Source organism: Cucurbita pepo, chromosome 6, assembly GCF_057944985.1.
Source record: "Cucurbita pepo subsp. pepo isolate OVF chromosome 6, ASM5794498v1, whole genome shotgun sequence".
NCBI lineage: Eukaryota > Viridiplantae > Streptophyta > Magnoliopsida > Cucurbitales > Cucurbitaceae > Cucurbita > Cucurbita pepo.
The window spans coordinates 13,518,771-13,590,859 of NC_141803.1; the positions used below are offsets into that span (position 1 = coordinate 13,518,771).

At 37.6% G+C, this 72,089-nt stretch overlaps 1 protein-coding gene and 2 non-coding genes across 3 annotated transcripts; 2 read left to right on the forward strand and 1 right to left on the reverse strand.

Moving 5' to 3' along the window:
* Positions 1–5,134: 5,134 nt before the first annotated feature.
* On the forward strand, positions 5,135–5,215 carry TRNAL-CAG (transfer RNA leucine (anticodon CAG)). The gene has a single exon. It is a non-coding gene; the product is annotated as a tRNA-Leu (tRNA).
* A 25,543-nt stretch (positions 5,216–30,758) lies between these two features.
* LOC147792346 (uncharacterized) lies at positions 30,759–31,429 on the reverse strand. Its single transcript, XM_087124455.1, has 2 exons — positions 31,078–31,429; positions 30,759–31,012 (listed from the first exon to the last, which is right to left on the reverse strand). The coding sequence occupies exons 1-2, from the start codon at positions 31,427–31,429 to the stop codon at positions 30,759–30,761; spliced, it is 606 nt and encodes a 201-aa protein (XP_086980581.1).
* An 18,429-nt stretch (positions 31,430–49,858) lies between these two features.
* Positions 49,859–49,939, forward strand: TRNAL-UAG (transfer RNA leucine (anticodon UAG)). Its single transcript has one exon. It is a non-coding gene; the product is annotated as a tRNA-Leu (tRNA).
* The last annotated feature ends 22,150 nt before the right edge of the window (positions 49,940–72,089 follow it).

Sequence of the window (72,089 nt, forward strand, 5' to 3'; positions counted from 1 at the left end):
AGAATGCCTCGACGTAGTGGGAGGGTTATAACTCAACTCGATCGTTACTTGGGTTTGATAGAAACTCAAGTCATCATACCTGATGATGGCGTTGAGGATCCATTGTCCTATAAACAGGCAATGAATGATGTAGATAGAGATCAGTGGATTAAAGCCATGAATCTTGAAATGGAGTCAATGTACTTCAATTCAGTCTGGGAACTTGTAGATCAACCAGATGGGGTAAAACCTATTGGTTGCAAATGGATCTATAAGAGGAAACGAGACCAAACCGGTAAGGTACAGACCTTTAAAGCACGACTAGTAGCAAAGGGTTATACCCAAAGAGAGGGGGTGGACTATGAAGAAACCTTCTCACCTGTTGCTATGCTTAAATCAATTAGAATACTCTTGTCTATTGCCACATTTTATGATTATGAAATTTGGCAAATGGATGTTAAGACAGCTTTTCTAAACGGCGATCTTGAAGAGAGTATCTATATGGCTCAACCAGAGGGGTTCATTGAACATGATCACGAGCAAAGGGTTTGCAAGCTTAAAAGATCCATTTATGGGTTGAAACAAGCATCTCGATCCTGGAACATAAAGTTTGATACTGCGATCAAATCTTATGGCTTTAAACAGAATGTTGACGAACCTTGTGTTTATAAAAGGATAGTCAACTCTACAGTAGCTTTCCTGGTGTTGTACGTTGACGATATCCTACTCATTGGAAATGATGTGGGAATTCTGACTGACATTAAACATTGGCTGGCGACACAATTCCAAATGAAAGATTTGGGAGAGGCTCAGTTTGTTCTTGGAATCCAAATTGTTCGGAATCGCAAGAACAAAACACTAGCATTGTCTCAAGCATCGTACATCGACAAAATGTTGATTCGATATAAGATGCAGGACTCCAACAAAGGATTATTACCTTTCAGGCATGGAGTTCATTTGTCGAAGGAACAAAGTCCTAAGACACCTCAAGAAGTTGAGGATATGAAACACATTCCCTATGCATCAGCGGTCGGTAGTCTGATGTATGCCATGCTATGTACCTGACCCGACATATGCTATGCTGTGGGAATTGTCAACAGATATCAGTCCAATCCGGGACGTGCTCATTGGACTGCCGTTAAGAATATCCTCAAGTATCTTAGGAGAACGAGGGACTATATGCTAATGTACGGTGCTAAGGATCTGATCCTTACAGGGTACATTGACTCAGATTTTCAGACCGATGTAGATTCGAGGAAATCGACATTCGGATCTGTCTTCACTCTGAACGGAGGAGCAATAATATGGAGAAGCATAAAGCAAGGTTGCATTGCTGATTCCACCATGGAGGCTGAGTATGTTGCTGCTTGTGAAGCAGCGAAAGAATCTATATGGCTTAGGAAGTTCTTAACTGATTTCGAAGTCGTTCCAAATATGCATCTTCCCGTCACTCTTTATTGTGATAACAGTGGAGCAGTTGCAAATTCAAAAGAACCAAGAAGCCATAAGCGAGGAAAACATATTGAGCGCAAATATCATCTCATAAGGGAGATTGTGCAACGAGGAGATGTGATCGTCACACAGATAGCTTCAGAACACAACATTGCTGATCCATTTACAAAGCCCCTCACGGCTAAAGTGTTTGAAGGGCACCTAGTGAGTCTAGGACTACGAGTTATGTAATCTAGGGCAAGTGGGAGAAAAGGCATGAGTATGTGATGCCCAAGTTTATTGTATTTCTCTCTACTCAACGTTATAGAACCCCACTAGAGTTTTAGTCCAAGTGGGAGTTTGTTGAGTTTTATGTCCTAAAACTCATAGTTTGTAAACAAAGATATATTCTATTTTCAATAAAGTTATTATTGATGTTTATTCAGTAAAAAAAATTGTTATTGAATAAAGTGAACTTTACGATCATTAATCTAAATCCAATAAACTAAGAACACTCTGGCTATAGTATATGTACTTGAACTATATGTAGAGACATAAGAATGGATCAAGTTCAAGTATATAGTCAAAATGATCTATAGTATAAGGATAAGGCTGAGTACCTTATTCTGGGGACACTATGGATGCGGCCCACTTTTGTATATGATATAAACAATGTGATCACTAAATTGTACATGTGGAGACATGTGAGTGGGGGCGTCCTATGCAATGAGTATTGCATAAGATCGGACCATGAAGAAAACCACTCTCACTTTATAAAGTCGTTTACTATTGAGACTGATTTTCTTTTCATTCGATAACCTAGGTAACTCGGTTTTAATCCTGAGCTAACCATGAACTCCTGTTTATTCGGAATTATCCTTAGATTTGCATGGGTGAGAGTGGCTCTAGTTCGCCGACTCAACAGGCCTACCATTTCAGGGGTAAGACTGGGTGAATGGCTGGGGACGTGGGGTGCAAGACGGAATTCACTCCTACCCACTTTTAGGGATAGAAGAAAGGTAGTTCCCTTAAGCACTGACTCCAGGTCTTGAACAAGGGGCCCCACCCTCTCATTGGCCTGAGAGGGATTCGGTTTACTGGTTGGACCACAAACCAATTGTTCATTAGAGGATCAGTGAGACATAAGGAACAAGAAGTAACTTCAGGGGTAAAACGGTAAATTGACCCAGCTCTAGTTACGAACAACCTGTGGAATGATCGACTTACTAATCATGGTTATATCAGATGGACAGAAATATATCTATAGTGAGGGGAGTGCGACTACTAGGCTATAGTGGAGTGTCCTAGTAGTTAACGAATGTTGGTTAACCAGGTTAATGAGTTTAATCGGTTAATCTTGGATCGTTGGAGCCCATGATCTATAGGTCCATTAGGTCCCTCTGCTAGCTCATATCGGACTAAACCATAGAACAGTGTGACGAGTGAGTTCGAAGTGTTCGAATTCAAGTTAGGGAATATGCGTTACATATATACGATATATTTAACCGCAATTTTGTTTTATTTACGAATTAAACGAAAAGAGAGAATCTGAGATATTTAAATAAGATTTAAATATCTTAATCAATTATGTGTCGGAATTGATTGGGATTGGCATTTGAATTAATATTAAATATTAATTAAATAGTTTAATTAATCATTTAATGTTACCTTACTTTGAAATTCATTATTCAAATTAATTGTTGAATTAAAATGAAGAAAGTCAAAATGTTGACTTTCATCTAATGGAAAAATCCATGTTAGTGGAATTTTGAGGTGTCAAAATTTGGTTTAACCAAACTTGCATGTTTGCCAAATAAACCCCACAAGTTTGAGTGGAATTTTGAGTCTCAAAATTTGGTTAACTCAAACATGCATGCTTGCCACATAATCCCAAACATTTGAGTGGAATTTTAAGTGTCAAAATTTGGTGATCTCAAGTTTGCATGAACATGCAAACTTGACTCTTTAAATAGAGTGATCATGATACTTGGAAGGGATTCTTCATCTTGATGAAAAAAAAAAAAAACCCTTGAGAAAAACCTCTCACAAACACTCTCTTTCACATATACAAAATCCCTCCCAAGTTTAGTCACTCACCGGATTCCACAATCCCGTTCTAAGGCCGGAGGATAGTGGAGAAGACACTAGTGGTGGTTCGAAACCGGTTCGTGAGGCAAAAGGAGTTTGAACTACAAAAGGTTAGTATTTAAACTCATTAAGTTTTAATACTTATGAACATGCTAGTTATTTACAATAATTGATGTTCTAAAAGTGCCTAAGATCCAAATTGCTTCCGCATGTGTTATATTAACACCAACAATAGCTTCTTTCAGTGTACTCAATTCCCATCGCAAGTCCACAACAACATTTTCCACTTCCATTTTTGTGTCCTCCATTTTTGCTTTATCACGAGTGATTATCTCAATCGTGTGTTGCAAATTCACATCCTCCTGTTGGACCCGATTCAGATTCACGTCGAGTGACTCTCTCTGTTGAGTTAGCATCTCTATATCTTTCTCATCCCTCACTAGCTCTTCCAATAGACCATCAATCTCCACTAATAAGTCATTCTTTTCTTTTTCAATCTCTACTTTCTCCTTCGAAAGGCTCTCATTCAGCGATTTCAATGTCTGCAATTAGGTCTTCTCCACAGATTTATGAACGGCAGTTTTGGGTTGTTGTTCTAAATCTCTGTTCTCCTCCTCATGACCCGACAATTTCTTCGTTCGCTGATCGTGTGGGCTTCTTCTTTGCCATTGTTTTGGGATTTTAAAGGGATTATGGCTTGCATTTGCATCATCTAATCTAGCAGTAATTTTTCAACTATTATAAAAAAATAATAGTCAAAATGGTCGAGTTGGTTCCAGGCGCCAGGTTTAGGTAATGATCCAAAATGGCATGGGTTCAAATCCCATTCTTGACTTGATTTTTTCATAGTGAGATTAGACAACGATTAGGGAGGTTTAATTTTCAACATTTTAAAATTGAGGCTACCATATGTAATAAGAAATGTAGCGGTGGGAAGCGATCTATAAAACTTAGGACTCACGAATTAAGAAGCTCATATCAAGGACTCACGAATTAAGAAGCTCATATCAATTATTCTTTTTAGTTTACTTAAAAGGATATTTTTGCATATTCGATTGGTTTGTGTTGCCTATTAGAGCCAAGTTTCGATCCTGGGACCATTGGGTTACAGGCCCACCACGATTCCGCTGCGCCACTCTAATTTGTTAAAAAAGAGGATTAGCTATTGTGATCTGTGCTCCAGGGTGATTTATGGATGTTATCTTCCCGTTGAGCTTGTTTGCTTGTATTGTGCATGGTTTAGTATGTGTCGGCTCCAAGTGTTCGACAGTGAGTTCAACATGTCTATCATTTTTATCTACATGGAGCTAGGGTGTAAGTGTTAGGTTTGTTATACGATGACTTAGGTCAAGATGCCTCCACAAGACTAAGCACCTTAGTTTCATGGTGACGATAAGGCGGTTTGTACCCTATTACTCCAAGACTAAAGAAAGAGTCGAGGAGTCAGGATAGAGTAACCTGGAGCCAAAAGCTGGTGTTAAGCAACCTAACTAGCCATGGAATCCAATAAACCTCTTCAACTTCTAGACATGACCAAGACGCATTTTAAAACTATGAGACTGACGACGATGCATAACGATCCAAAGTGGATAATATATGCTAGCAGTGATTTTTAAGCTGTTACAAAGAAATAATAGTCAAGATGGCCGAGTTGGTTTAAGGCGCCAATTTCAGGTACTGGTCCGAAAGGGCATGGGTTCGAATCCCATTCTTGACATGTTTTTCTTGTTGTGAGATTAAGCAATGATTGGGGAGGTTTAATTGTCAACGTTTTAAATGGGAGGCTACATATGTAACAAGAAATGTAGCGGTGTGCAGCGATCTATAAAACTTAGGACTCATAGATTAAGAAGCTCATATCAATTATTCTTTTTATTATTCTTTTTAGTTTATTTACCGAATCTTTTGCATATTCAATTGGTGTGTTGTCTATTAAAGCCAGGTTTCAATCTTGGGACCTGTGGGTTATGGGCCCACCACGCTTCCGCTGCGCCACTCTGATTTGTTAAAAAAGAGGATTAGATATTGTGATCTATGCTCCAGGGTGATTTATGGATGTTATCTTCCCGTTGAGCTTGTTTGCTTGTATTGTGCATGGTTTAGTATGTGTCGGCTCCAAGGGTTCGACTGTGTGTTCAACATGTCTAGCGTTTTTTATTACATAGAGCTAGGGTGTAAGTGTTAGGTTGGTTATACGATGACTTAGGTCAAGATGCCTCCACTAGACTAAGCACCTTAGTTTCATGGCGACTATAAGAGGGTATATACCCTATTACTCCAAGACTAAAGAAAGAGTCGAGGAGTCAGGATACTAACCTGGAGCCAAAAGCTGGTGTTAAGCAACCTAGCTAGCCTTGGAATCCAATAAACCTCTTCAACTTCTAGACATGACCAAGACGCATTTTAAAACCATGAGACTGACGACGATGCATAACGATCCAAAGCGGATAATATATGCTAGCAGTGATTTTTCAGCTGTTACAAGAAAATCATAGTCAAGATGGCCGAGCTGGTCTAAGGCGCCAGTTTTAGGTATTGGTTCGAAAGGGCATGGGTTCGAGAATCCCATTCTAGACATGTTTTTTTGTTGTGAGATTCCCAACGGGGATGTTTAATTGTCAACATTTTAAAATTGAGCTACCATATGTAACGAGAAATGTAGTGGTGCGCAGCGATCTGTAAAACATAGGACTCACGGATTAAGAAGCTCATATCAATTATTCTTTTTAGTTTATTTACCGGATTTTTTGCATATACGATTGGTTTGTTGCCTATCAGAGCAAGGTTTCAATCCTGGGACCTGTGGGTTACGGGCCCACCACGCTTCCGCTGCGCCACTCTGATTTAATAAAAAAAGAGGATTAGCTATTGTGATTTGTGCTCTATGGTGATTTATGGATGTAATCTTCCCGTTGAGCTTGTTTGCTTGTATTGTGCATGGTTTAGTATGTGTCGACTCTACGTGTTCGACTGTGTGTTCAACATGTCTAGCGTTTTTTATTACATAAAGCTAGGGCGTAAGTGTTAGATTGGTTATACGATGACTTAGGTCAAGATGCCTCCACTAGACTAAGCACCTTAGTTTCATGGCAACGATAAGAGGGTTTGTACCCTATTACTCCAAGACTAAAGAAAGAGTCGAGGACTCAGAATAGAGTAACCTGGAGCCAAAAGCTTGAGCTAACCAACCTAGCTAGCCGAGGAATCAAATAAAGCTCTTCAACTCCTAGACATTACCAAGACGCATTTTAGAATCGTGAAGCTGACGTCGATACATAACGAGCCAAAGCGAATAATATATGCTAGCAGTGATTACCCTATTACCGCAAGACTAAAGAAAGAGTCGAGGACTCAGAATAGAGTAACTTGGAGCCAAAAGCTCGTGTTAAGCAACCTAGCAAGTCGAGGAATCCAATAAACCTCTTCAACTCCTAGACATGACCAAGACGCATTTTAGAATCGTGAAGCTGACGACGATGCATAACGAGCCAAAGCGGATAATATATGCTAGCAGTGATTTTTAAAATGTTACAAAAAAATAATAGTCAAGATGGCCGAGTTTGTCTGAAGCGTACCTTTTAGGTACTGGTCCAAAAGGGCATGGGTTTGAAGCCCATTCTTGACATGTTTTTTTTGTTGTGAGATTCCGCAACGATAGGCAGCGATCTGTAAAACATAGGACTCACAAATTAAGAAGTTCATATCAATTATTATTTTTTAGTTTATTTACTAGATCTTTTTGCATATTCGATTAGTTTGTTGTCTATTAGAGCCAGGTTTCGATCCTAGGGCCTGTGGGTTATGATCCCACCACGCTTCCGCTGCACCACTCTGATTTGTTGAAAAAAAAGGATTAGCTATTGTGATCTGTGCTCCAAGGTGAGTTATGGATGTTATCTTCCCGTTGAGCTTGTTTGCTTGTATTGTGCATGATTTAGTATGTGTCGGCTCCAAATGTTCAACTGTGTGTTCAACATGTCTAGCGTTTTTATCTACATAGAGCTAGGGCGTAAGTGTTTGGTTGGTTATACGATGACTTAGGTCAAGATGCCTCCACTAGACTTAGCACCTTAGTTTCATGGGGACAATAAGGTGGTCTATATCCTATGAGGCTGACGACAATGCATAACGTGCCAAAGCGGATAATATATGCTAGCAATGATTTTTCGGCTGTTGCAAAAAAATAATAGTCAAGATGGCTGAGTTGGTCTAAGGCGCCAGTTTCAGGTACTTGATATGAATTTTTTATTGTGAGATTCGGCAACGATTGCAGAGATTTAATTGTCAATTATAAGGCTACCATATGTAGCAGTGGTAAACTTTCTGTATAACTTTGGAGTCATGGACTAAGAAACTCATATTAATTAATTTTGTATGCTTATTTACCGAATCTTTCCATATCCAATTGGTTGGTTGTCTATTAGAGCTAGGTTTCGATTCAGGGACCCGTAGGTTATGGGACCACCACACTTTTGCTGCACCACTCTGATTTGTTGGAAAAGATGATGAGCTATTGTAATCTCTGGTCTAGGGTGATTTATGGATGGTATCTTCCCATTGATCTCTACGTGTTTGACATTGTGTTCTTCCTGTCTAGCGTGTTTATCTACACGGAGCTAGGGTCTTAGAGTTAGGCTGGTATCTTCCCATGATTAGTAAGTCGATCCTTCACAGATTGTTCGTAACTAGAGCGGGGTCAATTTACCGTTTTACGCCTAAAGTTACTTCTTGTTCCTTGAGTCCCACTGATCCTCTAATGAACAATTGGTTTGTGGTCCAACCACAAAACCGAATCCCTATCGGGCCAATGAGAGGGTGGGGCCCCTCGTTCAAGACTTGGAGTCGGAACTTAAGGGAACAACCTCTTTACTATCCTTAAAAGTGGGTAGGAGTGAATTCCATCTTACACCCTATGTCCCCAGCTATTCACCCAGTCTTACCCCTGAAATGGGAGGCTTATTGAGTCGGTAAACTCGAGTCACTCTCACCCATGAAAATCTAAGGATAATTCTGAATAAACAGGAGTTCATAGTTTGCTTAGGATTAAGATCAAATTACTTAGGTCATCGAATGAAAAAATCAGTCTCAATAGTAAACAACATTATAAAGTGAGAGTGGTTTTCTTCATGGTCCGATCTTATGCAATACTCATTGCATAGAATGCCCCCACTCACATGTCTCCACATGTACAATTTAGTGATCACATTGTTTATATCATATACAAAAATGGGCCGCATCCATAGTGTCCCAAAATAAGGTACTCAACCTTATCCCTATACTATAGATCATTTTGACTATATACTTGAACTTGATCCAGTCTAATGTCTCTACAGATAGTTAAAGTAATTATACTATAACAAGAGTGTTCTTAGTTTATTGGATTTAGATTAATGATCGTAACATTCACTTTATTCAATAAAAATCTTTACTGAATAAACATCAATAATAACTTTATTAAAAACAAAATATGTTTTTGTTTACAAACTATGAGTTTTAGGACATAAAACCCAACACGTAAAAGATGAAAGGGTATTCCTTCATGTATGAACACACAATTGTACATGTGATCCCAACATTTTTCCTTTCATTATATTGTATAACAATGCCTCTAGCATTTTAATTTATATTATATCATTCTATTGTAACTTTTCATGTGTAAATGGGGTTGTGCATTATGCAAATTCAGCTCATTGCTTGTCAATCATATCATATCATATGTCTCATCATGTCAAACATATGTCATATCATAAACTTACCTTATCTTCTTACGTATCATATTACATTTTATAGCATCATCACATCATTCATTATACATCATCATACATCGTACATCATCATCATACATTATAGTCACAAGATCATAAATATAAATAATAAATGACACGTGAAAGGACCACTAGGCATATCTCGTCATACATTAAATAAGTCGTCCAACCTATCCGATAGTAAGACCACTCATTTGGTTGTCCTTAGCTGGAATTTTTCCTAAATTCGAGTACGTTTGTTTTTCATCCCTTGAAATTTCTCCTAGTATTACTGGTTGTCCTTTCCTATTAGAACGTCCATCTCGTTTCGTTGGTAGCTACAATTTCTTAACTCAGTTTAACATAAGTCGAGAAATTGAACCTTATGCTGACCTTAATATCCTTAAACAAGGTCCATTTCAGCTTTAGGATAGTCGAGACGGCAAAAATTGGGCAAAATACACAATAGCGAGCCGAGGAGCTGGATTCTAAGTTGCGAAGCCATGCCTAGCCAACTGAGTCGCGTAAGCTAGAGAAGTTTCTGGTTGTAGGCGTGACACGTGGTGCAGTGAGACGCGAATGCGTATTTTTCGTCGATCGAGTTTTTTTTCCGCCGTTACAGAATTTGTTTGTGTTTCATTTTCAAAATGGTGTATAAATTTTAAATTTATTTTATTTTTGTGCTTGAAATTTGTCTATAAAATGTAGACTTTGACAATGAGGTTGAGGTCAATCTTTTTTCTTCAATAGGAACTTTAATATTTTCTTCATGTACTTTTTTTTATATTAAATGTTTCCCTATATTTAAGAACTTAAATGATTAACAAACACATTGTTAGAGTAGTACTACAGCAAGCACACTACTTGTGTAGAAAAGAAAAGATTTGATGTGATGTAAGACGACGATGATAAATTTATCTAAGAACTCCATGGATGAATGAGCTCGAATACCTTTGTTCGACTATTATATAAAGAAAAACCCTTCTCATCAGCACCCCAAATACAATGCGAATAGTTGCATCGGTCTTGAAGCCAAATTTCATTCTCTGGCCAAAAAACCTCGAACGAAAGCTTCCCATAATTGCTGCTAAAGTTACACCAGAACAATGTTGTCTGCCACAAATTCTCTTTGAATTCCCAGCTGTATTCCTGTTTGGACTGAAGAATATGCTCCCCTAAATCAGAAAGTTATGTTAGGGGACAAATTCAAATGAAAAAAATGAAAAGAATAGAAAATAAACATGTTTCTAGAAATTTTTTGACATATTTTATGTTATGTTTTGAACCCAAAAGAACTTGTAATTGAACCTTTAAAGATAAAAAATAAGAAAAAATTGTGACTATAATTTTTCAATAATCAAATTCATATTTTTTACCCTTTTTTTCATAAATTGAGATAAGAAAATGAACATTGATCTAGAATTTTTTTATGCCGGATATTATATTTTTCAGATTTGTGGAATTTTAAAATTCCACCCAACCCTTAAATAAAAATAAATAAATAAAAACTATCAAATCCATAAATTCAGAAATAATATGGTCTAGTTGAATAATTTTTCACCGTGCAACACCCTTGTTTACCTAAATCCTCGTTTTTTGATTTGCAATGGGTCAGTAAAGGTACATCTTGATAATTAAGAATCGTCACTTTCCAACGAGAATGTGGATATTGGGTTGCAAAACAAGTGAAAACGTTAGAAGTTGATGCAAAAGTAAACAATAAAATCATATAGAGATTTTTCATATCCTTCATTTTTTATTACTTTGAATTTGTTTGTGTTTCATTTGGATCCTTCTAAACTATATATATACATATGATAATTGTACTAAAACAAAGATACATTTTTAACAACTTTTAAAGATAGATTTTTATGTAAAATGCTATTAAAAGAAAAACTAAAAGAATTGAGACGATATTGAGCGCGTTTGTTTGTTAGGTTAGGCTTTATTTAGCAAAGAATCACGTACGTCCCCAAACTTTTGGTGCTCCAAATTTTTGAGTCGTTTATAATCATTTTGAAGTTAGTGTTTTATTTTTTATTTTTTATAACAACTTGGATATTTTATTGCCTTTTATGCACTATTTTGTTAAAAGTCTCTTTATAATTGAGATCTCAAATATTCAATAGACTTGCTTTTATTAAATAAGTATTGCAGTAAGCACACAACTTCTAAAGAAAGGAAACGATTTCATGTGGAGTGGAGAAAAGGTTATGGTTTATTCTAAGAATTCCATGTATGAATGAGATAACTTTATTTTACTATTAAAAGAGAAAAACTGTAACGTCCCTAATTTTCCTTAACCTACTTAGCGACGTTACGTTGCATTCATAAGACAAAAATGCGGAAGCTCATATAAAATAACCTTAATAACAATGACATGGTTTTTATAAGCAGGTTCATAACACTAAGGATCAGCCTAACTCAGGAATCAACCAACAACTAACTAGGGAAAACAAATGCAATTATTTAGTACTCAAAGGAAATCTCGAATAGAGCATCTATTGTTCTACAAGCCCTCCCTTTAACTTTCATGGTCTTCGTAGCGTTCACCATCAACCATACAGGAGAGCCTCGCCTTTACCTGAAAATGTATGTAGCACCTAGCTTCCCTGGTAGAGGCTGAGTCATTAGCTTGCTATACTGGATAGGTTTTGTATGATGATTTGTAATGCATCCACCAATGCAGTTGTCAAGTCTTGGGAGGGCTAAGGTGTCGCTGGTGACGGGAACGACATGGCTACATCAGGCTCTTCCACGGAGTTCTCACGGTTCGAACCTCGTCCTCTTCCACCTAATACAACCTCCTCGTGTTCTAGGTGGCATATCTAAACATAGCAATAGCTATTGAGTCACATACTAATCTATCAGATTCTATGAACATTTACAATGACGCAGGCCGCACATGCATACAGTCATACGTAGCCACAAGATATATCATATTACAACCAATCTTGTCACATCATGGAACATACTAACATTTAAAAGATGAGAACGTGCACATCATATCATATCATTCATCACAAAATACACATTCCCTATTGTATGCTTCATATAATTACAAATTTCCAATTCAAAAAAATAAAATAAAAAAAGAGGAACATATACCTAACGGTGACGATGCCTTTGTTAGAGGACCATGGAAGTACCCTAGACCTACATCGTAGGCCAGTCTACAAGATCTATGACCTAACGCTCTAATACCAACTGTAACTCCAATGCAACATTTGCTTAGTAATTTCTTGGAGATAGCAACATTTGCTTCTCCTGTTTGTCCCTTGTTTGTTAAGAGGGACTGATAAGTCTGTAGCTCATTGAGAAGAGCAGTCAAGTTATATTTTATTTTGTTCATTACCACATTTGTGCGGAAATGGAAGAAGCTCTTCGGAAGAGACTCCATGATAAAACTGACTTGACTCTTCTCATCAATGACAGCTTCATTTTCTTCTACCACATTGAAATGGACCATCATGTTCAGGACATGTTCTCTAACCGAGACCCCTTCTTTCGTACGACAATTGTAAATGTATTTTATGGCTTCATGTCTAAGGGAGAAGGACGGTTGCCAAACATCCCTTTTAGAGATTCCATAATCTTTTTAGCAGTACCCATAACATCGTGTTTCTTAGCCAAAACATTGATATACTGGCTAGAATGTACACTCGGGCTTTGTCATTTGCTTTTAACCATCTGTCATACGCATCCCGAACTGTTCGATTTGCATTTGAGCTGGGGTTTGGAGGACATTCCTCAGTTAAAGCAAACCTTAAATCATCACTTACAAGTATTGTATTTAGGTTTGATTTCCAAGTTGCGTAATTGTCGCCTTTTAATTTCTCATAAGCAAGTAATTGTACTATTGAATTTGTCATGCTGTGATATAAAGAAAATTCTATTAGTGATGTGACTTAATCCTGTTTAATCCAATCAGTTTTAGCAAATGTAATAATGTACCCAAAAATTATTAATTTGCAACGATACTTGAGTGGGTTAGAGCAACTGCTATCGAGGGGCAGTCAATCACTCATTCACTAAACCAAGACATTTTTTACTTAAACACTAATCCCAGAATAACTTTTGTTCCTATAGTGTTTTAGTTATCGCTATTTTGGTCAAGAATATACTAACTCTTAGTAATTCTTCGCAAGTGTGACCCACCAATTTCAGACTTCAGAGATCGATCCCAACAACACTATCGAATGAAAAAAGCCAAAGTTGGGAATGGACCAAGAAATCCTATCTATTTTCGGAGTTTGCGTTGTTTCGACTCCCTTGTTATGACCCTCCGAATGGGTAGTTGCTCTAGGGCAACAAGCAGGCGGAACATGGGAATCTCACGGTGCAACCTAGTGGTGGAGACCATAGGACGTGTTGATATACCTCATTCTCCCACTTACTATAAATACTTTCTCTATTCACCTTGTTATTGACTCATGCAAATACCTTCCAAATGGAGGACGCTCCCAGGGCGACACGAGGCCGAGCATGAATCTCACGTGTGAATTTTTCAGAGAGCGTAAAAGGAAAATGATGTATCTCATATATCTTTTTCTTCCCACTAAGTATTTTAGACGGTTGGGTATACTTATTACTTAGGTATATTCCGGCTAATTAAATATAACTTAAGTCTAGGTGATTTTTCTAAAACTTATAACTTAAGCATACTAATAAAACTGGGCTAACTAAGCTCAAGTACTGGTTTGAACTCCAGGTAGTAGATGTTCCATAAACCATCAACTTAAGTACCTCCTGCCTTAGACAAGATCATGCCAGGTGAGCTTTCTCGTAACCACAATTTTGTAAGACATCGACCTATTTTAACTATTAAAATTGATCGTGCTTGGTTCTTAACCCTAAGTGAGCATGCACTTATCTTTATTATAGATTTTAATGTCTATCTCGTTTTACGACGTTGAAAATAACCTATAACATGCATCTAACATGCTTTATGTAACAATTATATAATCATCCATTCCATGCAATAATATAACAATTTATATCTATCACTCATGGAACCCTAAACATGCATACTATACATTATATGACATACTTTATGCATATACATTTTCTCAGCCTATGGTGGGATTTTAAATCTATATGACATACTTTATGCATATACATTTTCTATTAAATTAAAACATACATTCATAATGCATAATTAATTAAACATGCTAAAGTGGATTGGTTTTGGCATTTTAAAGCCAGCAATTAACTAAATTATTACATTAATAATTAAAAATAACTTGAACCGCTCTCGAGGATCACGAACTGGGCAAACCAACCCTTAAAAACGTTGAACCGGACCCTAACGGTAGAAAAAACATCCGAACCACCTCTTCCATCTTCTTCTTCGGTTCAGCTTGCTATCTCTTCCATTTTCGATCAATTACAACCTAAAATGGACTCTAATGACTCCATAAAAATTACAGACCTTTCTTCATTCATTAAAGCCCATACACATTAGGCTTATTACAATAATTGTATCAAATGGAAGCATAAAAAAAAATGCGAAAACCAAAACCATCCAGTTTAGCAACACAAAATTTCATTCATGAAATGGTACCCACCATGATCAAATTATTGTAAATAAAGTGCCTAAAACTTGCTCTAATACCAATTGATGGTGTTAATATAACACATGCGGAAGTAATTTGGATCTTAGGCACATTTAGAACATCAATTATAGTAAATAACTAGCATGTTCATAAGTATTAAAACTTAATGAGTTTGAATACTAACCTTTTGTAGTTCAAATTCCTTTTTCCTCACGAACCGGTTTCAAACCACCACTTGTGTCTTCTCCACTATCCTCCAGCCTTAGAACGGGTGTGGAATCTAGTGAGTGACTAAACTTGGGAAGGATTTTGTATATATGAAGAGAGTGTTTGTGAGAGGTTTTTCTCAAGGTTTTTCGCCAAGCAAGGAAGACATTCCATGTACCATGATCACTCTATTTATATAGTCATGTTTGCATGTTCATGCAAATTTGAAATCACCAAATTTTGACACTCAAAATTCCACTCAAATGTTTGGGATTATGTGGCAAGCATGCAAGTTTGAGTTAACCAAATTTTGACACTCAAAATTCCACTCAAATTTGTGGGGTTTATTTGGCAAGCGGTTAAACCAAATTTTGATACCTCAAAATTCCACTAACTTAAACATGGATTTTTCCATTAAATGAAGTCAACATTTTGACTTTCTTCATTTTAATACAAGAATTAATTTGAATAATTAATTTCAATATTAAATGATTAATTAAACTATTTAATTAATATTTAATATTAATTCAAATGTCAATCCCAATTAATTCCGACACATATTTGAATAAAATATTTAAATCTTATTTAAATATCTCACATTCTCTCTTTTTGTTTAATTTGTAAATAAAACAAAAATGCGGTTAAATATATCGTATATATGTAGCACATATTCCCTAATTCGAATTCGAACACTTCCAACTCACTTGTCACACTGTTCTATGGTTTAGTCCAATATGAGCTAACAAAGGGACCTAATGGACCTATAGATCATGGGCTCCAACGATCCAAGCTTAACTGGTTAAACTCATTAACCTTGTTAATAACCAACACTCGTTAACTACTCGGACACTCCACTATAGCCTAGTAGTTGCACTCCCCTCACTATAGATATACTGTCCATTTGATATAACCATGATTAGTAAGTCAATCCTTCACAGGTTGTTCGTAAGTAGAGCTGGGTCAATTAGCCGTTTTACCCCTGAAGTTACTTCTTGTTCATTATGTCCCACTGATCCTCTTATGAACAATTGGTTTGTGGTCCAACCAGTAAACCGAATCCCTCTCAGGCCAATGAGTGGGTGGGGCCCCTTGTTCAAGACGGAGTCAGTACTTAAGGGAACTACCTCTCTTCTATCCCTAAAAGTTGGTAGGAGTGAATTCCTTCTTGCACCCCACGTCCCCAGCTATTCACCTAGTCTTACCCCTGAAATGGGTGGCCTATTGAGTCGGCAAACTCGAGCCACTCTCACCCATGCAAATCTAAGGATAATTCTGATAAACAGGAGTGCACGGTTAGCTATGGATTAAGATCGAGTTACCTAGGTTATCGAATGAAAATAAAATAGTCTCAACAATAAATGACATTATAAAGTGAGAGTTATTTTCTTCATGGTCCGATCTTATGCAATACTCATTGCATAGGACGCCCCCACTCACATGCCTCCACATGTACAATTTAGTGATAACATTGTTTATATCATATACAAAAGTGGGCCGCATCCATAGTGTCCCCAGAATAAGGTACTCATCCTTATTCTTATCCTTATACTATAGATCATTTTGACAATATACTTGAACTTGATCCACTCTTATGTCTCTACATATAGTTCAAGTAATCATACTATAGCTAGAGTGTTCTTAGTTTATTGGATTTAGATTAATGATCGTAAAGTTTACTTTATTCAATAACAATCTTTAATGAATAAACAACAATAATTAACTTTATTGAAAATAGAATATGTTTTTGTTTACAAACTATGAGTTTTAGGGCATAAAACCCAACACAAACAATATGTACTATAAGTGGGCTTGAGCTTACCGTTAGGCTCACGGCAATATGTAACGGGCAATATCTGCTAAAAGTGGGCTTGAACTTACCGTTAGGCTTAAGGGTAATTGATAGAAGTGGGCTTGTGCTTACCATTAGGCTAACGGTGATACGTAACGAGCAATATCTGCTTAAAGTGGGCTTTAGTTTCCCATTGATCTTACGTCGATACGTAACAGGCAGTATCTGCTACAAATGGACTTACCATGAGGTTCATGTCGATACATAAAATGGGCTTGAGCTTACAGTTATGCGTACAACAAGCGTAATGGGCAATATTTACTAGAAGTGAGCTGGAGCTTACCCATAAGGCTGATAGCGATACGTAACGGGAAATATCTGCTAGAAATGGGCTTACTGTTAGGCTGACAACGATATGTAACATGCAATATCTACTAGAAGTGAGCTTGAGCTTTCCATAAGACTAACGACAATTCTTAACAAGCAATATCTACTAGAAGTGGGCTTGAGCTTATGACTGACGACAATTCGTAACAAGCAATATCTACTGGAAGTGGGCTTGAGCTTACCGTGAGACTGACGACAATTCGTAACAAGCAATATCTACTAGAAGTGGGCTTGAGCTTACCGTGAGACTGACGACAATTCGTAACAAGCAATATCTTCTACAAGTGGGCTTGAGCTTACCATTAAACTGATGGCAATACATAACGGGCAATATCTACTAGAAATAGGCTTGAGCTGACCGTTAGAGTTACGATGATACGTTGCATGCAATATCTACTAGAAGTGGGTTTGAGCTTACCATTAGGCTGACGGTGATACGTAACATGCAATATCTGTTAGAAGTAGGCTTACCGTGAGGTTGATGACAATATGTAATGGTCAATATCTTCTAGAAGTTGGCTTGAACTTACCGTTAGACTAACAGTGATACGTAACGAGCAATATCAGTTAGAAGTGTGCTTACTCTGAGGCTGATGATGATACGAATGGGCAGTGTGTGGACTTACCGTGAGTCTGACGACGCTATGTAGCCAGCAATATCTGCTAGCGTTGGGCTTATAGTGATGCTGATTGCGATATGTAACGGGCAATATCTGCTAGCGATGGGCTTACCGTTGACGGTGATTTGTAATGAGCAATATCTGCAACAGTGTTCTTATCGCTGTCGACGATACGTAATACATAATAGGTTTTTTCTCCTTGGCTCTGAGATGTCTAGTTCTGGTCTGATTCCCTTGGGACTATTCATGTCTACATCCTCATGTCTCTATCCTTTCCTTTTAAACATTGAGAGTTTCTTATGTTGAGTTGTGAATGACTGGCGACCCTCTATGAGGCACTACTTTGTGCATGTCTTATATGAGACTATATGGTGTCTTACCTAGGGGTGAGCTGAAACCTCCCAAATCCATAAAGTCACTCTCATTGGGGTGCCCAACCCCTCCCTTATCCCATCCAGCTAATGGCTTGTTCGATGTGGGTCTCTCATTTTCCATGCAAAATGGCTAGGAACACTTGGGTTTTGATAAGAAATCCCTAATCCCCATGGAACTATTGACACCATTGACACAACTTGCATCCTAAGGGCAACTCTTAAGGTGGTTTGTAAGTCGTGGTGGTCTGTTAGGCTTCTAGGCGAAGGTTATGTCTAAAACTAACTATCTACAACCATAATACCCTAGTCTTAACATAATATCTAATCCATTGAAATTAACATGGTATGCACATAATTTTTACCTAGAATCATCATACATCATTCTATGAAAAATAAACACACATGCTCAACCGGGCGATAACATTCACTAATCATCCAGAGCGCATATCAAAAATTTTCATCCTCATTTCAGCATATAATTCAAAAAATTACCGCAGAAATAAAGTATGATGGCATCCAACATATGACTATTAAAATTTATCACATTATGCATGCATATTTATGATAACAAATATTACCTAATTTCATATCATAGAAAAATTATCTGTTTAAGTTAAATAAACTAGCATGCATGCAATTACAAAACGATTCCTACAAGTATTTCTTCCTAAAATTTGCGTGGTGACTTAAAAGATGACGCATGCGATCCCGAATTAGCTTTTTCATGAGTTAGAAGCTACAAAATTCCTAAAGTCTCTCTTTCACATTCTATCACCTACGCATTCGCCTCCTTCGTCAAAATTCCTAGATTTTCAAACAAGTTTTCAATTATTTTCTATTTTCTTTGAATTTTCATAACTTTGCCTACACAACTTCATTTCACTTAGTTTCCTCACAATAGTGGTAGACTCTTAATCCATCTCTACTAAAATATTTTTCTTATAATTTTTAGTCAATCACAACAAGAATAAATAATCGAGTTCAAACATCGTCAAAAACTAAAACTTACAAAAAAAATTCAGTTTTTTGATGTTCATCGGAATTCAACTTTTCGATCCAAAAAAACTCTAACTTCATAAAACTTGTGCAAAATTCCTCCAATATCAACATACTAACTTATTTACAAGAAAACCTCTTGAATTTGAAGGAAAATCACAATTAAAAACCCAAAAATCATATTATTAGCGATGAGCTTACCCTTAGGCCCTTTTGATCTTATCGTGAGTTTGATGGAAATACGTAAGGGGCAATATTTGCTAGCAGTGAGTTTTTTGTGAGGCTTACGACAATACATAAAGGGAAATATCTGGTAGCAAGGAGCTTATTTTGAGGTTTACAACGATACGTAACGGTCAATATCTACTAATGGTAAGCTTATTCTGAGGCTGACAATGATACGTAACGGGTAATTTCTGCTAGCGGTGGGCTTACCATGAATGGTGATATATAACGAGCAATATATGCTAGCAATGGGCTTACCTTGAGGCTAATAGTGATACACAATGCGCAATATTTGTTAGCGGTGGGATTACCATCAGGCTGATAGCGATACATAACAGGTATCTGCGAAGGGTGCACTTATCGTGAGACTAATGATGATACGTAATGAGAAATATCGGCAAGCGGTGGGCTTACGTAAGGTTTAGGACGATACCTAACGGGTAATATCTGCTAGCGATTGTCTTATCGCTAAAGGCAATACGTAACATGCAATATTTGCAAGCGATGAGCTAACTGTGAGGTTGACGACGATATGTAACGGTCAATATCTGTTAGCGGTGAGCTTACTGTGAAGCTGACAAAGATATGTAACGAACAATAACTGCTAGCGGTGAGCTTATCATGAGGTTGACGGTGATACATAACGAGCAATATCTGCTACCGATGAGCTTATTGTGAGGCTGATGGCAATGTGTAATTGGCAATATCTATTAGCAAGTAGCTTATTGTGTGCTAATGACAATACATAACACGTAATATCTAGTATGGTTGAGCTTATTATGAGGTTGATGGCAATGGGTAACCAGCAAAATATTCTAACAAGGAGATTATTTTGAGGCTGACGACAATAAGTAACAAGCAATATATGCTAGCATTGAGCTTACCGTCAGGTTATGGTGATTCGTACCGGGTAATATGCACTAGCGATGAGCTTAGCGGGAAGCTGACGGTGATACTTAACGTCTAATATTTGCTAGTAGTGAGCTTACTGTGAGGCCCATGGCCATACGTAACGAGCAATATCTGCTAGTGTTGAGCTTATTGTGAGGCTGACGAAAATACATAACAGGCAATATTTACTAGCAAGGAGCTAATTGTGGGGCTGTAAGGATGTGACTAGATATCTCTAAACGATGGACAAAATTTTTGCGAAGTAAAATAAATAAAATTTAAAACATAATAAAAACAAATAAAATTTAAAACATAATATACTTTATATTTATATTATAACAAAATAGTGTTTTTACATATCACATTTAAAACACAACATAATAGTTAACGTACAAAATAAGGAACGAACACCAAAACATTTAAAACAAAAGGATGTAGAGGACGACGGGTGAGGCTTGTCTATGACACCTACTATAGAGTCCGCTCCCAACCTCGACCAGCTCCTTGTTTACTTGGAAAATATGGAAGACATGGAGTGAGTACAAAGACTCAGTAAGTAGCCTACTTCTATGCTCTTAATTGTGTACTTAATATGCTAGAGCACCACACTCTTACTTTTCTTTTTCTTGTTGTAGTTACTCAGGCCCTTTTGTTCTATTCTTGACTTGTGGGTACTTATTATGATCTATCCCGAGGACCTTAATCCTTGGATCCTGAAACCTTAGTTCTAACCTAATGGCTTTAGTACTATAGTTTTCAGTTCTTGGTTCTTGTCCTTAGTCTATGTCTTATTCTTGGTTACTTTCGAGGTTCTTGTTCTATTCTTGGTTCGTTCTCCAAGACACTCCCCCAATGTACACGACTTCATACATTTCAAATGACACAATCTTAACCTACGTCCAAGGTTTCATGCATTCCAAGCGACATAGTCTGAACCCGCATCTAGGGTTTGCCCTGTGATACGGTTTGAAAACCTATTCCAAAGGTTTTATGCATTCAAAGCGGCATTGTATGAAAACCTACATTCAAGGTTTTTTTTATCTTCTAAGCAATGTAGTCTAATCTTGCATCCTGTGCTTACCCTATTGATGAGGCAACCCTAATCCTCATCCCAATGATCCAAGCTTTTGTTGAAGCAAGAACCCTGAGTCAAAGAAATTAACACCTCCTTATACAAAATTCGGATAACCAAGAGATAAGGCTCGAATTAGATTACCTCTTACGATCAAAGATCTAGAAGCAAGATTTGGAACCTTGTTCTAAATTGAGTCACTCAACAATCGAACTTGATCAAGGCTTGATTGAATGGCTCAGATGCAATCTACCACAAGAATTGCATGAAACTCAGAAATAGAAAAACTGATGCTCGGATTTCTAAGGGGGAACATCTCAACTTGAGAGATCAATTTCGTTGATCACAAATCTAATTTTTACATAATAATTTGTGGGTATTTATAGTCTCCTTACAAAAGAAGTTAGTGGCCGAGATTTAATCCCGATCCTCTTACATCTCCATAAAAGACGAAGTCAATTTGACCATTACAAAGTTTATGAAATTAAGAAAAATAATAAAGAGTTTTCTAACAACTCATGAAATGATACTTGCAACTTCATCCGCTACTTCAACCATGCAAATATTCACTCCTGAAGCTCAAAATGGTCCTTTTTCAATCGAATCATCTTGTAACACATGAATGCTTGTTGAATCTTCTTGGCCTTGGATCGTGTAATAGGTCCAGTTGGAGTATTTGGAACACCGTGATTCTTATCACCTGGGATACAACCTGAATACCTGTGCCTAAGACTTCATACTTTCCTAGAGGCATAGTCTGAATACCTACGCTCAAGGTTTCATACATGCCAAGTAGTGAAGTCTAACACGAGCATTCCGTATCGTGGGAGGTGTTAGGAGGTTCCCGCAGGCAGTCTAGGTTCTTGATTCGTAGCTAAGGTAATTTTACTCTTTTTTTGTTCCATCATGGCCCCAGATTACTCCACATGAAAGACCAAAAAGGTCACATGATCGATGCAAACATGAACATGACATCTTTCATATCTTAGGGTACCTATAACATGGTAGGATGTCACGATCATGCTTGTCCAGGGCATATTGCCCATGGCCGCACGCCCATGACAAACCAAATCCTTTATGTCATTCCATGGGACGTTACGTTTGTGCATAGACTATAGAGCCTTAAACAGGGTGACTGTACGCAACAAATACCCACTACCGATAATATCTAACTTGTTTGCCTAGCTTCACGGGGCCAAATACTTCACGAAGCTGGACTTACGATCAGGGTACTACCAATTACGTATCGCCGAAGGAGATGAGCCCAAGACGACGTGTGTAACAAGATACGGGGCTTTCGAATTCCTAGTAATGTCATTTGGTCTGACAAACACCCCAACTACGTTTTGCACATTAATGAACCAGGTTTTCCACGAATACTTGGATCAATTCATCGTAGTATACCTCAACGACATAGTGGTATACAACGCAACCCTAGAAGAGTACAAGATGCATCTAAAGCTAGTATTTTACAAGCTGCGGTAGAATCATTTGTATGTCAAGAAAGAAAAATGTGTCTTCGCACAAACATGCATTAACTTCCTTGGACATGTCATCAGTTGTGGGCAGATTAGTATGTATAGCGACAAGATAAAAGTTATCCAAGAGTGAAAAACTCTTACTTTAGTATCTGATGTACGATCCTTCCCAGGATTGGCAAACTATTATAGGCTGTTCGTCGAAGGGTTTTCGCGACGAGCCACCCCTTTAACAGAACTTTTAAAGAAAGACCACCCTTGGTCGTGGTCAAACAAATGTCAAATGGCCTTCGAAGATCTGATGACAACCATGACGAGGGGTCATGTCCTCAGATTTGTGGATGTTTATAAGCCATTTGAAGTAAAGACGGATGCTTCCAACTTTACCCTATGCGGTGTCCTTATCCAAGAAGGTCACCCCATCGCTTATGAAAGTCGAAAGCTCAATGATGCAGAAAGAAGATACACTATCTCTGAAAAAAAAATGCTAGCTATTGTACATTGCCTACGAGTCTTGAGACAGTACTTCTGGGGATCACACTTCGTGGTGAAGACGGACAACAGTGCGATTTGCTGTTTCTTTGATCAACCGAAGTTAACGACAAAACAAGCTCGATGGCAAGACTCGTTAGCCGAATTCAACTTCAAATTTGAACACAAAATAGGAAAGAGCAACCAAGCAACCGACGCACTGAGTCAGAAGGGTGATCATGCAGCCCTATACATGTTAGCGCATATTCACTCAAGTAAGATCGATGGATCGATGCGTGACATCATAAAAGAACATTTACTTCATGACCCGTCGACGAAAGCCGTTGTTGAACTAGCCAAAGCTGGGAAGACACGATAACACACCTCCCAAAAGTCGGTGAGTATGAAGCCATCTTGGTTATCATAGACTGATTCTCGAAGTACGCAATGTTCATTTCCACCTCTAAAATATGCTCGGCCGAACTAACAGTCCAACTATCTTTCAAAAACATTGTGAAGTTATGGGGCATTCCATCAAGCATCATCAGCGATAGGGATGGTAAATTCATCGGCACATTCTAAACTGAGTTATTCGCCTTCTTGGGAACGACTTTAAACGTCTCCTCGAGCTACCATCCCCAAACATCTCTTCTTGGGAAGTTTATGTCTAGTACCGTAAATCCTAAGGGGAGTGTCTTGGAGAACGAATTAAGAAAACAGAACAAAAAACTTATGACAAGAACAAGAACAATAACAAGAAAAGAAAGAGTGTGGTACCCTAGCATATCAAGGACACGATTAAGAGCGAGTCTTTGTACTCATTTCGTATTCTCCATTTTTTTTCGGGTAATAAGAAGCTGGTCAAGGTCAGGAGCGGACTCTGGAGCAGATGCCATAGACAAACCTCACCCGTCGTCCTTCAACCCTTTTATTTTAAAATGTTTTGTATCTATGTCGCCCATGTAGATGTTGACTCCTTTAGCTCCGTCGACTCAACGCAGCTCTGCTCGACTTGGTGTAGCTTCTCTACTCAAAACTCTACCATTCGACAATTAAGGCAATTAAGATAGACATTTTGATACTTATTTCTACATTTTTTACCATCCCATAGCTACTTATTTCTACCTTTTTCACCCTCCCATAGCTGAATTAAACCTTAATTAAGGCAATTAAGATCGGTATATCATCTTATTTCAAAGTTAAGTTTATTTGGGCTAGAAATGTGAGTTATTAATGAAAATAAGATGGACGTTCAAATAGGAAACAACTTCCGATTATACTTACAGCAACTTCCATAAAAAGAATCCAATTTTACTCGAGTGTAAGGAGAAAGTTTGCTAACGCAAACCAAGTAAGAGACCTTACTATCGGTTTGGTTAAAAGTTGATGGTTGTATGATGACACGTGCCTCGTGGATCTACACGTGATATACGCTTGATATGTGAGAAATAATTACGGAACGATGTGATTATGGTGTGTGTATGAAATGATATGACTAAGATATCTTTATGATATGATATGACTGGGATATGTTTATTAAATGATATGGCTAGGATACATTTAGAAAACGACACGACAAGGATATGTTTATGTAATGATATAGCTAGAATATGTTTATGAAACGATAAGACTAGGATACATTTAGGAAATGACGTGACTATGATGTGTTTATGAAACGATATGACTAGGATATGTGTATGAAATGATATGACTGTGTATGAAATGATATGACTAAGATATGTTTATGAAACGAGAAGACTATGATATATTTGTGAAACGATATGATAAGAATATGTTTATGAAATGATATGACCATGATACGTTTATGATATGATATGACAATGATATGTTTATGAAAGAATATGACTAGGTTATGTTTATGTAACAATATGGTTGCTTTGTGTTTACAAAACAATATGACTATGGTATGTTTATGAGATGATAAGAACATGATATGTTCGTGATACAACGTGACTATGAGATGATACGTGAATGTTATGACACATGATATGATGATGTACTGATGATATGAAAAATGTTATGGTATAACACGTTTGGCGATATAGTACATGATATGTTGATGATATGATAAAACACGATGCATGATATGAATGATATACGACAATAATTTGTCGACATAATGCACAACCCCAATTTATGTAAGGAAAGCTATGATAAAAATGATATGATTTGAATGAAAAATGGAAGGGGTTGTATTACATGATAATGAACAAAAATGTTGGGACCTCATGCAAGATTGGGTGTTCATGCATCACGGAATACCCCACTTTTACGATTGTATGGACGCGACACTAGGAGGCGAAAAAATGATCATTATGTTTATCATAGTGCTACGACGATCGCTATGCCTAAAGGGTCTCCAACATCAACAACTCCAAAGAATGCTCGCCCGACCATGAAAGGGGCCTAGGAGGTGTGCGAACCGACTGATGGGTTCATACTCACACGTGTGGGCCATGTGTAGAATAGTAAATACACATCCAATTAACTCATTTAGTATAGCCGCCTAAAGAATTTAGACTGATACGGTAGGTCGTACACATAATTGTATGCGTTTGCATCTAACTTCAATTGTGGGGTCACTTATTAGAAATTTATGTCCTATGGGCACAAATTAAGTTAAAAAGTCTTGAATTAAGAGGTAAAAAATTTGAATTTTCTATTTATTTATTTTTGAAAACAAATTAAAAATAATAAAGGCTATAGGAAGTTGTAATAATGACTTTTGAACTTAAAGTATTGAACTTCTCATTAAACATTCAAACTATAAATATTTTTTTATAGATCGCTATAGAAGTTGAATATCAATAATGACTTCTTTTTTCAAGTTGTATAATATACTTTCAATGATTGAGCTTTTTTTTACTTAAAAAAACTATCAATTACATAAATTTATATATATATATATATATATATATATATATATATATAAAAAGATGGTGCCTTTCAAAATTTGAGTCATGCAACACCCTTATTTATCTAAATCATTGGCCTTCGACTTGCAATAGACAGTTAGATGTTCTCTTCCTTATAATTAAGAATGGTCACTTTTGAAGGTGATTGGATGGATAAACAAACGAAATTAAAAGATGATGCAAAAGTAAACAACCAAATTGCATACCGTCAATTTATAGCATTCAGTTTTTTATGTGCTTATAATATGTAACGACCCTAGATTTCTATTTAACCTAAAGTCACTACTGTATACATATTAGAAACATTTTATGGAAAAATACTTCATTAAAAACTTTATCATAAAACTAGTCGCGGACTTACATGATTTCTAGGTCTTTAAAATAAAATACCAAAAATTGAAATAACATAAAGTAAAACGTCCCTACACTAACCTATATGCTACAAAATTAAATGCATACTAACCTATATTAACGTATAGTCTACGAAATTAAAATTTTGTAAACTCCCCTATGCATGTATCATGGTCTCTTGGGTTGCGATGCCACCGTCAACCTATAGCGGAGCGTGCCTTTACCTGAAAAAATAAGATTAGCAAATGACTTGAGTATTTTGATAAATACTTATTAAGTGGCCCCACTACTGGAGTTAAATGCAAGAACATACAATCATGAGTGAGAACTATCATAACAGTCTATATTTCTTAGGCAGCTATCCAAAGAGGGTTAATTTAATGTTTATTTGTTGTTCTACATACGGTGTACACGTACGAGTATGGACCCACCAGTCGGCTCGCACACCTCTTGGGCCCCTTTCTTGTCAGGCGAGCAATATCTGGGAGCTGTTGATGTTAGACACCCATTAGGAATAGCGACCTTCGTAGCATTATAACAAATATAATTATCATTTTCTTGCTTTGTAGTGTACACGTTCGTACCATTGTAAAAGATGAGAGGGTATTCCTTGATGCATGAACACACAATGATACATGCACTCCCAACATTTTTCCTTTCATTATATTGTATAACAACCCCTCTAGCATTTTAATTTATATTATATCATTCTATCATAACTTTTCATGTGTATATCGGGGTTGTGCATTATGAAAATTATCAAATTGCTTGTCAATCATATCATATCATATGTCTCATCATGTCAAACTTATGTCATATCATAAACTTACCATGTCTTCTTACGTATCATATAACATTTTATAGCATCATCACATCATTCATGGTACATCATCATACATTATAGTCACAACATCATAAATATAAAGAATAAATGCACGTGAAAGGGCCACTAGGCATATCTCGTCATACATTAAACAAGTTGTCCAACCTATCCGATAGTAAGACCACTTACTTGGTTGGCCTTAGCCGTCATTCTTCCTAAATTCGAGTATGTTTGTTTTTCATTCCTTGAAATTTCTCCTAGTATTATCGGTTGTCCTTTTTTATTAGAACGTTCATCTCGTTTCATTGGTAGCTACAATTTCTTAACTTGGTTTAACATAAATTGAGAAATTGAACCTTATGTTGACCTTAATATCCTTAAACAAGGTCCATTTCAACTTTAGGATAGTCGAAACGGCAAAAATTTGGCAAAATACACCATAGCGAGCCGAGGAGCTGGATTCTGAAATGTGAAGTCGTGCCTAGCCAATTGAGCCGCGTAAGCCGAAGAAGTTTCTGGTTGCAGGCGTGAAACGTGGTGTAGTGAGACGCGAACACGTATTTTTCGTCGATCGAGTTTTTTTTTTTTTTTTTTTTTTTTTTTGCCGTAACCGAGTTTGTTTGTGTTTCATTTTCAGAATGGTTTATTAATTTCAAATTTATTTCATTTTTGTGCTTGACATTTTTCTATAAAATCTAGATTTTGATATTGAGGTAGACGTGAATATTTTTTTCTTCAATAGCAACTTTAATATTTTATTCGTGTACTCATTTTTATATTAAATGTTTCCCTATATTTAAGAACTTAAATGATTAACAAACACTTTGTTAGGGTATGCTGAGGTGCTGTAGTAACCCCGCTGGTCTCTGGTCTCTGTCTGGTTACCTTGACTTGTTGGCAAACCAAGCATCTATTGACGAATTCCGCGATATCCTTCTTCATACCACACCATTAGAAGTGTGGTCTAATGTTTTGATACATTTTTGTACTGCCAGGGTGCATGACGAATGGGGAGTTATGCGCCTCCTTTAGTATTTCATTTCTCAATTCCTCTATTGCTGGTACACACAAACGACCTTGATACAACAACCCGCCATCAGATGACTTGGAGTACCTGTCAGCTAGTTCTGTCTCCATTTCATTAAGTACCCTTGCCAAACAAGAGTCTCTTACTTGTGTAGAAAATAAATTTGCTCTGATACCAATTTGTTGAAATTAAAAGCCGCTCTGATACCAAATGGTAGAAAATAGATGCTCGCTCTGAAACTAACTCATTTAGATAACTCTCACAAAACTTTGAAGAGGGTGCCCCGATAGTGGAGAGACAAGGAGAATAAGAAATTCTCAAAAGCCTTTTTCTATTGCTCTGTGCTCTCTTTGCTCTTTGCTCTGATATTACAACGAGAGGTAAAGCCTATTTATAAATTTTCATAAGCTAAAAATGACCATAACTATCCCACGTTTTCTTTTCACGATTTCTCACCCATAAACCCCTCCTCTCCTAAAATACAACACTTTTTTTTTTCTCCCTAGTTTAAGTTTATTTCCAACAAAACTCCCCCATAAACTTAAATGTTCCTACCATCTGTCATACCAATCATCTTCTTGTATTTGTCGAGAAGTACTTTCAGTAGTGGTTTTGTAAAGATGTCCGCAACTTGATCCTGACTTGCCACATGTAGCAATTCCACGTTTCCTTCATTCATGTTATCTCGGATAAAATGAAATCGAACGTAAATGTGTTTGCTTCTTTCATGGTTCACTGGGTTCTTGGCCAACTCAATTACTGATTTGTTGTCAACTTGTATTACGGTTGCACCTCGTTGCTTTAGCTCCATCTCACTCAAAAAATTTCTAAGTCATATTGCGTGGCACACACACCAAGATGCTGCTACATACTCAACTTCACACGTCGAGAGTGTCACGATCGGTTGATTTTTTGAAAGCCAAGTAAAAGTTGTGTTGCCCGTGAAGAATACATAGTCTGATGTACTTTTCCGATCGTCTATGTCTCCGCACCAATCACTGTCAGAGTAACCAACTAACTTGTAATCTTCTGTTCTTGAGTAGAATAACCAAGTGATAATGTTTCTTAGACGTATCGTAGGACTCGCTTCAACGCCTTCCAATGTGAATAAATTGGCTCCTCCATGAACCGACTTATTATGCCAACACTTAATAAAAGATTTGACATTGTGCATGTAAGATATCGAAGGCTTCCCACCATCCTTCAGTACCTATTTGCATTTACTTGTTCTCCTTCATCGTACTTTGAGAGCTTTGCACCTGGTTCCATTGGTGTTGATACCGGGTTGCAATTTTTCATCTTGTACTTCTTCTAAATTTCCTTTGCATATTTCTCCTGTGATATAAAAATACATGTTTCTCCTTGTTTAACCTCCAAACCGAGGAAAAATTTCAACAAGCCCAAGTCGTCATCTTAAATTCTCGCGTCATTGTGCTTTTGAATTCTTTTATCATTTCATCATTGTTGCCTGAGAAGATGATGTCATCGACATAAAGAGCGACAAGTATCACATTACCTCCACTCTTCTTTATATAAAGTGAATGTTCGTGGGGACATTGCTTGTACCCGTTCTCCTTGAAGTACGTGTTAATACGAGTATTCCATGCTCGTGGTGCTTGTTACTCGTAAAGCGTCTTCTTCAATTTAAGTACCTTCTTCTCTTCTCCAATTTTCACGTACCTGGGAGGTTGTTCAAGGTATACTTCTTCTTCAAGCACACCATTCAAGAATGCTGACTTGACATCTATTTGAAAGATCGGCCATTTGAATTGGGCTACTTGGGGAAATAATCAATCGGATTGTCTCCATTCTAGCGACGGGAACAAACACTTCATCATAGTCAATTCCCGCCTTTTGCTTCTATCCCTTCGCAACAAGTCGCACTTTGTACCGCTCAATCTCGCCTTGAGCATTCATCTTTTTCTTGAATACCCACTTCACACCTATGGGTTGACTTCCTTCCGGAAATTCTATCACTTCCCATGTGTTGTTGCGATGGATCACTTTAATCTTCTCATCCATGGAAGTTTGCCACTTCGTGTCTCGCACCGCCTCTTCAAAGCTGATATTTTCAGCATCTGCCAGAAGACATACAAGGTGTACCTCATCTGTTGAGTCGTACAAATCTCGCAAACTTCGCATTTTGGGTTGTCGTGGTTCATCTTCATCATCGGAAATTTCTGAGTCTGTTGGTGTAGCGACTGATGATTCTCCAACTTCGATATTGACTTCCGTCGAATTGTTCCAGTCTCATTCTCTTGCTCATTTACTCGCACATCGCGACTTACTATCACAATCTTGCTAATCAGATCAACTAGTTTGTATCCTTTTGTCTTCTCATCATATCCATCTGAAGTGCTTGATCGAGTGGTTCCTCCTTTTTCTTGCGTTGCTCGTGTGCCTCGAGAGAACTGGCAAGCTCATCGACTGTGAACTTCGTCAGGTCCTTTGACTCTTCTATGCCACATACGACATTCTCGAAGTTGTCTGTTAACGACCTCAAGATTTTCTCCACAACCCGCGCTCGAGTAACATTTCTCCATTTCGATTTAGCTAATTCGCCACGGTCTGTACACGTGTAATATAGTCATATACATTTTCTGACTCCTTCATCTTCATGCTCTCCAACTCGCCATGCAGAGTCTGGAGACGCACCTGCTTGACTCGGTCGGTTCCTTTGAACATCTTTTCTAGAGTGTCCCACTCTTCTTTTGAAGTAGTTGCCCTTGCAATCTTCTCAAAGCCCAACTCGTCAATAGCTCGGAACAGCATGTATAATGTTGCCTTATCCTTTGAACGTGCTTCCTTTAGCACCTTGTTTTGCGCCGCCGTATAACCCGTGGTATTAATCGGTTCTTCGAAACCTTCTTCGACCACCTCCCATGCGTCTTGCGAACCGAGAAGAGCTTTCATTTGGATGCTCCAGTTCTCGTAGTTTGTCTTCGTCAGTCGTGGTAGCGGCATTTGTCCCATCATGTTCGCCATCGACTATGTTACCAATTTGTAGAAAATAAATTTTCTCTGATACCAATTTGTTGAAATTAAAAGCCGCTCAGATACCAACTTGTAGAAAATAGACGCTCGCTTTGAAACTAACTCGTTTAGATAACTCTCATGAAACTTTGGAGGGGGTGTCGATAGGGGAGAGACAAGGAGACAAAGAAATTCTCAAAAGCCTTTTTCTATTGCTTTGTGCTCTTTGCTCTGTTTGCTCTCTACTCTTTGCTCCATGTGCTATGATATTACAGTGAGAGGTAAAGGCTATTTATAAGTTTTACTAACGCTAAACATTGCCATGAGATGTTTTCTTCCCAGTTTTCTCAACCATAAACCCCTCCTTTCCTGAAATATATATGGTTTTTTTTTTTTTACAGAATTTAAAAACAAAAAATAATAACGGCTTCTTTAGTTTTTTTTTTTTCTCTCTCATTTAAGTTTATTTCCAATAACTTGAGCCTCAACTATTCTCTTCCAAAGAGTGGGCTATACACTCAATCGAGCTAGTTGTGCCCTAATATCTTCCACTACTACTACTATCTCAGCTCACTCAAAGTCTGCCTGCACCCTGGGCTCCTTCGTGATTAATGCCGATGAATGAGCTGTCTCTGTGCTTAGAGCATCTGCAACCACGTTGGCCTTCGTGGGGTGGTACTGAATATCAATGTCATAATCTTTGACTAGTTCCAACCATTGTCGCTTGATGGTGTTACTATAACACATGTGGAAGCAATTTGGATCTTAGGCACTCTAAGTACATCAATGATAGTAAATTAGCTATTATGTTCAAAAGCATTAAAACTCAATGAGTTTAAATACTAAACTTTTGTAGTTCAAATTCTTTTTTCCTCACAAACCGGTTTCGAACCACCACTAGTGTCTTTAAATACTAAACTTTTGTAGTTCAAATTCTTTTTTCCTCACAAACCGGTTTCGAACCACCACTAGTGTCTTCCCTCCTATTCTCTGACCTTAGAACGAGATTGCAGAATCTGGTGAGTGACTAAACTTCATAGAAATTTAGTATATGTAAACAGAGAGTTTTGAGAGATTTTGTCAAAGTGTTTTTAAAGAGAATTTGAATGTACCTTGATCTCTCTATTTATAGATCACTCTACTTATAGAGTCATATTTGCATATTCATGCAAATTTGAGATTACCCAATTTTGACCCTCAAAATTCCACTCAAATTTGTGGGATTATGTGGCAAATATGAAGTTTGGTTAAACCATATATTGACACTCAACATTTTGACTTCCTCCATTTTAATTACAATTAATTTAAATAATTAATTTCAAATTAAAACAATATTAAAGGATAAATTAAACAATTTAATTAATATTTAACATTAAATCAAATGCAAATCGGAAGGCACATATTGATTATGAATCCCTATTCATAATTAAAATATTTAAATCTTATTTAAATATCTCCAATTCTCTCTTTTTGTTTAATTCATAATTAAAACAAAATGCGGTTAAATATATCGTATATATTTAGCGTATATTCTCTAATTTGAATTCGAACACTTCGAACTCACTCGTCACACTTTTCTAAGGTTTAGTCCGATATGAGCTAGCAGGGGGACCTAATGACCTATAGATTATGGGCTCCAACGATCCGAGATTAACTGGCTAAACTCATTAACCTTGTTAACCAAAAGTGGGTCGTATCCATAGTGTCCCCATAATAAGGTACTCAGTCTTATCCTTGTACTATAGATCATTTGACTATATACTCGAACTTGATCCACTCTTCTGTCTCTACATATAGTTCAAGTAATCATACTATAGCCAGAGTGTTCTTAGTTTATTAGATTTAGATTAATGATCGTAAAATTTACTTTATTCAATAACAATATTTACTTAATAAACATCAATAATAACTTTATTGAAAATAAAATATGTTTTTGTTTATAAACTATGTGTTTTAGGACAGAAAACCCAACATCGCTGTCTCATATTCAACTCCTTCTATGTGAAGAAATACTTCAGGCTGTTATGGTTAGTATAAATCTGAGTTCTCTCCCCATCAAGTTAGTGTCACCATATCTTTAACGCAAAAACTACCACTGCTAGTTCCAAGTCATGAGCGGTATAATTCTTTTCATAGTTATTCAATTTCCTGGATGCATAGGCAATAACTTTTCCGTGTTGCATCAACACACATCCCAGGCCATTCTTGGAAGAATCACTGAAAATGACGTAGTGCCCTATACAATGAGGCATTGTGAGCACGGGTGCAATCCCCAATCTCTCCTTCAAGTCACAGAAGCTTGCCTCACACTCCAAGGTCCATGTGAACGCCATAGCCTTTCGAGTCAATAGCTCGAGGGGTGTCGCTATCTTGGAAAAATCTTGTACAAAGCGTCGGTACTAGCCTGCCAGACCCAGAAAGTTTCGTACCTCGGTAACAGTAGTTGACTGAGCCTAGTTGGTGACTGCTTCTACTTTGGTGGGATCAACTGACACCCCTTCTGCATATATCTCATGCTCCAGGAAAGAGACTTCACATAACAAAACTCACACTTCGAGAACTTGGCATACAATTTATTTTCTCTCAGAATTGTCAAGGTTTTTCTCAGGCGCATTTAGTGTTCTTGATCCGTCCTTGAGTATACCAAGATATCGTCTATGAATATAATGACAAAGGTATCCAGATATTCCTTAAGCACCCGATTCATTAGCTCCATGAACATTGCAGGGGCATTGGTGAGTCCAAATGACATCACCACAAACTCATAATGGCCATACCTTGTTCTAAAAGTCGTTTTTTATACGTCCTCGTCTTTTATCTTGATCTGATGCTAACCTGATCGAAGATCAATCTTTGAAAACACTGTGGCCTCTTTGAGCTGGTCGAATAAGTCTTCAATGCGTTGGAGGGGATACCTATTCTTCACCGTTCTCGTATTTAGCTCCCTGTAATCAATGCATAGGCGCATTGAACCATCCTTTTTCTTAATGAATAACACCAGCGCACCCCAAGGTGACACGCTAGTTCTAATAAATCCTTTGTCCAGCAGCTCTTGTAGTTTCGTCTTGAGTTCTTTTAGCTCGGTTGGAGCCATGCGGTACGGGGCGTTGGATATAAGACCGGTACTTAGTTCCAGCTCTATTGCAAAATCGACATCTTGGAATGGAGGGATTCCTGACAAGTTCTCTGGGAACACGTCTGTGAATTCATTCACTACAGGGAGCGTGGTTAGTCTCAATAGTAAACGACATTATAAAGTGAAACTGGTTTTCTTCATGGTCCAATCTTATGCAATACTCATTGCATAGGACGCCCCCACTCACATGTCTCCACATGTACAATTTAGTGATCACATGGTTTATATCATATACAAAAATGGGCCGCATCCATAGTGTCCCTAAAATAAGGTACTCAACCTTATCCCTCTACAATAGATCATTTTGACAAAATACTTGAACTTGATCAACTCTTACGTCTCTACATATAGTTAATGTAATCATACTATAGCTAGAGTGTTCTTAGTCTATTGGATTTAGATTAATGATCGTAACATTCACTTTATTCAATAACAATCTTCACTGAATAAACATCAATAATAACTTTATTGAAAATAGAATATGTTTTTGTTTACAAACTATGAGTTTTAGGACATAAAACCCAACATGTAAAAGATGAAAGGGTATTCTTTGATGCATGAACACACAATGATACATGTGATCCCAACATTTTTCGTTTCATTATATTGTATAACAACCCTCTAACATTTTAATTTATATTATATCATTCTATCGTAACTTTTCATGTGTATATTGGGGTTGTGCATTGTGCAAATTCATCACATTGCTTGTCAATCATATCATATCATATGTCTCATCATGTCAAACATATGTCATATCATAAACTTACCATGTCTTCTTACGTATCATATATCATTTTATAACATCATCATATCATTCATTGTACATCATCATACATCGTACATCATCATCATACATTATAGTCACAACATCATAAATATAAAGAATAAATGACACGTGAAAGGGCCACTAGCCGTATCTCGTCATAAATTAAACAAGTCGTCCAACCTATTCGATAGTAAGACCACTCACTTGGTTGGCCTTAGCCGGAATTCTCCCTAAATTCGAGTACGTTTGTTTTTCGTCCCTTGAAATTTCTCCTAGTATTATCGGTTGTCCTTTTTTATTAGAACGTCCATCTCGTTTCGTTGGTAGCTATAATTTCTTAACTCGGAATAACAAAAGTCGAGAAATTTAACCTTATGCTGACCTTAGTATCCTTAAACAAGGTCCATTTCAGCTTTAGGATAGTCGAGACGACAAAAATTGGGCAAAATACACCATAGGGAGCCGAGGAGCTGGATTCTGAGTTGCGAAGCCATGCCTAGCCAACTGAGCCGGGTAAGCCAAAGAAGTTTCTGGCTGTAGGCGTGACACGTGGTGCAGTGAGACGCAAACGCGTATTTTTCGTCGATCGAGTTTTGTTTTTTTTTTCGCCATTACAGAGTTTGTTTGTGTTTCATTTTCCGAATGGTGTATAAATTTCAAATTTATTTTATTTTTGTGCTTGAAATTTTTCTATAAAATGTAGACTTTGACAATGAGGCTGAGGTCAATATTTTTTTCTTCCATAGCAACTTTAGTATTTTCTTCCTGTACTCATTTTTATATTAAATGTTTCCCTATATTTAAGAACTTAAATGATTAACAAACACTTTGTTAGAGTAGTACTACACCAAGCACAACACACTAGTTGTGTAGAAAAGAAAAGATTTGATGTGCAGTAAGACGACGATGATAGATTTATCTAAGAACTCCATGGATGAATGAGCTCGAATACCTTTGTTCGACTATTATATAAAGAAAAACCCTTCTCATCAGCCCCCCAAATGCAATGCGAATAGTTGCATCGGTCTTGAAGCCAAATTTCATTCTCTAGCCATAAAACCTCGAACGAAAGCTTCCCATAATTGCTGCTAAAGTTACACCAGAACAATGTTGTCTGCCACAAATTCTCTTTGAATTCCCAGCTGTATTCTTGTTTGGACCGAAGAATATGCTCCCCTAAATCATAAAGTTATGTCAGGGCACAAATTCAAATGAAAAGAATAGAAAATAAACATGTTTCTAAATTTTTTTTGACATATTTTATGTTATGGTTTGGACCGAACTTGTAATTAACCCTTCAAGATAAAAAATAAGAAAAAATTGTGACTATAATTTTTCAGTAATCAAATTCATATTTTTTACTTGATCTAGAGTTTTTTTTATGCTCGATATTATATTTTTCAGATTTGTGGAATTTTGAAATTCCACCCCAATCCTTAAATAAAAATAAAAATAAAAAACTATCAAATCCATAAATTTAGATATACAAAAAATAATATGGTCTAGTTGAATAATTTTTCATAGTGCAACACCCTTATTTACCTAAATCATCGTTTTTCGATTTGCAATGGGCCATTAAAGGTACGTCTTGATAATTAAGAATCGTCAATTTCCAACGAGAATGTGGATATTGGGTTGCAAAACAAGTGAAAACGTTAGTAATTGATGCAAAAGTAAACAACAAAATCATAAAGAGATTATTCATAGCCTTCATTTTTTATTACTTAGAACTTATTTGTGTTTCATTTGGATCCTTTTGAACTATATATACATATACATATGATCATTGCACTAAAACAAAGATACTTTTTAACGACTTTTAAAGATAGATTTTTATGTAAAATGCTATTAAAAGAAAACGAAAAAAATTGAAACGATATTCAGCGTGCTGGTTTGTTAGGTTATGCTTTATTTAGCCAAGAATCACACACATCCCCAAACTTAGGTTACCCTTTTTTCTCTCCCAACGCCAATCACATACTTTTCCTAACTCCATTGGGATGTCTTTTCTCAAGTTTTTTTCTATTTTAGTGCACCAAGTTTTTGAATAAAATCAGACGTGTACATTCATTTTGAAGTTAGTATTTTATTTTTAGATATCAACTTGTATAATTTATTGCCATAACTGCTCAATTTTGTTAAGAGTCTCTTTATAATTGAGATGTGACTTGCTTTTATTAGATAAGTATTGTAGTAAGCACCTAACTTCTAAAGAAAGGAAACGATTTCATGTGAAGTGGAGAAAAGGTTATGGTTTATTCTAAGAACTCCCTAGGTGAATGAGATAACTTTGTTTAATATTAAAAGAGAAAAACTGTAAAGTCCCTAATTTTCTTTAACCTAATCAGCGACGTTACGTTGCATTCATAAGACGAAAAGCGGAAGCTCATATAAAACAACCTTAATAACAATGACATGGCTTTTATAAGCAGGTTCATAACACCAAGGATCAGCCTAACTCGGGAATCTACCAACAACTAACTAGGGAAAACAAATGCAATTATTTATTACTCAAAGTAAATCTCGAACAGAGCACCTACTGTCCTACAAGCCCTCCATTTAACTTCGATGGCCTTCGCAGGGTTCACCGTCAACCATACAGGGGAGCCTCGCCTTTACCTGAAAATGTAGGTAGCACCTAGCTTCCCTGGTTGAGGCTGCGTCATTAGCTTGTTGATTACCGGATAGGTTTCGTATGACGATTTGTAATGCGTCCACCAAGCGTTGTCGAGTCTTGTGAGGGCTGAGGCGTCGCTGGTGGCGGGAACAGCATGGCTATATCAGGTTCTTCCCCGGAGTCCTCGCTGTCTAGACCTCATCCTCTTCCACCTATCCCTCTGCCCCTAACTGTTGGTCGTCCCCTAATACCCCCTCCTCGTGTTCTAGGTGGCATCTCTAAACATAGCAGTAGCTACTGAGTCACATACTAATCTAGCAGATTCTTCGATACAATCACGCAGGCCGCACATGCATACAAACATACGTTAATCGTAGCCACAGATATATCATATTACAACCAATGTTGTCACATCATGGAACATACTAACATTTAAAACATGATAACTTGCACATCATATCATATCATTCATTAAAAAATACACATTCCCTATTGTATGCTTCATCTAATTAAAAATTTCTAATTCAAAAAAAAAAAAAAAAAAAAAGAGGAACATATACCTAACGATGACGATGCATTTGCTGGAGAACTGTGGACGTATCTTAGACCTACATCGTAGGCTAGTGTACAAGATCTATGACCTAACGCTTTGATACCAACTGTAACTTCTCTAATTTTCTTTAACCTAATTAGCAAAGTTACCTTGCATTCATAAGGCAAAAATGCGAAAACTCATATAAAACAACCTTAATAACAACGACATGGCTTTTATAATCAGGTTCATAACACGAAGGATCAACCGAACTCGGGAATCAACCAACTACTAACTAGGAAAAATAAATGAAATTATTTATTATTCAAAGAAAATCTCGAACATAACATCTACTGTCCTACAAGCCCTCCCTTTAACTTCCATGGCCTTCGCAATGTTCACCGTCAACCGTACAAGGGAGCCTTACCTTTACCTGAAAATGTAGGTAGCACGTGGCTTAAGTATTTTGTAAATTAACCAGTAAGTTGCCCCACTGTTGGGGTTAGGCATACAATACACATTTAGAACACATGCAAATCACGTGCAACACACATGCACAAATACAAGCATAAAAACTTGAGGGGGACTTGTCTTCCATTCCCTTTACATGGCCTTTAGGCCGTTACTTTATCTGGGCAGGGTGGATGTGTTGTACTTCTCCACACACGGTCAGCATATGTAAATATGGGCCCACCAGGGCCTGGCTTGGTCGGGTACACGTGATACACGTTACCGGACGCCACAGAACAGGAAAGAGCTGCATGATATCATAGCGAGCATAATATGGAATGTATACGTCCGTACCATCATAACATAACAGGGAAGTAAGTCTATGCACGTGACAACAACATGTGTGAGGTTCCTAAAGCTTACCTCCATGGAATTATGCATACAACATTCCATTCCCTTGTCATGTTTACATAGCATGGCTTGGTTAAGCATTATGTAAGCGTATCATAGTTTCCCAGTCACCACATCCATGACATGCAAAGCTCTCAACACATTCATGGCATGTCAACTAACATCAACAGTAAGGTTACTTACATCTCTGACCTTGGTCGAAGTCACTCGCGATAGGTTAACTCTGACGCCTAACTACTCCCTATAAAACAATATTATGCACTTAGAGTCTTTTCATAATGAAACCTAACTAAACCTTATGTCTAACTATCAAGGTACGTTCCTATCATAACTTGTTTTAGCAAAATGGAGTTAAATTGACCTTATATGGTTGAAACAAGGGCTGAAACTACTACAGAAGGATCAAAAACCTAGGATTCGGTATATTATTTGTATACGAAGCTGCTAAGCGGAGTCGCTGAGCCACCAAGCCACACTGTCGAGCCGAGCTGTAGAATACAACGAAGTTGCCGACGAAGCCGAAGTACAGAGCCAACAAGTCGAGAGGTTACTTACGGCGCACGACTTCTTGACACTAGGTACGCAACCCAGAGTCAGTGTCCAAACGCAAGTTGCAAGGCACGGGCCGTACGTTGGTTGAAGCGAGCTCACTGGTACCCGAAGAACCTGACCCGCGATCCGCTGCCCTGTCTTCCTCACCCGAGAGTCCAAACGAAGTCTAATCGTGGAACCGGACTACAGTTGCCGATGGCGCTGTCGTCGTATGTTTGTCCTTGATGAGTCGTCTGTCCCTCTCGTTATGAAGTACCCCGACACTGGTTCGCTCCTACCTAAGAAGTCACAAAGGTCTGAAGCCTTGGGACGTTATCTATTCCTCACCTCAATCTTTCTGCTTCTCTCTCACAAGTAAAAAATGACTCAAAGGAAAAGACAGCTACTTAGATACCTCAGGGTTTAATGTGGGAACTCAGAAAAATAGTACGTTCTATTAGTAACCTTCGCCGTAAATCGCGAGATTTTCGGCATTTTCTTTATTTTTTTCTTCGAAACTCGTATTGTTTCAAAAACCCTTCTCATCAACAACTGAAATGTAGTGCCAATAGTCACATCGTTCTTGAAGCCAAACATGATTATCCGGCCAAAACACCTCACACGAAGCATGTCCAAGATTTTTACTAAAGTTGCACCAAAACATTGTTGTCTAGAAAAAAAAATCAACTTGAATTTTAAACTGTATTCGTAATGGTTATAAAAATAAAAATAAATAAATAAATAAATAAATAAATAAAAGAGAGAATAATCCAGTCGTTGGAAAAGGCCCAATAATTTCGGTGCAGTGCCAGAATCCTCCCGCCTTCTACCCACGTGCCCTCCCCAACGCGAAGTATACACAAAATGAAGCTATGCCCCAGTCTTTCCTCACAACACATCCCTACAATAAAGGAAATGCGAGTAGTAGAGAAGATGAACGACCATTATGGTTTTTCGATCAACGCAAATCGGTGATTTCAATCGCTGAGTCCTATGGTTTCTAAGTAATCCAGTAGTTACTAATGAAAATAGTACGTCCTATTAGTAACCCACTATTAGTAACCTAAGGTTTAATGTGGGGACTCAGGCAAACCGAACCGCAACCTCTTTTTTAAAATCGCCCTCAATCTCCCCTTGATATATAGATGATATTTCCATCCGTTGGAGAAGGAAGCATAGAGAAAAAGATCGACATAAAGAGATCGTATTCATGGTGGGGAGGGGAAATTGCAGACGAGCGTCGGATGTTTCAGAAATCTAAAACGAAGCATTGGTCTGCAACGGTAGTCACATCCATGGCTTTGTGAATTCGTGGGGGAGGGAGGAAAGATAGGAAAAAGGAAAAAGGGATCAAAAGTCGACGGTGAGGAGCTCTTGAGAAGAGAGAAAAAAGTTTCGAAAAATTCACATACAGTCGTGTGGAGAAGAATTTAAATCGGGTCGGGTCAGATTCTTGTAAACCATGATTACAACCCCTAACTCAAATTAAGACAAACCCAAGGCTCGACCTAGGACTAGTGCGAAGCCCAGTAGTTACAAACAAGGCCCTTACGCCCATTTGTAATGATCGGCCCACCTGCAGCATCGATTGCTGGACCCACTGCAACTATTTGGCCCAATAGAGTCTAGTACCATCGGACGCAACCTGCGCACCGCAGGAACAACCCAAGAGAACGACACAAACTCTGTGCCTTGACCCGATTCACGACCCACACACGCATCTTCTCCATCAAGTGATACTTGTTGCGCATGCCGACGTTGAATCCTTTAGCTCAGTCGGCTCAACGCAACTCGACTCGACTCGGTGTAGCTTATTGACTCAAAACTCTGTCATTCGGCTCGGTATAGACATTTTGATACTTATTTCTACATGTTTTACCCTCCCAGAAATAAATTTGACCTTAATTAAGGAAATTAAGATCAGTATAACATCTTATTTCAAAGTTCATGTTTATTTAGGGTAGAAATGTGAGTTATTAATGAAAATGAGTCTAACATTCGAATAGAAAGAAACTTCGATGATACTTGGAGCAACGTCGGGAAACAGAATCCAATTGTACTCGAGTATAAGGAGAAGGCTTGCTAAGGAAAACCAAGTAACTAACCTTACTATCGTTTCGGTTAAAAGTTGATGTTTGTATGATGACACGTGTAACGACTCAAAATTTTCTACTTAATTTAAGGTCGCTACTGTATACATATAAACATTGAATGCGGAAATACTTCATTTAAATCCCATAAAATGTAACCTTTATCTTAAAACACAGTCATGGACTTACGTGTTTCGAAAACATCTTTAAAACAACACAACAAAAGGCTAAATGAAATAAATAAACGTTTAAATTAAAAACATCCTATTCTAGTCCAAGTCTAGGAAAATAAATATCACTACCCCATGCATGTGCTATACTATGGTCTCGAGTTGCGATGCCGTCGTTAGCCGTACAGGAATGCCTTAACCTAAAATCCATTTTCCTACGGTACTGTCCTAACGGGTAATTTGGATGTGTACTATATATTCTACACACAGCCCATATGTGCGAGTATGGACTCACCAGTCAGTTCGCACACTGCTGGGCCACCTTTCTTGTCAGGCGAGCATACTCTGGGAGCTTCTTAGGCCAAACATCCGTTAGAACTAGTAACCGTCACGACAGCAGGATTCGAACCTCCAAATAGCGGGACCAAAACCCGTTGCCTTACCACTTGGCCACGCCCCATTTATATTCACCACTAATAAACACTAATATTCGTAGTGGTTGGTCGTCAATTCCAGTACAAAGATTTATAGAAATAATTATATTGTTGCTCGGATTTTGATACGTTTATAGATCCAATTAAACTGAATTTATTGATCATTACATATAATTCCATTAAGATAAGGTATGAAAGTAGAATTTCTTCTATTCTCTTTTTATTTGAGAATTGAAGAATTTTTGATTGGCTGAGTTGAAATCAAAGAAAGGTTTTTTGACCTACTTTATGTTATTAATTTTTCCCCTATCCCTTATATCATAGCAATAATACGGGATTAATAACTCAATCAAATCAAAAGAAATACAATTATCTTCAAGAACAAGGAAAAAAAAAATTGTTATGCTTAATATCTTAAGTTTCATCGGTATCTGTCTTAATTCTTTCCTTTATTCAAGTAGTTTTTTCGTCGCCAAATTGCCTGAGGCCTACGCTTTTTTTAATCCAATAGTAGATATTATGTCAGTAATACCCCTATTCTTTTTTCTATTAGCTTTTGTTTGGCAAGCTCCCGTAAGCTTTCGATAAGATTTTTAATACTGTCCGAGACAAATTCATGATTTACTAGAAAAAAAAATTCTAGCTTAACCATAATGATCGTACCCCTACCTGACCGTCGCAGCGTTATGATAAACATAATGATCGTATTCCTGCTCGGTCAGCACAACATTATGATAACCATAATAATCGTATTCCTGTCTCGTAACGTACGAGTCGGTACTATCGTGAAAGGTAAGGGGTATCCCCCAATGCATGAGCACACCATAATGCATGAAGTCCCAACATTTTTCATTTTTACTATGATTTAATACAACCCCGCTAGCGTTCCATACATCTCATATCAGTTTTTATATAACTTATCTTTCATGCATACGCTGCAGTTGTATTTCATGCTAGTTCGTCGTTTTGCATGTCAATCATATCATATCATTCAAATTACATAAGTGTATCATATCATAACATTTCATGCTTCCAGACATAATCATTTTCATCATATATATATCATCTCATAACATATCGCATCACAATATGTCATATCATAAACATGTCAATTTATCACATATCTCGTACCATAACATATTTCATATATATCACCTGTTGGAAAAAGTGATAGTGAAAGAGATAGAAATAGATAAAATAGATGAAAGCTGCAGTGCTTTATTATTGTCTACTGACTCGATGCTTAGAGGGTTACACAATTCCAGTATTTATAGCTTATACACTGGACAAGAAATAGTAAATCATGGAAATCGAGATAAATTCAAATCTACTAACAATTTTCTAAAATCTCCTAAAATCTTGGTAGTTTGAATATTTGAATCATATCTCAACTACTTTCAATCATATCTTCATTTTGAATACTTTGAATCATATCTCAACACTCCCCTTGATTCAAAGTTGCAGATGTCAATAACAGAGCTTTCCTTTTGATAAAGCCTTCGTAAGTATGTCTGCTTTAACCCGTACAATGTCTGTCTCAGCTTGTATACCTTTGTTTCTTTGTCTTCCTTTATGAATCCATCTGGCGGTGTTACATAAACCTCTTCTTGTAAATCTCCATCAAACTGATAAACAGGCCACCGCAATGGGCTACATGTCCCATGTAAATCTCTATAGAACTTTTCGTTTGGTAGGTCAAACATATCCCATGTTCCATCTTCCTTAACGGACTGCATCTCTACTGCCATGGCTTTCTTCCCGTCTTCTTTCAGTTGCTTCTTCATAATTCATAGGGTCTGAGACAGTAAGAGCAAATTGACATGATGCATATATGCCAGTTAAAGATTTATACTTCCTTGGAGGTGTCTCATCTGAAAGTTCTTCAAGAGAAGAATTGCTATTCAGTGATGCTGAAGATGATGAATTTGACACACTTTGTGTTGTAGTGGATGCACTAGGAGATGCACTGTAATTGACTCTTGTCTATTCATTTGGGGAAACTTCAACTGTAATCTCTTACTGCTCCTGTTCTTTACTCCAATCCCAACTCACGTTTTCATTAAATATTACATCCCTTCTAACTAAAATCTTTTCACTAACGGGGTTGTATAGTTTATATGCATTTGATTGAGTACAATAGCCAATGAAAATGCATTTTTAAGATTTTTCATCAAGCTTTTGACGAATTTGAGGATGTTTCAAAGCATAAGCAACACGACCAAAGATTTGTAAATGACTTACAGATGGTTTCCTTCCATGCCATGCTTCATAAGGAGTTCGATTCATAACAGCCTTTGTTGGTGAGAGGTTTAATAGATAAACAGATGTGGCTACGGCTTCTGCCCAAAATTGGTTTGGAAGTCTCCTTGCTTGTAACATACTTCTTGCCATCTCCACAATAGTTCGATTTTTTCGTTCAGCGATTCCATTTTGTTCTGGAGTGTTGGGAGTTGTTAATTTCTTTTGGATGCCCTCTTCTTCACAAAATAGATTGAACTCTTTAGATATGAACTCGCCACCTCTATCTGTGCGAAGAACTTTAATGTGACAGCCACTTTGGTTCTCTACCATAGCTTTAAAAATCTAGAACTTCTGAAAAATTTCTGACTTATGTTGTAGGAAGTAAACCCAGCTCATGCGACTATAGTCATCAATAAATAGTAAAAAGTATACACTCCCACCTAAGGACTTCGTTTGCATTGGCCCACATAAATCAGCATGAATTAGTTTTAGATAATGTGGAGCTCTTTTAGCTTTTCCAACAGGAATGGACTTCCTAGTCTCCTTGCAATGCATCCTTCACATAAATTAGTTGAGTCAATTCTTGGTAATCCAAAAACCATACCTTTATCCCTGAGTATTTTCAGGCCGTTCATATGAAGATGTCCATATCTGAGATGCCATAATGTTGAGTCATCTTTCATGCTAGCAGTAAGAGCAAAATCCTCCATGTTAGAAACATCAAGTGGAAACATCTTATTTGAAGTCATGACAATTTGAATTTTATGGCCTGATTTCTTATTTGTAATAACACATGTGTTGTCATCAAATAGAACTGAATGTCGTCTGGTCATCAATTGTCCAACACTCAATAAATTGTACCCTAAATCAGGTACAAATTGAACATTATCTAATTGTTTTGTCTTACCATGACTGGTTTCGACTTTCACGGTACCTTTTCCTTCAACTTGCATCTCTTTTGTATTTCCAAGTTGCACCTTAATCTTTTGCGTCTCATCAAGCTCTTTGAATAAGGATTTGGTGCCTATCATATGGTTCGAGCATCCACTATCAACAAACCGTAAGTCACCTTTTTTCGGATTAGTATCCATGCACGCCACAAACAGCATTTCTTCTTCTTCTTCATTCTCTGCTGCAAAATTTATTAGTTGATTTTTATACCAACAATCAGATTTTGTGTGCCCATACCTTCTGCAATGGTAACATTGTATGACATTCCATTGTTCATTGAATTTTTTCTGTCCATCACTTCTCCATCTACCTCTGTTATCACGACCAGCATGGAAGCTGCGAAATCCTCCTCTTCCACGACTTCTACCTCTATCTGCTAAATGAATATTTTCTCTTTCGTTGTTTTCGTTGTTGGTTGTCTCCTTCACTTGTAGTGCCTTTTCTTCGTTCCTTTCTGATGACCTATTGATTCTTGCCTCATGAGCCTGAAGCGAGCCAATCAGTTCATCAACGGAGAGTATGGATAGATCCTTAGCTTCTTCTATGGCAGCCACCACATGGTCAAACTTTGGAGTCAAGCTTCTCAATACCTTTGCAACAATTGTATTGTCTGAAATTTTCTCTCCATAGGTACGCATTTGACTGACTATTGCTATTGATCTTGACAAAAAATCAGCAATTGATTCGCCATTCGTCATGAGTAGAGTTTCAAAATCACGTCTTAGAGATTGCAATTTCACTGTCATGACCTTTGAATCTCCTAGAAACTCCTTCTGTAGAATTGACTATGCCTGCTTTGATGTGGTTGCTGCTGCAATTCGTGAAAAGATAGTCTCATGAACTGCTTGCTGAATAGTGAATAGAGCCTTGACATCATTCTTCTTTGTTTCTCTTAGTCTCTCATTTTCTTCTATTGTGGGTTCTAATAGATCAACAAACCCGTGCTCCACCAAGTCCCATAGCTCCTGCGATCTGAGCAAATTCTTCATCTTAATGCTCCACCACTCATATTTCTCACCATTAAAGAATGGTAACAACGGTGTAGAGGAAGAAAAACGAGCCATTGCCATTTTTTGTTTTGTGAAAGAAAATAATCACTCACCCTCGTGTTGAACGAACTTGGCTCTGATACCAAAATTGTTGGAAAAAGGGATAGTGAAAGAGATAGGAATAGATAAAATAGATAACATAACATAACATATTATAACATAACATAAACCTAATATAAGCATGTCGATTAACACATATTAGTATATATGAGACATGCAGAACCATAAGCACGTGTCAACATCAAATATAACCATGCCGATAGTACGACCACTTACCTAGTTAGCTTAAGCTGTTGTCACAAATATATCCTTAATGAAAGTTCGATTCTGTCCTTTGAAATCCAAGTCAACCTATGTGAGACCATGCATTAGTTTCAAGTTTGAACTCTATAAAATTATCTCTAGTTTACATTGGTCAATTTTTAAAAGTCTTAAAATGTTATATATCTATAATTATATTTTTTTTGGTTACTGTGGTTTAAAAAAAGTATGATAGAGTTATTTCAAGTTATTTTGTGCTTTCTTGCTCTCTGTATCTACTTTTCTCTCTATATTTAGTTTATGTTTTTTAATGCGTGAACCTCCTTCTTTTTTTGATCTGTATTTACTCTGCTGCCATTTAATTTTGTTCTCATGTATTCCAAATTTCTAGTGGATCCATGTTTCCAAATCTAAACCATTGTAATAATTTAATGAAGACCTAACTATAATCGACTGTGATTTCAAAAAAAAAAAAAAAAGATAAAAGAAAATGAAGATTTAATGTATACCTTGTTGATAAGATCTATCTTCACCTAAATATTTGTTGAATCTCAATTGGGTAAAGGTTATTCTCATTTTTTTTCTCAAGTAAATCTGACCATCATTGTTTTTCTGTTTCTTTTTGCAGTAACCGTGACTTTCTGGTGTAAGGACCTATTGAGGAGAGATAATTGTGGGAAGAGATTTTCTGTTTCTTTTTTGAGTAACTGTGACTTTGTGGCGTCAGGATGTGTTGAGGAGAAATAATTGTGGGAAGGAAAGCTATGATAAAAATGATATGATATGAAGAAAAATTGGAATAGGTTGTCTTACATGATAATGAAAAAAAATGTTGGGATCTCATGCATCATTGTGTGTTCATGCATCAGGAAATAGCCTTCTTTTACGATGGTACAGACGCGTACACTACGAGGCAGAAAAATGACCATTATGTTTATCATAATGATATGACGGTCGCTACGCCTAACGAGTGTCCGACATCAACAACTTCAGAGAATGTCGCCCGACCATGAAAGGGGCCCAGGAGGTGTGCGAATCGACTGGTGGGTTCATACTCGCATGTGTGGACCATTTGTATAATAGTAAATACACATCCAATTAACTCATTGAGTATGACCACATAGGAATAGAGACTGATACGATAGGTCCTACACATGATTACATATGTTGGTATCTAACCCCAATAGTGGAGTCACTGAGTATATGATCACTTGCAATATTCTTTGTTGAACAGAAGCATATGGTGGTTGTATTGGAAATTTATGTTATCATGGGTACAAATTAAGTTAAAAAGTCATTGAATAAGAGATTAAAAATTTGAACTTTCCACTCTTTTTTTTTTAACAAAAAAATAATAATAATAAAAAGAACAACCAAGACTATATGTGAAGTTGTATAAACCATTTCCACTCTTTTTTTTTTAACAAAAAAAATAATAATAATAAAAAGAACAACCAAGACTATATGTGAAGTTGTATAAACCATTAAGCATAAAAGAATTCTTGACTTTTGAACTTAAAAAATATTAAACTTTTAAACCAACTATAATTATTTTTTTATAAATCGTCATAGAAGTTGAATATCGATAATGACTTTTTTTTCGTGTGGTATATTCTACTTTAAATGGTTGAACCTTTTTTTTATTTAAAAAAACTATCAATTATATAAATTTAGATAAATAAATAAATAAATATATATATATATATATATATATATATATATATAAAAGATGGTGTCGTTGAAAATTTGGCATCATGTAACGCCCTTATTTACCTAAATCATTGGACTTCTACTTGCAATAGACCATTAGAGGTTCTCCTTCCTTATAATTAAGAATAGTCACTTTCCAAGGTAACCAACACATAGAGGCAATTAAACAACAAATCACCTTCCTTATAATAGAAGATTGGAGAGATAAAACATTAAAGGTTGATGCAAAAGTAAATAACAAATCACATAGAGACAATTTATAGCATTCATTTTTTATGTGTTTAGAATCTGTAATGACCTTAGATTCTTATTTAACGTAAAGTCACTACTGTATATATATCATAAACATTTTATGGGAAAATACTTCATTCAAAACTTTATCAAAAAATTTTGTGGTGGACTTACATGTTTTCTAGAAGGTCTTTAAAATAAAATACAAAAAATTGAAATAACATAAAGTAAAACGGCCCTAGAGTAACCTATATGCTACAAAATTAAATGCATACTAACTTATACTAATGTATAGTCTACGAAATTAAAATTTTGCAAACTCCCCTATGCATGTGTCATGATTTCCTGAGTTGCAATTCCACCGTCAGCTGTATACGGGAGCCTTGCCTTTACCTGAAAAAATAAGAGTAGCACACGACTTGAGTATTTTGATAAATACTTAGTAAGTGGCCCGCTATTGGGGTTAGATGCAAGCACATACAATCATGAATGGGACCTTTCATATTAGTCTGGTGTGTTTATCTACATAGAGCTAGGGTGTAAGTGTTAGGTTGGTTATACGATGGCTTAGATCAAGATGCCTACACTAAACTAAGCACCTTAGTTTCGTGGCAAAGATAAGAGGGTCTATACCCTATTACTCCAAGACTAAAGAAAGATTCGTGGAGTCAAAATAGGATAATCAGGAGCCAAAAGCTCGTGTTAAGCAACCTAGCTAGCCTAGGAATCCAATAAACCTCTTCAACACCTAGATATAAGCAGAACGCATTTTAAAACCGTGAGGCTCACGATAATGCATAACGAACCAAAGCGGATAATACATGCTAGTGATGATTCTGAGATCTTACAAAAATAATAGTCAAGATGGCCGAGTTGGTTTAAGGTGCTAGTTTTAGGTACTAGTTCGAAAGGGCATGGGTTCGAATCCCATTCTTGACATGATTTAATTCCCATTCTTAATATTTTTTTATTATTATGAGCTTCGGCAACGATTGGGGAGGTTTAATTGTCACGTGTTTTAAAAGTGAGGCTACCATATGTAACGGGAAATGCAGCGGCAGCGATCCATATTCAATTGGTTGGTTATCTAGGACCTGTGGGTTATGGGCCCACCATGCTTCCGATGACCACACTAATTTGTTAAAATAGAGGATGAGCTATTGTGATCTGTTCTCTAGGATGGTTTATGTATGTTATCTTCTCGTTGAGCTTGTTTGCTTGTATTATGCATGATTTAGTATGTGTCAGCTCCAATTGTTTGATAGTGTGTTCTCCAAGTCTAACATGTTTATCTACATAGAGCTAGGGTGTAAGGGTTAGATTGGTTATACGATCACTTAGGTCAAGATGCCTACCCTAGACTAAGCACCTTAGTTTCGTGGCGACGATATGAGGGTCTAGACCCTATTACTCCAAGACTAAAGAAAGAGTCGAGTAGTCAAAATAGAATAATCTTGAGCCAAAAGCTCGTGTTAAGCAACCTAGTTAGCCTAGGAATCCAATAAACCTCTTCAACACCTAGACATGAGCAAGACACATTTTAAAACCGTGAAAAAGCCCTTAGTTTCGTCTTCAACACCTTAGTTTCATCGTGTTAATAAACCTCTTCAACACCTTAGTTTCCTTGTTTCTTGATGGTTTTGGACGATTCAAAAGTCAAAAATGTTCTCTTCTAAGTTCTATGAGGATTTCGTGAAGAAGGTACGGACAAAATTGGACTCCTTGTGGCCGAAGCGGCTGTTGCCTCCCTCTCTCAAAACTTTCTTTATCTTTTTTTTTTTTTTTTTTTTTTTTTTTTTTTTTTTTTTTTTTGCATAGGGTTTCATTTAAATCCTCCTTGGTGGGGCAAAATTACCTATTTCCCTCTTTTTTTTTTCTTTAAATATTCAGATGCTACATTCCCCTGTGGATGTGTCATGGTCTCTTTGGTTGCGATGTCACCATCAGCCGTACAGGGGAGCCTTGCCTTTACATGGAAAAAATAAGAGTAGCACATGACTTGAGTATTTTGATAAATACTCATAAAATGGCCCTGCTATTGTGTTAGATGCAAGCACATATAATCATGAGTGTGACCTATCATATCAGTCTATATTTCTTAGGCAGCTATACTAGGTGGGTTACTTTTATGTGTATTTACTGTTCTACATACGGTCTACACGTACGAATATAGACCCACCAGTCGGTTCGCACACCTCTTGGGCCTCTTTCTTGTCAGGTGAGCATTATCTGAGAGTTGTTGACGTCGGACACCAGTTAGGAATAGCGACCTTTGTAGCGTTATAACAAATATAATGATCGTTTTCTTGTCTTGTAGTGTACACGTTCGTACCATCATAAAAGATGAAGGGATATCCCCCGATGCATGAACACACAATGATACATGAGGTGTACCGACCCTAAAGTTTCACTTACCTAGAGTCACTACCAACATAATCATCTAAACTCGCATGTGGAATTTAACATTTAAAACTTCATCATAAAACATAACTTTCGTCTTAAAACACAGCCATGTACTTACGTATTTTAAAAACACGTTTAAAATGACATGATAAAAGACTAAAGTAAATAAATAAACTTTTAAATTAAAAACATCCTATTCTAGCCTAAGTCTAAAAAAATAAATGCGACTACCCTACGCAAGTTTCATAGTCTCAAGTTGCAATGTTGTTGTCAACCATACAGGGACGCCTTGCGTTTACCTAAAAAGAAGTAGCATATGGCTTGAGTATTTTCAGAAATACTCAGTAAGCGAAACCACTATTGGAGTCAGGGAATGAAAATACATGCAACTCATGATCTAGGGACCTATCATTTAAAAACCATCATAGGGGTGGCCTCCAGTCTCGGATAAATTGGATGTGTTGTACTTCCCTACACACAACCCACACGTGTGAGTGTGAATCCCCAGGGAGCTCGCACACCCCCTGGATCCTCTTTGGTGAAGCTAATTTGTATCGACGATTGGATGTCAGCGTAACCTCATAGTGTCATGCTCCAAATGAACACCCTCATCATCATACTTTGCGCGTCTGCACTCATCATCATAAAGAGGGAAGTATCACGATGCATATGAACACACAAAATGCATGAGGTCCCTGTAGTTTTCATCTTTAAATCATCTTTAGGACACAACCCTATACACCGTTCACAAATTACTCTAAGTAACATGCACACATTGATCTTCATACATTCATCATCATTCGTTTAACTAGGGTTGTTTCTTTAAAAACTTGTCGTCATAATGCATCGCGACATTTAATACATGCACAACATCTTAATATGGAACTTCGTCATATTAGGTCATTTCATCATCGTATGTCTCACATAATCTTCTTATTTTGCATCATCATCATCATGTCAACATCATGTACATCATATAATATTATCACATCATTATCTAACGTCATCAAGTCATCATATAACATCATCACATCATCATATAACGTCATCACGTCGTCACATGACATTATCATCGTATCATTATATAACATCATCAAGTTATCATATTACATAATCACATCATCATACAACATCAACACATCATCATCTAACGTCATAACGTCATCATATAACAACATCACATCATCATATAACATAAAACATAATTGACATGTGCAAGGGCCACTGGCACGTTCGTCATACATAAAACAAGTCTTCCGACCGAGTTGATAGTAAGATCACTTACTTGATTAGCTTAAGTTGTCACGAATTTGACCTTAATGAAAGTTCGATTCTGTCCTTTGAAATCCAAGTCAACCTATGTGAGCTTATAACATCAGTTTCAACTTCGAACTCCTATAAAATTATTTCTCTAATGTATATTGGTCCATGTGTTAAACTTCATGCTAACTATGGTCTTTGTAAGAATAAAGTCTTAAAATATTTATTTAAGTTTGTTATAATATTATTTTCGTACAGTTCAAAACTCTTTAACATTTGAGGAGATATTTTTTTGTTCTCTTAATTATGTTTACAATCCTCACCTACTTTTATCTATATTTGTTTCTTTTTTTGAATGGACTCTTACTTTTTCTCTCAAGAGGGCTACGGATTGATTTCCTTTTCTTAAAATTATGTTCACAATTACTTTTTTTTTTTCTTTAATCCACTCTTACTTTTTCTCTCAAAAGGACTCCGGATCGATTTCCTTTTCTTCGTGTTCCATTTCTTAACTCACTCTGTCAGTGACTACAATTTCTTAACAAAGTTTAACACAAATCGAGAAATTGAATCTTATCCTAACTTTAATTTCCTTAAACAAGGTCAATTAAACTTTAGGATAGTCGAAACAGCAAAAATTGGGCAAAATACCCTTTAGCGAGCCGAGGAGCTGGATTATGAGCCGCGAAGACCTAGCCTAGCTGACTGAGCTGCGTAAGAGGAAGAAGTTTCTGGCTACAAGCGCGACACGTGGTGCAATGAGATGCGAATGTGTTTTTCTACGATCGAGTTTTTTTTTTTTTTTTTTTTTTTTTTTTGTTTCCGTAATAGAATTTTTTTGTGTTTCATTTTCGAATGGTGTATAAATTTCAAATTTACTTCATTTTTGTGATTTGAATTTTTCTATAAAATCTAGAGTTTGATATTTTATTCAGATGTACACATTTTTATATTAAATGTTTCTATATATTTAAGAACTTAAATTATTAATAGACGCTTTTTTATACTTGTATTAGAGCAAGAACACTACTTGTTAGCAACGAAAAGATATTAATGCAAAGCAAAGGTGATGGATTTGTCTAGGGATTCCACGGATGAATGAGCTCGAATACCTTTGTTTGACTATTATATAAAGAAAAACTCTTCTCATCTGCACCACAAATGCAGTGCGAATAGTTGCATCAGTCCTGAAGCCAAACTTCATGCTCTCGCCAAAAAACCTCGAACGAAAGCTTCCCATATTTGCTTCTAAAGTTGCACCAAAACAATGTTGTCTGCAACAAATTCTCTTTGAATTCCCAGCTGTATTCTTATTTCGACGGAAGAATATGCTCCCCTAAATTAGAAAGTTATCTCAGATGGGCACAAATTCAATTGAAAAAAATGAAAAAAATTAGAACTATAAGAGCCTATACATTTACATAAAAATTCTTAAATATCAATTTGGGCCTAATTCAACTAGGTGAGACTATCTATGCATCAATGAAAAAGTCAAGTACTATTCAAGCCCTCAATGCCACGCATTTATTTAAATATATATAAAAATAAAAATAAAAACTATCAAATCATAAATTTAGATATATATATAAAATAATGTGGTCTCATTGAATATTTGTCATGGTGCAACACCCGTATTTACCTAAATCGTCGTTTTTCGATTTGCAATGGGCCAGTAAAGGTACGTCTTGATAATTAAGAATCGTCACTTTCCATTCAAAATGTGGAAATTGTTTTGCAAAACAAGTCAAAACATTAGAAGTTGATATATATGATAATTGCACTAAAACAAAGATATCTTTTTAACAACTTTTAAAGATAGATTTTTATGTAAAACTCTATTAAAAGAAAAAATGAAAAGATATTAATAGTGTTTGTTTGTTAGGTTAAGGTTTATCAAGCAAAGAATCAAACACATCCCCAAACTTAGGTTACCCTTATGAAGTTAAGTATTTTATTTTTCGATAACTACTTGGATATTTTATTGTCATGCATGCAATATTTTGTTAAAAGTTTATTTATACGAAAGGAAAAAATTTCATGTGGAGTGGAGAAAAGGTTATGGTTTGGTCTAAGAACTCCATGGATGAATGAGATAATTTTGTTTTACTATTAAAAAAAGAAAAACTGTAACGCCCCTAATTTTATTTAACCTATTTAGCTACCTTACCTTGCATTCATAAGGCGAAAATGCGGAAGCCAATATAAAACAACCTTAATAACAATGACATGACTTTTATACACAGGTTCATAACACGAAGGATCAACCTAACTCGGGAATCAACAAACAACTAACTAGGGACAACAAATGTAATTATTTATTATTCAAAGGAAATCTCAAACAGAGCATCTACTATTCTACAAACCCTCCCTTTAACTTCCATGGCCTTCGCAGCATTCACAGTCGACCGTACAAGGGAGTCTTGCCTTTACTTGCAAATGTAGGTAGCACATAGCTTGAGTATTTTATAAAATAACCAGTAAGTTGCCCACTATTGAGGTTAGGCATACAATACACATTCAGACCACATGCAAATCACGTGCAGCATACATGCACAAATACATGCATAAAAACATGAGAGGGACCTGTCTTCCATTCCTTTACATGGCCTTAGGCTCTTACTTTATCCGGGCAGGGTGAATGCATGGTAGTTCTCCACACATGGCCCACGTACGTAAACGTGGGCCCATTAGGCAAATTCGTATACAAACCCCCTGGGCTTGGCTTGGTCGGATACACATGATAAACGTTACCAGACGCCACGGAAAAGGAAAAGCCTGCATGATATCATAGCGAGCATAATATCGAATGGACGTGTCCGTACCATCATAACATAACAGGGAAGTAACGCTATTCACGTGACACAACATGCATGAGATCCCTAAAACTTACCTCCATGGCATTATACATACAATATTCCATTCCTCTGCCGTGTTACAAAGCATGATTTAGTTAAGCATTATGTAAGCATATTATAGTTCTCCAGTCACCACATCCATGGCATGCAACGCTCTCAACACATTCATGGCATGTCAACTAATTTCATTCATACAAGGTAAACAATTCATGGCAAAACAGAATCAAATAAGCGTGGCATACATCGACATTTCACAGCGAAAGCACATGGCATAATATATATCGACAGCACACATGGTACATGCAAAGGCCACAAGGCACGCACCACCATACATATACAGTAACTAACACCAATAGTAAGATTACTTACCTCTCTGGCCTTGGCCGAAGTCACTTGCGATAGGCTAACTCTGACGCCTAACTACTCCTTATAAAATCACATTATACACTTAGAGTCTTTTCATAATGAAACCCAACTAAACCTTATGTCTAACTATAAAGGTACGTTCCTATCATAACCTATTTTAGCAAAATGGAGTTACATTGACCTCAGATGGTTGAAACAAGAGCGGAAATGGCTCCTAAAGAATCGAAAACCTAGAAATTGGTATATTATTTGTATATCGAGTCACTAAGCCGAGTCGCCGAGCCGCAAAGCCACACTGCTAAGCCGGGCCGTAGAATATAATGGAGCCGCCAATGAAGCCGAAGTACGAAGCCAACAAGCTGAGAGGTCACTGGCAATGCCGGCTTCTGGACAAGGACTAGTGTCGCTGGTCTTAGGCCGGAATGGGTACACGGCCCAGAGTCAGTGTCCGAACGCGAACTGCAAGGCACAGACCGTACGTTGGTTGAAGTGAGCTCGCTGGTACCCGAAGAACCCGGCCCACGATCCGCTGCACTATCTTCCTCACTCGAGAGTCTTGACGAACCCTAATCGTGGAACCCGACTATTATTATCGATGGGACCGCCGTCGTACGTTCGTCCTTGATGGTGCGTTTGTCCCTCTCGTTACGAAGTACCCCGACATTGGTTCGCTCCTGTTGGATTTCATGTCCTAAAACTCATAGTTTGTAAACAAAAACATATTCTATTTTCAATAAAGTTATTATGGTTGTTTATTCAGTAAAGATTGTTATTTAATAAAGTAAATTTTACGATTATTAATCTAAATCCAATAATCTAAGAACACTCTGACTATAGTCTGATTACTTGAACTATATTTAGAGACATAAGAGTGGATCAAGTTCAAGTATATAGTCAAAATGATCTATAGTACAGGGATAAGGCTGAGTACCTTATCCTGCGGACAGTATGGATGCGACTCACTTTTGTATATGACATAAATAATGTGATCACTAAATTGTACATGCGGAGACATGTGAGTGGGGGCGTCCTATGCAATGAGTATTGCATAAGATCAGACCATGAAGAAAATCACTCTCACTTTATAATGTCGTTTACTGTTCAGACCGATTTTCTTTTCATTCAATGACCTAGGTAACTCGATTTTAATCCTGAGCTAACCATGAACTCCTGTTTATTCGGAATTATCCTTAGATTTTCATGGGTGAGAGTGGCTCGAGTTCGCCGACTCAATAGGCCTCCCATTTCAGGGGTAAGACTGGGTAAATGGCTGGGGACATGGGGTGCAAGATAGAATTCGCCCCTACCTAATTTTAGGGATAGAAGAGAGGTATTTCCCTTAAGCACTGACACCAGGTCTTGAACAAGGGGCCCCACCCTCTCATTGGCCTGAGAGGTATTCGGTTTGCTGGTTGGACCACAAACCAATTGTTCAATAGAGGATCAGTGAGACATAAGGAACAAGAAGTAACTTTAGGGGTAAAACAGTAAATTGACCCAGCTCTAGTTACGAAAAACCTGTGAAGGATCGACTTACTAATCATAGTTATATCAAATGGACAGAAATATATCTATAGTGAGGGGAGTGCAACTACTGGGCTATAGTGGAGTGTCCTAGTAGTTAACGAATATTGGTTAACAATTAATAAGTTTAACCGGTTAATCTTGGATCGTTGGAGCCCATGATCTATAGGTCCATTAGGTCCCTCTACTAGCTCATATCGGACGAAACCATAGAACAGTGTGACGAATGTGTTCGAAGTGTTTGAATTCAAATTAGGGAATATGCGCTACATATGTACGATATATTTAACCACATTTTTATTTTATTTACAAATTAAACAAAAAGAGGGAAGCTAAGATATTTAAATAAGATTTAAATATTTTAATGAAATATGTGTTGGAATTGATTGGGATTGGCATTTTAATTAATATTAAATATTAATTAAATAGTTTAATTAATCATTTAATATTACTTTGATCTGAAATTAATTATTCAAATTAATTGTTGAATTATAATGAAGAAAGTCAAAATGTTGACTTCATTTCATGGAAAAATCCATGTTTGAATTAGTGGAATTTTGAGGGGTCAAAATTTGGTTTAACCAAACTTGCATGCTTGCCAAATAAACCCCACAAATTTGAGCGAAATTTACCAAAAAAAATGTGCAGTAAAAGATATTAAAAGATCAAGAAGGCTCTATATACCGAGAGAATATAAATAGATATTAAAAGATCTAGAAAAAAAATTTGCAGAAAATCTGGTAACAAATCAGCAAATCAAATCAAAACTAAATCAACTTCTAACTATAAGGAGATTTAAGATCTAGAAAAAAATTTGCAGAAAAACTGGTAACAAATCAGCAAATCAAATCAAAACTAAATCAACTTCTAACTATAAGGAGATTTAATCAGATACTAACTGACAACAGTCTAAACAAACACGTGATCTTTAACACTCCTTGTTTAGATGATGTGAACTCCAAGCTTTTTCCTGAACACCCATCTTACTCCAATTATCTTTTTGTTTAGACGTTGATCAACCAACTCCCAGATTTATTTTTTCTCGATCACCGAAAGCTCTTCCTCTGACAGGTGCATCATAAACCAAAGCATCTTGTCGTTCATCTTCAGACTCTTCTAACATGCTACCAAAGATTAAATTATTTGGTGCATTAGAAATCTGATTCGCCTTCGTCAATTCTTCCCAATTTCATTGCTCATTTCTAGCAAAATGAACATCTCGGCTCACAATAACACGACTAGTGTGTGGTTGAAAAACTCTGTAAGCTTTGGATAGAGTGCTATACCCAACAAAGATGCCAACTTCTACCTTTTTGTCAAGCTTATCACGCTTCATCTGTAGAATGTAAGTGAAGCAAAGACACTCAAATACTCTACGAACTTTAAATAAGGTTTGTAACCATACCAAACTTCAAATGGTGTCAGGTCCTTCATAGCTTTTGTTGAAATTCGCAAGCACACAATAGTATTTGCTGCTTTTCCGCAAAACCGTTTTGGAATATCCTTCTCATTTAGCATGCATCTCGTCATCTCCACTATGAATCTATTTCTCCTATCACTTACGTCATTCTGTTGAGGAGTGTATGGTGCTCTCAATTGATGTTCAATTCCAGCCTCTTCACAAAACCTGTTAAAAGTTTCTAAAGTGTACTCCTTACCATTATTTGATCTTATAGTCTCAATAAAGCATGCACTTTCATTTTCAACTCTGGCTTTGAATTTCCAAAATACACCCGCAACTTCTGACTTTGCTTCACCAAGAAGATCCAACACATTCTTGTTAGATCATTAATAAAAGCAATGTAATAAATATTTCCATTTAATGATGGTGTTCGCTGATGACCACAAAGATCAATATGAACCAGCTGCAGCTTTTTCGAGGCTCTCCATGCCTGTTTAGGAAAGAGTTGCCTATGTTGCTTCCCAAAATTACAAGCATGGCAAAGAGGCATGTTATCATCAATGTCAGTGAGTTCTTCTAATAGCTTCTTTGATTGCATCTGAAGCAAACCTCGAGGATGAAAGTGTCCAAGTCTTTTGTGTCAAATCTCAGTAGCACTAGCATTGGATATAAAGGCTGTCGGATTTAGAGCAAAGCTTTTTCCTTTCATTTTGACATTGAACAAGTCTTTGCCACTAGCATCTCTAATCAAGCACTGCTAATTCTCAAACAACACTTTATAGCCTTTATCAAGTAACTGACCAATGCTTAAGATATTGTGATCAATTTTAAGTACAAATAAAACATCTGGAATAAATTTTGTACCTCCATGACTTGTTAGAGCTACTGTGCCTTTTCCCTTGACTTTCAAGTGTTTACCATTGCCAATCCTCTCTCTCTTGACTTCAGTGTTCTTAATTCCTCAAAAAACTCCATATGTCATATGATTTGTGCACCCATTGTCAATCAATCAACTCTTGCTTGATTCTTTTTCTGAGAAAATGGTGACCACAAACAATTGATCTTCTTCTTCTTGATCAATTACCTGTGCATCTACTTCTGTCACCTGACCTTTAACTTTGGAAATCACAGCTTCATGTCCAAGTTGATTGCCATTGGAGCATTTGGCGTCAGGTCTTCTCCAACACTTGTATGGTGGATGACCTTTCTTTTCACAATGGCGGCAAGGTGGATAGGATTTTTTGAAAACTCCTCCTTTTGTCTTCTGATAATTGGCAGATGAATCTCCATTCGTCGATTGGTTTTTGAAATTTTTCTTGTTTTTATACCTGCTGTTGTCTTGATGCTTAACAGGTAAGGCACCTTTAATCACTTCTTCTTACCTCATAGACCTTCTTTGTTCTTGTGCTTGTAAAGCATTCAAGAGAAATCTTTTACAGGACTTTGGTGCTCTCCAGAGTAGTAATGGTGACTTCAAACTTCTCTAGAACAGTGATCAGCAGCTTTTCAATAATCCTGGAATCATTTAACATAGAACCAAGCAATCTCTACTTGTTGGCAATGCTGAGAAGTCTATCAGAGTACTCTTTCACCGACTCAGACTTCTTCATCTTCTGCAACTCGAAATCCCTAATCAAATTCAGTACCTTCATTCCACGAATCCTCTCATCTCCTTCATATTCAGCCTTGAGGTAATCCCAGATTTTCTATGCTGTTTTGAGGGACATTATTCGCATGAAAATCATTTGAGATACCGCTGCAAATAAGCAAGCTTTTAACTTTGATTTTCTTGTCTTCTTTTCCTTCTGTGCTTTGATTTGTGCTACACAAGAATTTGCTGGAAGTGGAGAGATCTCATAATTCTCTTCTATTGCTTCCCAAAGATCTAAAGCCTCCAGATAAGTCTCCATACGAACGGCCCACATTTGATAATTGTCTCCATCCAAGACTGGTGTGCAACAGCTGAAAAACTAGATTCTTCTTCCATTGATCTCATAGATCCCTTAAGAAGACTGCTCTGATACGAATTTGTTAGTGAAAGAATGAGTGATAGAATGGTTGATAAGAAGTTTGTATTATCAAGAGCAGGAAGGCTCTATATGTATATAGAGAATATAAAAAGATATTAAAAGATCTACCTAAAAATCTATATAAAATTTGGTAACAAATCAATAAATCAAATTAAAACTAAATCAACTCCTAACTATAAGGAGATTTAATCAGATACTAACTGGCAGCAATTTAAACAAACACGTGATCTTTAACAGCAGCTTATTTTGAGGCTAACGACAATATCTGCTAGCGTTGAGTTATTGTGAGGTTAACAGAAATACGTAACGGGCAATATTTGCTAGCAAGGAGCTTATTGTGGGGCTGTAAGGATCGGGCTGACTCGTTGTCTCTAAAGATGGGCAAAATTTTTACGAAGTAAAACAAATAAAATTTAAAACATAATATACTTTATGTTTATATTCTAACAAAATAGTGTTTATACATATCACATTTAAAAATACAAGATAACATTTGAAGTACAAAATAAGGAACGAACACCAGAACATTTAAAACAAAAAGGTGTAGAGGACGACGGGTGAGGCTTGTCTATGACATCTACTACAGAGTCCGCTCCCGTCCTCGACCAGCTCCTTGTTTAGCTGGAAAATATAGAAGACATGGAATGAGTACAAAGACTCAGTAAGTAGCCTACTTGTGTTGGCTCTTAATTGTGTACAGGGCACCACACTCTTACTTTTCTTTTGCTTGTTGTAGTTACCTAGGCCCTTTAGTTTCTATTCTTGACTTGTGGGTTCTTATTATGATAGATCCTGAGGACCTTAATCCTTGGATCCTAAAACCTTAGTTCTAGTCTAATGGCTTTTAGTACTATGGTTCTTAGTTCTTGGTTCTTGTTCTTAGAACTTCGATCTTTATCCATGTTCTAGTCCTTAATCTATGTCTTGTTCTTGGTTACTTTCTAGGTTCTTGTTCTATTCTTGGTTCGTTCTCTAAGACACTCCCCCAATGTCCAAGACTTCATATGTTCCAAGCGACACAATCTTAAACTGCATCCAAGGTATCATGCGTTCCAAGCGAAGTAGTCTGAACCCGCATCTAGGGCTTGCCCTGTGGTATAGTTTGAAAACCTATTACCAAGATTTTATGCATTCCAAGCGGCATAGTCTGAAAACCTACATTCAAGGCTTTTTACGTTCTAAGCAATGTAGTCTAATCATGCATCCTGTGCTTACACTGTTGATAAGGAAACCCTAATCATCAGCCCAACGATCCAAGCTTTTGTTGAAGCAAGAACCCTTGAGTTAAAAAAATTAACACCTCCTTATACAAAATTCAAATCAACCAATAGATCAGGCTAGAATTAGATTACCTCTTACGATTAAAGATCTAGAAGCAAGATTTGGAACCCTGTTCTAAATTGAGTCACTCCATAATCGAACTTGATCAAGGCTTGTTTCAATGTCTCGGATGCAATCTACCACAAGAATTGCATGAAACTTATAAATGATAAAACTGATGCTCAGATTTCTAACGGGGAATGTCTCTACTTGAGAGATCAATTTCATTCATCACAAATCTGATTTTTACATTATAATTTATGGGTATTTATAGTCTCCCCACAAAAGAAGTTAGTGGTCGAGATTTAATCTCGATCCCCTTAAATCTCCACAAAAGACGAAGTCAATTTGATTATTATAAACTTTATGAAATTAAAAAAAATAAAAAATAAAGTTTTCTAACAACTCATGAAATGATACTTGCAACTTCATCCGCTACTTCAACCATGCAATACTCTGAATTCCTATGCTCAAGGGTTCATACAAGCCAAGTAGCAAAGTCTAAATCACGAGCATGTTGTATCGTGGGAGGTGTTTGGAGGTTCCCGCAGGCGGTCTTAGGAGGTTCTTGATTCATAGCTAAGGTAATTTTACTCTTTTCTTGTTCCATCATGGCCCTAGATTACTCCGCATGAAAGACCAAAAAGGTCACGTGATCGATGCAAACATGAACATGTCTTCTTGCAAATCTTAGGGTACCTATAGCATGGTGCAGGGTGTCACGGTCCTGCTCGTCTAGGGCATATTGCCCATGGCCGCATGCCCATGTCAAGCCAAACCCTTTATGTCTTTCGATCTTCTAATACTTTTCTTTTGTTTTGTCCATGGTCGTCGCTTAGCCGTAGGCAACGCAAGAACGAATTGGTTTAGCTCACTTGTTGTTGGGAAGCGAGTGCCACACAATCGCAAGTCCACTGCCATCAAAAGTGCGATTGTGACAAGTGCTATCAGAGCTTTGTTAGCTCTGTGACGCATTAAAAACCAAAACCATGGCGACGACATAGTCGAAGCTCAAATCACAAGCTGACCGGCTTACTTTGATAGAGGAGTAAATGTTGTTCCTAAGAAGTCCCTGACACCATCTACTTCCTGGAAGCACGAGTGACGAAATTGAATGAAAAAGTCGAAGAAATCGACGCAATGGGCAATCGCCTGGATGGGTTGCCAATCAAATAACTAATGTTTTGAGTGGAGTCACTCGAAGAAAGAGTTGCTCCTATAAGTAGCTCAAGACCTGCTGGTAGCCCTGATAGCTCTGTCGCACACAAAGAGGGACGTGACGAAGAGTTTGAGGTGCTACAAAATATCATAATGAAGTTATTAATGGATTACTGGACGAATTCAGAACAACAATCAATGGCATCAAAGTTGAGATGGCCGAGATGAACACTCGAATTTCGGTGACCATGAAAGCTGTGGAGAACTTCACTTCAGGGCAAACTCATACAAGACCCAACAAACTAAAGCTCCCATGTCCTAGAGCCTTCAAAGGGAACCGAGACACCAAAGACTTGGAGAACTTTATCTTTGATGTCAAACAGTACTTCAAAGCAACAGGAGGTTGTACCGAAGACATAAAAGTTATAGTAGCCACAATGCATCTCACAGATGATGCAAAGCTTTGGTGGAATTCAAAGGTGCAATACATTGAAAATGGATTATGCACCATCAACTCGTGGGAAGACCTCAAGAGAGTTGAGGGACCAATTCTTCCCCAAAAACATAGAATACATAGCAAGGGAAAAACTATTAGCACTAAAACAAACTGGAAGCATAAGGGAATATGTCAGGCAGTTCTCGGCCTTGATGCTGGATATCATGGGCATGTCAAAGAAAGACAACATATTCGTTTTCATAAATGGGTTGCAATCATGGACCAAGACAAAAATATACGAGAAAAAGGTTCAAGACCTAGCCACCGCAATCGCCAGCGCCGAAAGACTTCTAGACTTTGGAAGCGAAGCTAGTTTCCAAAGAAAAATAACACAAACCTCAAAAAGTGAGGGCAAAGCATATAAGCCGCATGGTCATCGAAACAAAGGCCCCAATAGGCCAAATGGAAGTAACGACAAACAAAATGGAAGGGTAGATAGACCTCCTCATAATAACCATGCGCGGACATCTCGAGGACCTTACCCTCACAATAACTACCCAACGTCGCCTTACAGTGCCTGTTATGTAAAGGCCCCCATCTACTGTTCTCACCGAGCCTCTCTCAGCCCAGTCCAAGTGTCCATTCAAGAGAGCAACGACAGAGAAGTCGAGACTATATAAGATAAGAAGGAAGACCAAGACACCCCTGGATGGGTGCGCTCAAATTCTTGTCAGCCCTTCAACAGAAGGTCGACCCAAAAAAGATAATAAAGAAAGGGCTTATGTTCATAGACGCAATGATAAACTCGCGACTGAGCAAGAGCACCTCTATAGACACAGGTGAGACCCACAACTTCATTGCTGACCAAGAAGTCCGAAGGTTGAGACTCACCATTAAATAGAACCCCAAAAAAATGAAAGCTATCAACTCCGAGGCCTTGCCTATCGTAGGAGTGTCCAAAAGAGTCCCCTTGAAATTTGCGGTCTGGTCAGGAGAAATGGACATTGTCGTGGCTCGTATGGACGACTTCGACGTAGTACTTGGGATGGACTTCCAACTAGAACACAAAGTCATCCCAATGCCACTAGTTGATTACCAATTACAACCCATAGTAGTACCTGCAAGAATCAAGCAATCAGCTAATCTTAGAATGATCTCTGCCATACAATTGAAAAGATGACTCGCATGAGAAGAACCCACATTTATGGCTATGCCTCAGATGGAAGACGTGACCGCTGATGAGACTATTCAAAGCGAAATCAAGGATGTCCTAGCTAGCTATGCTGACATAATGCCAAAGCTCTTACACCACAAACATTACCACCTCATCGAGTCATCGATCACGAAATTGAACTCCTCCCCAGGATCAAACCCCTAGCGAAGAACGTATATTGGATGGCTCCACCTGAGCTAGCCAAATTGAGGAAACAACTAGACGAGTTGTTGTCGACAGGATTCATCCGCCCCGCAAAGGTACCATACAGAGCCCCCATACTATTTCAAAAGAAGAAGGATGGGACGTTATGTCTATGCATAGACTATAGAGCCTTAAACAAGGTGACTGTACGCAACAAATACCCATTATCGATAATACCAACTTGTTTGCCTAGCTTCCCGGGGCTAAATACATCACGAAGGTGGACTTACGATCAGGGTACTACCAAGTACGTATCGCCGAAGGGGATGAGCCCAAGAGATATTAAATAGATAAGTTGTTGAGTTTTATGGTAGATTTAAGTTCCTTTAAATAGATTCCCAAGGCCACTTCCGAGGATCATGAATGGTGATTATTTCCATAATCGTTGTAATTTCTATTAACAAGGCTCTACGAGAAAAATTATTCCTAACCCTTCAATTACCCTTCAAGTCTCCTTGCAATGGAACTAGAGTATTAAAGAGGATTTCATTGCTTCCTCTCTTCTCCCGAATAAGAGAACAACTAAGTATGTAAAATGTCTAATTAAACACACATGTAAATCATTAACAACTCTTTAATAAACTAAGATCATACCGTCAACATACTTAACTATATAAAACTCTCTCGCCTCCCCTATAAAGTTTAGCTCTCCATACACACTAAATTAAACAGAGGAATCCGCATCTCAATCATGTAAAATTGATGGAATAAGAAAAAAGAATAAGGAAATAGAGAGTTATCCCGTTTTGTTGCCATTCGTCAATGGAAGCTCCCTTCCCTTGAGCTCTCACGACCACCTCTTTGCCCTAATCAATCCTTGTTGGTCTCCTTTTCCTTCTACGGTCAACAACTGCTGAATTAGGGTTCTGTTCTTCTTCTCTAATTTCACAGCAGTTCACTACCGCAGAAGCTGCTACTGTCTAATCTGATTTTTCTCCCAAAGTTTGGCTCCCCCTTATTTTAGGTATCCTTTTCCTTTTATAATGTTTGTTTCTTCTCATTCAGGGCTGATAAAGGATAAAATCGTCCATCTAGGATGTTTCTAATTTGGTAGTCAATGACCCACATGGACTGCTGATGTGAATTAAAATTTCCATGTCATCTCTTAAAAGTTTGCGTTCCGAATTGCTTCAGCATCAAAGTCAGCAATGTATTTCCAGATGCAAGTAGTGTTGTTTCCAGATGTGCTACAGCATCATGCTTCAGCATGAATGTTCTAGAATTTTACCAAATAACTCAATTAAGTATACAATTAAGCTCGATTTATGCAAATTGAACTTCTTTTCATATTAAACCACAATTGACTATTTCATGTATACTAATTAGAATAAATTGAGCAATTAATAGAAAATTGTGAGTATGAGTGCAAAATTAACTATAAAAAGACTTGATATAACTCTACTTTTGAAGGGAGGAAATGCGCTGGTTTTGTCAATCTATCCACAATCTCCCATATGACCATATAACCATTCAACGTCCTAGGTAGGCCACTATGAAATTCACGACAATGTTCTCCCATTTCCACTCTAGTATGCTGAGCGACTGTAGTAACCCCGCTTGTCTCTGTCTGGTTGCCTTGAATTGTTGGCAAACCAACCATCTATTGACGAATTCCGTGATATTCTTCTTCATACCACACCACTAGAAGTGTGGTCTGATGTCCTCATACATTTTTTTACCGCCATGGTGCATGAGAATTGGGGAGTTATGTACCTCCTTCAGTATTTCATTTCTCAATTACTCTATTGCCGGTACGCACAAACGACCTTGATACAACAATCCACCATCAGATGACTTGGAGTACCCGCCAGTTGGTTCTGTCTCCATTTCATTAAGTACCCTCGCCAAACCAAGGTCTCTTACTTGAGCCTCAACTATTCTCTGCCAAAGAGTGGGTTGTACAGTCAGTCGAGCTAGTTGTGCTCTAATATCTTCAATTGCTACTGCTATTTCAGCTAGCTAAAAGGCTACCTACACCCAAGGCTCCTTCGTGATTAACGCCGATGAATGAGCTATCTTCCTGCTTAGGGCATCTGCAACCATGTTGGCTATCCCCGGGTGGTATTGAATGTCGATGTCATAATCTTTGACTAGTTCCAACCACCGTCATTGTCTCATATTCAACTCCTTCTGGGCGAAGAAATACTTCAGGCTCTTATGGTCAGTATAACTCTGAGTTCTCTCCCCATAAAGGTAGTGTCGCCATATCTTTAACTCAAAAACTACCGCTGCTAGTTCCAAGTCATGAGCAGGATAATTCTTTTCATAGTCCTTCAATTGCTTGGAAGCATTCGCGTTGCATCAACACGCATCCTAGACCCTTCTTGGAAGCATCACTAAAAGTGACGTAGTTCCCTGTACCATCAGGCATTGTGAGCATGGGTGCAGTTGCCAATCTCTCCTTCAAGTTTTAGACGCTTGCCTCGCACTCCTCGGTTCATACGAATGCCATAGCCTTTCAAGTCAATCGCGCAAAGGGTGCCGCTATCTTGGAAAAATCCTGTACAAAGCGTCGATAGTAGCCTGCAAGACCCAGAAAGCTTCGTACCTCGGTAACCGTAGTTGGATGAGCCTAGTTTGTGACTGCTTATACCTTGGCGGGATCAACTGACACCCATTCCACAGATATCTCATGCCCTAGGAAAGAGACATCGCACAACCAAAACTCCCACTTCGAGAACTTGGCATACAATTTATTTTCTCTCAGAACTGTCAAGGCCTTCCTCAGGTGCAATTGGTGTTCCTGATCTATCCTTGAGTATACCAAGATATCGTCTATGAATACAATGACAAAGATATCCAGATATTCCTTGAACACCAGATTCATTAGCTCCATGAACACTGTAGGGGCATTGGTGAGTCCAAATGACATCACCACAAACTCATAAAGTCATACCTTGAATTAAAAGTTGTTTTTGATACGTCCTCGTCTTTTATCTTGATCTAATGCTAGCCTGATCCAAGATCAATCTTTGAAAACACTGTGGCCTCTCTAAGCTTGTCGAATAAGTCCTCGATGCGTTGGAGGGGATACCTATTCTTCACCATTCTCTTATTCAGCTCCATGTAATTGATGCACAAGTTCATTGAACCATCCTTTTTCTTGATGAATAACACCAGCGCACCCCAGGGCAACACGCTAGGTCTTATAAATCCTTTCTCCAGCTGCTCTTGTAATTGCTCTTGAGTTCTTTCAGCTCAGCTGGAGCCATGCAGTACGAGGCCTTGGATATAGGACTGGTACTTGGCTCCAGCTTTATTGCAAAATCGACATCTCATGATGGAGGGATTCCTGGCAAGTCCTCTAGGAACACATCCGAGAATTCATTCACTATAGACAACGTGGTTAGGGAGAGTCCTTCTTTCTTGGTTTTCACCACACTAGCTAGTATCGCCCAAACTCCGTGCTGGACCAGCTTCTTCACCTTCATCATCAAGATCACCTTGGGCATGGAACCCAAACTCGTGCCCTTGAATTTGAATCTGGTCTTGAACAGTGGGGTAAAAATAACCTCTTTCATGTGATAATCTATGCAAGCATGGTTTTTCGCTAACCAATCCATGCCCAAAATAAAATCATACACGGTCATATCAACAACCATTAATTCTACGTCTAAACTAACTCCTGATACTATTATGCGACCATTTCGTACCCTATAAGCAGCAACAATGTCCACACCTGGCAGGGTGGCCACTAAGAAATCATGTAACAAGGGTTCTAACACAATCTTCGCTTGACTAACAAAAGCAATGGAAATAAACAAATGTGTAGACCCTGAGTCAAACAGTATCAAAGCAAAGTGGCCAAGAACGAATAGCGTACCTGTCACCGCCGCATCAAGATTTTTAGTGTCCTTGCTGGTGGAGGCATAGGCTCTCGCTGGAGGACAATTCTGAGTGGGGGCATCCGCTATGCGTAATGGTCTCTACTGACCCCAACATTATTGGTATGGCTTCTCAGACAATCCCTAGCCAAGTGACCCTCCTTCCCACATCGAATGCAGGCTCCAAAGCGAGCCAAGCACCACCTCAATGGTTCTTCCCACACTCGTTACACTTGGATCTATCATCTAATCTACTTTTCCTTCTCTGCTAGCCCCGTCTTGGTGGCGATGATGGTGATGAATGACGACAATCATCCCAATCACGATGTCGTTTCTGTCTCTCCGTCGATGAGCGGGACTCATTCGATCCATCGGTTCCCTCCATGGCCCTTGCTACTCTCAGGGCGGCAGCATGAGTAGTAGGCGCTATCACCTCAACAATGTTACAGATCTTCCTGTCCAACCCCAGCACAAACCGAATAGTCGTCTTGTAATCGGTGAATACCAAGTCTAGGGCGAAGCATTTCAGCATAGCAAACTCCCTGGCGTAAGCCCTCTCTGAGTTAGCTGGGTGAACTCTCGATGTTTGCGGATCTGGATGTCCTCTAGGTAGCATACCTCAGCAAATGCCTTTTTGAATTCTGTCCACGAGATTTCACCCCCCCCCCCCCGGGTCTAATAATCTCCCGGGTGGATCGCCTGTTGGGTTTTATGTCCTAAAACTCATAGTTTGTAAATAAAAAAACATATTCTATTTTCAATAAAGTTATTATTGATGTTTATTCAGTAAAGATCGCTATTGAATAAAGTGAACTTTACGATCATTAATCCAAATCCAATAAACTAAGAATACTCTGGCTATAGTATGATTACTTGAACTATATGTAGAGACATAAGAGTGGATCAAGTTCAAGTATATAGTCAAAATGATCTATAGTACAGGGATAAGGCTGAGTACCTTATCCTGAGGACACTATGGATGCGGCCCACTTTTGTATATGATATAAACAATGTGATCACTAAATTGTACATGTGGAGACATGTGAGTGGGGGCATCCTATGCAATGAGTATTGCATAAGTTCAGGCCATGAAGAAAATCACTCTCACTTTATAATGTCGTTTACTGTTGAGACTGATTTTTTCATTCGATGACCTAGGTAACTCGACCTTAATCCTGAGCTAACTATGAACTTCAGTTTATTCAGAATTATCCTTAGATTTGTATGGGTGAGAGTGGCCCGAGTTCGCCGACTCAATAAGCCTCCCATTTCAAGGGTAAGACTGGGTGAATAGTTGGGGACATAGGGTGCAAGATAGAATTCACTCATACCCGATTTCAGGGATAGTAGAGAGGTTGTTTCCTTAAGTAGTCACTCCAAATCTTGAACAAGGGGCCCCACCTTCTCATTGGCCCGAGAGGGATTCGGTTTAGTGGTTGAACCACATACCAATTCTTCATTAGAGGATCACTGGGACTTAAGGAATAAGAAGTAACTTTAGGGGTAAAAATGGTAAATTGACCCAGCTCTAGTTACGAACAACCTGTGAAGGATCGACTTACTAATCATGGTTATATCAACTGGACAGAAATATATCTATAGTGAGGGGAGTGCAACTACTAGACTATAGTGGGGTATCCTAGTAGTTAACTAATGTTGGTTAAAAGGTTTATGAGTTTAGCCGATTAATCCCGGATCGTTAGAGCCCATGATCTACAAGTCCATCAGGTCCTCATGCTAGCTCATATCGGACTAAACCTTAGAACAGTGTGACGAGTGAGTTTGAAGTGTTCGAACTCAAATTAGAAAATATGCGCTAAATATATACGATATATTTAACCGCATTTTGATTTAATTACGAATTAAAAAAAATGAGAGAATTTGAGATATTTAAATAAGATTTAAATATTTTAATTATGAATAGGGATTCATAATCAATATGTGCCGGAATTGATTGGGATTGTCATTTGATTTAATGTTAAATATTAATTAAATTGTTTAATTAATCATTTAATATTATTTTGATTTGAAATTAATTATTGAATTAAAATAGAGAAAGTCAAAAGGTTGACTTTACTTAATGGAAAAATCCATGTTTAAGTTAGTGGAATGTTGAGTGTCAATATATGGTTTAGCAAATATGCATGGTTTAACAAACTTGCATCTTTGCCAATAATCCCACAAATTTGAGTGAAATTTTGAGTGTCAAAATTTGGTAATCTCAAATTTGCATGAACATGCAAATATCACTCTATAAATAGAGTGATCAACGTACATAAAAGTCTGCTTGGAAAAACCTTGAGAAAAACCCTCACAAACTCTCTCTTCATATATACTAAATCCCTTCAAAGTTTAGTCACTTACCGAATTCCACAATCTCGTTCTAAGGCCGGAGAATAGTAGGGAAGACATTAGTGGTGGTTCGAAACCAGTTCGTGAGGAAAAAGAAATTTGAACTATAAAAGGTTAGTACTCAAACTCCTTGAGTTTTAATACTTATGAACATGCTAGCTAATTTACTATAATTGATATACTTAAAGTGCCTAAGATCCAAATTGCTTACACATGTGTTATAACAACACCATCATCGCCATCATACTTGAGCATCGTCACGCAGCATAAACGTTGTGCACTCCACCTTTTGATCTTCAAGGCAATTCGTCAGTCTAAACATGGTCTCTATCGAACTCAGTCACAACTGTGCCACCGTCGGGTCATCGAACGTTCCCTTGAAGGTTTGTGGGTCATCCCACTTGAAATCCCGCAAGCACCAAGCTTCCCTGGTAGAGACTGAGTCATTAGCTTGCTGATTACTAGATAGGTTTCGTATGACGATTTGCAATGCGTCCACCAACGCAGTTGTCGAGTCTTGGGTGGGCTGAGGTGTCACTGGTGGCGGGAACGACATGACTACATCAGGCTCTTCCACGGAGTCCTCGCGATCCGGACATCGTCCTCTTCCACCTCTCCCTCTGTCCCTAGGTGGGGGTCATCCCCTAATACCCCAACTCATGTTCTAGGTGGCATATCTAAACATAGCAGTATCTTTGAGTCACATGCTAATCTATACTAATCTATGAGATTCTATGAACAT

Excerpts from the sequence above, each read along its gene's own strand:
- LOC147792346 (XM_087124455.1), bottom strand. The coding sequence starts at position 31,429 with ATGGCGAACATGATGGGACAAATGCCGCTACCACGACTGACGAAGACA. Across the intron at positions 31,013-31,077 it reads GCGTCTCCAGACTCTGCATG|ACCGTGGCGAATTAGCTAAA; the intron begins GCGAGTTGGAGA and ends ACACGTGTACAG.